The 72,089-nt window shown below is 43.0% G+C and overlaps 1 pseudogene; it reads left to right on the top strand.

Annotated features, from left to right (window-relative positions):
* The first annotated feature begins 37,127 nt into the window (after window positions 1-37,127).
* LOC110308501 (RNA exonuclease 4 pseudogene) lies at window positions 37,128-38,353 on the top strand (annotated as a pseudogene).
* Window positions 38,354-72,089: the final 33,736 nt, after the last annotated feature.

The raw sequence follows: 72,089 nt of genomic DNA, 5'->3' as shown, positions 1-72,089 counted from the left end.
TTGACCACAGCAACAGTGAGCAACACAGACAGCCTGCACTTCCATCTTAGGAGACACACAAGAGACCACAGAACTGACCCTCAATAGCCGTGGGAGTTTATGAAAGGAACTTTCCTGCCTCAGCATCCCCACCTGTCATGTGAAGTCTTTGTCTCAGTTCTTCTACTGTTCTGGATTTGATTCCTGCCCATTTTGTTGGGAGAGATTAGCCCAGGGGCGCTCCTGAGGTGGACTGGGATCCTGCAGATGAAGGCCGTGAGAAACCAGATGCCTTCCAACTGCCTGGGTGCTGTGTGTGTCCATTCCACTGAAGTTAACTGGAGAGAAGCTTTCTTAACAATGCCACCACACGAATGGAGACATGGGAATGAACCTGACTAAAGGGTTTCATAGTAACGGTGCATTCTATTCCTGGCTGTACTTCAATCCGTATTCTTGATTCCTAGTTATCTAAAACAAGAAAAAATAATCCTGTTCTTCTGATTGCAAGTTTGTTCACGTGCCTTGCAGAGACCTAGACTCGATTTTAAGGCATTGTTTTTGTTAAGTTCAAAGTCTTAAAACTACTACACTTTAAGAAGCAAAGCAACTAAATGAGACTGGATGTGTTTTGGAGACAGACAGCTACAATATTCAGCACCCCATAGGACCCAAACCTATGGATCATATTTGCAGAATGTACATGAAAAAAATAGTTTGTTTTTTCCAAAAACAAGCAAACAAAAAACTCTAAAGGGATTAGGAGTTCTATTGTCTTTATATTTGCTTTCACGGCCTGATAAATTACACATTAGAATGCTTCCCATTGGCATGGAAAATGGCATATATTCACAGCAAAACATAGATGCACAATCCAGGTCCCGAACCCTTGTCCAGCCCTGACTTTTGCACTGTCCACCACTTCTCTGGTGAACTCAGCAGCTTGTCAGTTGCATACAAATGGTTCTTCTCTTTGAATTTGCTTATGTAGAGTCATGGACTTTTTTTTATGCCTAAAAGGAGTATCTTCTCTCAGGAATATGCTGTGCAGGGAATGGAAGCCAAAGACAGCAGGAAACTCAAGTCCCAGCATGTATCAGCCACAGAGCCCAGGCAGGTTCTGAGTTCCTTATTCCTACCTTCATCTCAGAAGCCACGCCCCCAAAGGGACAAAGTATTTCCCAAAGAGCCAAATTTTCTCCAGTAATGGTCCAACTAGTAAAATATGACTCTGCTGGTTCATGGCAAATTCGTGATACAGTCCCTTATCCATTTGGTTGAAACCAGGCTTAATGTCTTACATGTTGTATCATCTGCATTCCAGCTTTCATGGCAGTCCTAGAGTTAGGACTCCAGCATTTAACTAAATTGTCTCAATATGGGCTTGTAGTTGGGTGTACACCCCTGTAATCCCAGCACCTAAGAGGCAAAGGATAGAAGCATCAGGAGTTCAAGGCTAGCCTCTTCTCTACAGTGAGTTTGAGGCTAGACTAATCTATAGGAAACCTTGTCTTCAGAAAAGAAAGAAATGCAGAAGTAAGAGGGGTAGGGGGAGATATGACCCTGTGGGCCTTGTCTCTGGTCCTTTAATGAAATGAGATGTCAGTATCACCAGGGAAACAGTCAATGAGAAAAACCTCCCAGGTCCACTGATCTCGATCAGACTAAAGACCATATTTTACTGCTGGTCATTTTAATTGGAATCCCATGCCTGGTCTTTTCTATCCAGTGGTTTGCGAAAAAGGAAAATTAGGATATAGTGTTGCCAGACGTTACTGTCTTTAACTTAGTTTGTCTGTGACAGCATTTGATGTACGTAGCCCAGGCTAGCCCTGAACATACTATGTAGCTGAGGATGACCTTGAGTGCTGGGATTATGAATGTGAGCCACCATAACCAGGCTTGGGCAGCACTGGGGAAATCAAACCCCAAGGCTTCTTGTATCCTAAATGCAATGGCTTGAATGAGAACTGTCTCCCGTAGACCCAGGCCTTTGAACACTTGCCCCCACTAAGTGGTGTTTTGTGAGGATGTTTCCCACTGGAGATAGGCTTTGGAACTTTGTCATCATCCGACCTCCAGTTCATGCTCCCTGCTTTGTGTGAGTTTCTGAATATGTCATCTTCCAGCCTTCTGCTCCTTGTTACCATAACTCCCTACTGCCAAGATGGACTCATCCCTCTCAATCATGAAGCCAAAATAAACTCTCTTCCTTAAGTTGCCTTTGGTCATGATGTTTTATCACAGCAGCTACAAGCGACTAATACGCTAACTAGTCTACCAACGGAGCCACATCCCAGCCCTGCCCTTAGCTTGAGTGTCAACAGTGCTCTAGGCTCTACTGTGATATAGATCAATCACACAATGAAGAGAAGGCCTCATGCATGCATCTATTTTAATCAATATGAATTTACTACTGCTTAAAATGACACCAAAACACAGCTACTCCCTGGGTGACATTATCACCCACGATAACCCAAGAGGCATTCTCTTACGTTATCTTATTAGGCTCCTGGAAAGCTTCATTCAAATCAAGTTATGTTGAATGTTGTCAAGGAAGCCATTATCCCATGGAGAACTCATCTACTGAGCAATGGGTAGGCTGTTATTCATTTGTAGAATCTTGGTGTCGTCTAGACTTTCCTTTTGCACTTACCTGACTTGAACTCTAGGAAGCAATTGATGCTTCTTCATTCAGCATTCCCATTAAGGTAATATGGACATAGTGGTTACTTTCAAGATATGATAGAAAAGACATAACCATTTATATCAGACAGGGACTGGTAATATATCTGCTCTCGCTTGCTTTCTGCTGCTGTAATAAAACAATGAGCAAAAGCATCATTGGGAGCAAAGGATTTATTTGATCTCCTAGGTGACAGCCCATCCTCATGCAGGAACAGCAAGGCAGGTAACTGCAGGCAAGACGTGAAGCAGAGATTCTGAAAGAAGCCTCTCCCAGGCTTGCTCCCGTTCGTTCATCTAACCTACTTTTATAGCCCAAGCAGACCTGCCTAAGGATGGAACCGCCCACAGTGGGCTGGGCCCTCCCATATCAATCATCACTGAATACAATGCCCCACAGACATGCCCACAGGCCAGTCTGGTTGAGGCAATTCCTCAGCTGAGGTTCCCTCCTCTCAGGTGTGTCAAGTTGACAACCAAGATTAGTCATCACAGTGCTTCCAAAACTGTAACAACCCAGGTGTTGCTGGAGTGGTAGGAAAATCCAAAGTGAAAATAAAAACAAATTGATGCATTCACAAAAGCTAAAACATCCTTTGTGTACACAAACAATAGCAGAGACATTTGTAGAGGAGTTTACCTTTTCAATTCTTCTGTTTTCCCACTCTGATAAATATGTAGTAATAAATTATTTCAATCTCACACTAAAACTACTGGAAAAGTTGTTAAAAGAAATATGAGAGAGCTGGGGAGATGGCTCAGTGTCTAAGAGCACTTTTTCTGTAAGCATATGGGTCTGGGTTCAAATTCCCAGCATCCTCATAAAAAACAGGGCATGATTGTGTGTGCCCGCACCTCAAGCATTGTGGGGCAGAGACGAGAAGGCGCTGAGAGCTCCTTGGCTACCCAGACTACCTGAGCCCGTGAGTTTCAGTTTCATGAAAAACCTTACCTCAAAGCATTGTAGTAGAGAGGTAGGACTAGGGGGAGATACTTAATGTCAGGCTCTGGTCTCCATATGCCCTTGCATGGGTGCACAAACTCTCAGAATTATGGACACACGTACTTACCACAAAAACCCGCTCAAAGCATTATAATGTCCCATGACTCACAGAAACTCCTAGATAAGTACCTGGAAAAAAAAAAGCCTGTCAATTTTTCATAACCTGTTTGTTAATTGCTTTCAACCCAAGCCACTCTGCTCCTGCTCCTGCCCTCCAAACTCTAAAAGCAGCTCAGGATAAATATACGTGGGGAAAGGAGGTGATGGATGCAAGCAGGCAGCCAGGGTGCAAGAGCAAGGTAGGATGCAGGGAGACCTGGGCTTACCATTTGTTCTCTGAGCAACTGATCCTAATACTTTGTTACTAGATCCCTCCCCACACCCCTTGTTTCTTTTGCCGTTTAGTTACAGGCTACCACTGGAAGCCTCTGCCAACATGGGCTGTCCCATCAGCCCTCTGGCACACTGTGTTGATCAGTAGATAAAACCTTCCCAGCCCTCAGCCTAGCTAAGGCCCTGGTGGAAGCCACAGCAGCCAGCCGGCAGCCCTGCGGAACTCACTAACTGCCTCTCCCCCCGCTGTCACCTCCTTGGTCCCCCAAGGCTTTGCTCGTTGTGGATAGTCATGGTGATTGCCTGACCTTGGCCCCTGCAGCTGGCGGACTTCCAGAAACAGCTCAACTGACAAGGTGTGCTGAAGCCCGCGTGTGCCCGCTCGCTCGGCACAGGGCAGCGGAAGGCTGCTGACATCCCCATGGCCCAGTTTCCCCGAGGAGGCAGAAACGCTGCAGGCTTCCAGTCTGGCAGCCTCAGCCTCTGCCCCGCGCCCTGAACTGAGGAAACCAGACTGCGCCTGCCTTCAGGGTGGACAGAAACAGCAAAGAGACAAAGACAAAACCAACAGCAAGACAGGGATGGTACTTTTCCAATCTGTTGAAGCTCGCTTTCCTTTCTTTTACTGCACACTCAAAAAAAAAAAAAAAAAGGAAAAAAACCTACCAGTTATTTAACCATGACTACAACACACTTTCAAACACGAGTGACACGCGAAATTTTATCTGATGTTTCTCTAACTCTTTGAAGTCCTTTGACCATTTGAAAAGCTATGTCAATTTAAAATTTTCAGTAAAGCGCGCCCACGCGCAGGCGCGCGCGCGCGCGCGCGCGTGTGTGTGTGTGTGTGTGTGTGTGTGTGTGTGTGTTGCACCAAACCAGAAACCTGTATTAGGATGATAGTGTAATAGAACTTGGTGTACAGCTGACATTGAAAATTGCTCACAAAAGATTGAGCCCAGGCGAAACCAGACAAGCGGGTTTCCCACGCTGCTGCGCCCTCTGCACAGAGTAGCTTTTTCTTTGCAAACTCCGGTTTGCTTTTATGTAGCAAGGCAGCATGTGTTGTCATGCCGTGCAGGAACTGTGGCGGGTTTCCTTGTGGTTGGGAACTGGAAGCCTTTCCACATAGAAAAACCCACATCCTGCCCAAGGAGAACGACTGTGGTCTCCTGCTATCATCTACTCAGGATCCCCTCCTGGAGGGGTTCTGAAGGTACCTGTATCGGGGCCTTCAGGATCCACTGCCCATCTGGCTTTTCAATCTTGAGAAACTTGAAGGAACGAGGGACTGTCTGCCCCTTGATCGTTTTAAGATACGCTTTAAGGTGTTTTGCTCTTCTTCAAGTTTCATCCACTTCAAAGCTCTTTCAAATGTGTGTGTGCTCACGTGCACATGTATGTACATACGTGTGCACCTCTTCAGGGGTGTACGATGATGGGTTTTTTTGTTGTCAGCTGACGCTCTCCTAGCTAAGCCATGGTGAAGGTGAGACTCAGACCCAGCACCTTTGATTCCAGTGAGTAAGCTTTTGCTTTACATTAAAAGATCTCCAGTTTTCCCCCACGGCTTCTCTTGTCAGCGTACAACAGCCTGTGCCAGGTCACACCTCTACCTTGGACCTTAGAATTAGCCAACCTTGGTGGAAGCTAGACAGGGTGACACACCCTTGTCAAAGTATCAGTGTCTGGTACTGTGTTCAGTTCTTCGTCATGTACTGCTAATCCATCTCCGTGTCTTTCTTTCACTATTTATTTCCCGAGCCAAGCCTTGCCATAAAGAGACATTATCAACTCCACTTTGTGTGCTTTTGTTATCTTTAAGTTTTTATAGTTGTTTTGAACAAACAAGTCCACAGCACCTTGCGTTTAGGTGGCTTCGATGTTGGCTTTGATTAACTGGGTCCATGCTGTGGGTGAGGTGTGCTCAGGTTTGTGGGTCAAGACTGTATATTTATTCTGTGATGACTCACTGCTCAGAGCAAAGGCGGGTGGATCTCTGTGAGTTTGAAGCCGACCTGATCTACAGAGTGAGTTCTGAGGGAAACAGAGATACGTCCCACACTCGGGTATACATGTGACACACATACAAAAGAAACATAAGAATAAATTTTTTGAGAAAATGAGATGTTCTCATTTTAGGTTTTACAATGTTACATGAGAAGACATTTTCCATCTTCTTGTCCACTCTGATGTCTGCTTTTCGGAAAACAAACTTTTGTCTTTGTGGAGGAAGGGGGGCGGGGGAAATGTCTGTTTTGAGTCAATTCCACTGGAAGGAGAGAAAGGCAACTTGCTCCTTTCTTGTTAATGTGTGTGTAAAAACCAGGAGATATTTTTCTCATTATTTATTTATTTATTTATTTATTTTTGCCATTGACTTTCCAAACAAGGAGAGAGGAGAGTGAATGGTGGGGGGAGGGGTGATGGTAAAGGAGACAAGAATGAGGAAGAGGCAGGGGACAAGAAGAAACTACACATTCTCTCCAGTTTGTTGTTGTTGGTGGTGGTGGTGGTGGTGATGATGATGTTTTAACCTTTATTTTTATTTTTATCTTATATGTATGGGTATATTGTCTGCATGTATGGCTATATTGTCTGCATGTGTATATGTATACCAGTGCACTGTGCAGACAGTGTCTGTCCAGGTCAGAAAATGACATTGGGTCCCCCGAGACTGGAATTATAGATAGCTGTGAACTCCAATATGGATGCTGGGGATTAAACCTGAGTCTTCTGGAAGAGCAGCCAGTGTTCTTAACAGATGAACCATCTCTCCAGCACCATCTTTCCAGGTTTAAACAGACCTGGCAAGGGCTTTACATTTTCTTTGCTCCTCTCGAGTCCCTGCTCTAACTTAACATCAGCTGAGAATATATAGGACAGAACCCTTATATCAATTATGGCAGACTACAGAGCTGAGTCACTCACTGGACAAGAAGCTACATTTTGAGCCAGTGAAATGGCTAAGCAGGTAGAGTCACTTGGCCACCAAGCCAAGACTTTCAGAATCCACATAGTGGAAGAAGAGAACAGACTCTCACAAGTTGTTCTCTGATTTCCACTGTGGGGTGCACCCACACACAGAAATAAAACAAACAAGTAAATATAGTAGAAAAAATATAAAGAAGCTAAAGTAAAGAACAAATAACTAATGCAGTTATACTCAACAATTGGTTAAAAGGTTAATTGTACTTAGGGTTGGTCTGTTGCCATGGAGTCCAGCAGCTTGACTCTGTTCCTAAAGCTGAGCTGCTACTACTGACCCTGGTGGCCAAGGGTGGAAGCCTGAAAATGACTGTAATAGGAACCAGACCCCCCAGAGCTCCCAGGCACCAAGCCACCAACCAAGGAGTACACATGGCTCCAGCTGCATGTGTATCAGAGGACAACCTTGTCAGGCACCAATGGGAGGAGAGATCCTTGGTTCTATGAAGGCTTGACAGATGCCCCAGTGTAGGGGAATAGAGGGCAGGGAGTGGGGAGTGGGTGAGTGGGTGGAGGAACACCCTCATAGAAGCAGGAGGAAGGTGGATGAGATAGGGGGTTTCTGGAAGGGGGAGGGGAACCAGTAAGGGAATGACACTTGAAATGTAGATAAATTAAAACATATTTTTTAAAAAAAAGATAAAAACCACAGATTTTTAATAAATTTGCAGTCCAACAAAAAGAAGAACAAGGAGGAGGAGGAGGAGGAAGAAGAAGAGGAGAAGCGGCTGCCTCAGTCAATTCTGGAAGGTTCATCATGTATTACTTTCAAATACAGCACCAACAGAGTTCACGGAGAGACATGATGGGAGAGAAAGACCCACCCTGAGTGTGTGAAATGAAACTTAGATGCCCAAGACATTCCCAAGAATAATAACTAAGGCAATTTCTAAATCATCTGCAAATGCTATGGATAAAGCAGAAGATAATTCAGCTACAAGCAGTCAAATCCTGATTAGTACCACGCCAACCTGGTCTACTTTGTAAAGTATGAAAATGTCCCAGGCACAGGTTCCCCCAGCCTAGCCACCTGATGGGCTTTTCCCATGAGCAGTCCATAATTTAGGATGTAGTCTCAGATGGTTTGTGATGGTCTCGGTACAGCTGGAGTGAATGACTCTCTGGAGAGCTGAATTTAGACTAAGCTGAGAAAGTCCAACCCCTCAGTATGGTCTTTCCATTAAAGCTGACAGGCACAATAAGTGACAGAGAGCCACCCAGAAAAGTTGGGTGACATGGAGACTGAACTGGCCAACCTCTGTAACTAGTCAAGGTCTCAAGAGGAGGCATTGGGTCACCAACCCAGCCACAAAACCTCTGAACTATGCTTTGTCATGTCTGCAGGATGTACTGGGACCCTGGAGCCTAGTATAATGGTCATCAGGGAGACTTCATCTAGCAACTGATGGGAGCAGAGGCAGAGTCCCACAGCCAAATATTAGGCAGAGCTTGGGGAGTACTGAGGAGGAAGGGGTGGAAGGGTTGGAGGTGCCAGAGAGCCCAAGGATACCACAAGAACACAGACCGCAGAGTCAACTGACCAGGACTTAAGTGGGCTCACAGAGATCAGAAAGCCTGTGTGGTTCTGACATAAGCTCTCTGAATAGACGTTTAGTTGTGTATCTTGATATTCTTGTAGGATTCCTAGCAGTGGGGGTGAGGGCACTGTCTCTGACTCTTCCTGCCTTTTGGGACACTTTTTCTCCTGCTGGGTTGCTTTGTCCAGCCTTGATGTGAGAATACGGGCTTGGTCTTATTGTAGCTTGTTATGCCATATTTAGTTGGTGTCTCTGGGAGGCCAGCTCTTTTCTGAGGGGAGGTGAAGGGAGTGGATTTGGGGAAAAAGAGAGGGGAAGAGAGAAGGGGAGGGGAGGGAGAGAAAACTGCCATCAGGGTATACTATGTGAGAGAATAATAAAGAAAAAAGAAAAATATTTACACACAAACAAAAAACAAAAATTGGTGGCAGAAAGTTAGGATCCCCCTGATCCCATCCATGGGCTCTCCTGAAACTCAAGATGTAGTGTGGGCTTGACCTGGATGCATGGATATGGATAAGAAGAGAAGGCAGAGCATCTTAGTTCAAGCTCTAGACATGGGCGGGCACCTAGGAAACTGACTATGGATACAGGAGTAACACCTGAGCACGTGACTTCCCCTTGAAGTCACCCTGTGGTGAGAAGGAATGGATCCCAGGGGAATCTAAACAGTGTCAAGCTGAGCTCATGGGCAAGCTGTGCCCTCAGGACACAAAAGAAAGGGATACACCCAAGCCTTATTTGAGAAATGAGAGATCTATTTATGGCATTTGATCTGTCCGCCAGCTCTGGAGCTACGGACTTTCTCTTTCTGCTTTTCCATGGAACCTGTACTAGACATTGCTATAGGATGTCATACATGTGAATAGGTGGGAAGTTTCTCAGAAGCATTAGGAAAAGCCCAGAATATGGAAGTGTAGGAAAAACCAATAGACTAGCAAGAGAATCACCCACAGATACTTTTTATGGAGTAGGAATAGTGAGGTAAATGGCCATAAGTGGGTCACATGATTCTAAACATACAGTGGATCACTGGTAAGAGAGATACTAGGTGTGAGGCTCCTCCCCATGCCCACTAAGAGCAGAGAGATTCCCAGATTCTCTTTTCATCACAGGATGTACCATTGGCATCTTGGGAGAATTGTTTTGTACATGAGGCTCCAAAATCCTGAACAACTTCTAAGTCATCCTTATATATATATATAAGTCATCTAAGTCATAAATATATAATTATAATTATATAATTTAATATTATATATATAATATAAATTCTTCTCCTCCTCCTTTTCCTTTTTCCTTTCCCTTTCCCTCCTTCTTTTCTCCTTCTCCCCTTCCTTCTCCTCTTCTCCCCTCCTCCTCCTCCTCCTCCCCTCCTCCTCCTCCTCCTCCTCCTCCTCCTCCTCCTCCTCCTCCTCCTCCTCCTCCTTCTTCTTCTTCTTCTTCTTCTTCTTCTTCTTCTTCTTCTTCTTCTTCTTCTTCTTCTTCTTCCTCTTCTTCTTCTTCTTCTGACAGGGTTTCTCTGTGTAGCCTTGGCTATCCTACTCACTCTGTAGACCAGGCTGTTCTTGAGCTCAAAAATCTACCTGCCTCTGCCTCCTGAGAGTTGGGATTAAAGGCGTGCGCCACCACTATCCAGCCTCTATGTTTACATCTCACTTCTAGCTAAGACATTGTAGATGCTCTTAGACATTCACTTTTTAAACATCCTGCTAACTGCTAAGGAGTAAAATACCTTCCCCTGTTTTCTGTTGCCACAACAAAAGATCTGAGACAGAGTGGTTTATTTTTTAAATGCTATTATTATGCCTGTTGTTTAATATAGGTTTTGATATGTAGCACAGGCTGACCTTGAAGCTACCCATCTTTAACATCACGGGAATCCTGTCTCAGCCTCTCAGGTCAGTACTTTATATGATACCTATATAGGTCTTGGATCTGGATGGATAGAAGTGGAACACTGATGCTCACGTCCAGTGAAGACCTGCTGGTAGGCAGCACCTGGGGGAGGACTTGTGGTGAGAAGGGCCATGAGGCTAGGGAAGCAGCAAGGATTACAGAGAGCTGAAGCAGGAGCCAAGCCTGCTCTTTCATAACCTCCTGTTATCTGGGGGAATTAATCAGTTCATTCAGTTCTTGAAACCCAACTCAGTCCACAGGAACAGCGTTGATCCCTTTCTGAGTGTGTGGGAGGTAGGATCATCTTTATTAGACTCCATTTCTCAAACATGTTACTGCCTCTCAATGCACTAAGGACCGAGCGACCAATGCACAGACCTTTGGAAGACAAACCATATCCGAACTTTACCAGCTCTCGTCTTTAGATTGTTCATTGTATACCATAGATGGATACCATATGGATTGAGGCATCATCAGTCCAGGTGACCCACTCCAAAGCCCCATTTTACCAACACTGAAGGGAAATGCAGAAATATTCTGTAAGAATAGAACTAGAGGCTGGGAAGGTGGTTCAGTCAGAAAAGCACATACCACACAAACATGAAGACCAGAGTTCAGCACACAGCACACACATGAAAGTTAGACAGAGCTACATGCACATGGAATCCCAGCACTAGAGGCAGAGAGAGGAGAATCCTTGGGACTTGCTAATCAGCCTGTCTAGTATAACTGGTAAGCTCCAGGTTCAGTCAGAGAGCCTGAGAATTCTTTACAGTTCTAAAATTTATCAGTAATACCGAGAAGTTCATTTTCCCATTGGACAAAGCCAACACTCCTTCCACGGTGGTTGGAGAAGCCACAGTCACTGCTGAGAAAGATCAAACAGTGGAGAGTAACTGAGGAAGGTACTAGGTGTCAGCATCTGTCCTGTATATCCATGAGCACATACACGTACACACACACACACACACACACACAAACTGTTTCTTTCCTTTGCTTAGCTGTCCTTGCCCAGTACATTGGTGTACACCTGTAATCTGAGGCAGTGTCATAAGTTTGATAGGTCAGTCTTAGGTGATATAGTTATCTTAGATGATACAATAAGACCCTGTCTCCAAAGGATATAATAACAACAGCAAAGTACTCATTCTGATGCCTCTTGATAGAGGTAATAAAGTGGGGCACAGTTTCCACATGCAATTCCCAGTAGAAGACTACTCCGGACACAAACTTCAAGTCTGCCACTCACCAGCTCTATGACCTGTGACAAACTCTGTGTCCTATGTAAGTCGCTGAATTGTTCTATGCCTCAGTTTCCCCATCTATGAAGCAGAGATCATAATGATGCCAACACCTACCACACAGACCATTTGGAAACTCAAGTAAGTTACCACATAGCAAGCACTCAGTGCCCATTGCCTTCAAAGTTCTAAGAGCACAAGCTACCTTAGTAACTAATAAGGCCGGATTTGCCCAAATGCAGTCACTGGGTACACGAGTCTTCCCCTCTCCAACACATACCTTCTAGTTCCAAAGCCCACCACTAAGACACGCACCAACTCAGAAAGTTAAACTCCCTTTTATATGAAGCCTGTATATTCCGCGGTGGGGGCAGAAGCCATGAGTGCTGCTGAGGAGGAGGCCTCAAGCAGACAGGGGAGTGTAGTGTCAAGGCATCCACGATGCAAGCCACCAAAAGTGAGGGGATGGGCAACTGTACCACTGGTTGGAGGCTGGTTCAGAAATTGATTTCAAATCAGATTCTTGAGGCTAACTCTCGAGGTAATTACCACCATTGCCGTGATTGCCATTATACCTTGCAATTACCTGGATGTAATTAATTCTGACTTGTGAAGTGCTTGGAGATCGGCAGATGAAAGGTGCCGTGTTGTTCTGAAGTGTCATTAACCCTCTACCTGCCTTTCATCCATGGTGATTATAGCTCTTCAAAAGCACTAATTAATCCTCATAACAGCCCCCAGAAAGCAGATAAGCGTAGGAGTCATCTTCCCCAGGTCCAAAAGAGACATCTACCTGAGTTTAGTGATAGCTCTCCCTGGGCCACTTGGGCCGTGGGAGGCCCCCCAAATCACAAGCCTTTGTCTTGTGAGCATCAGCAATTTGTCCAAGCCTCCAGTTTAGTGACAACGCGATGAAGCGTAGAACGATATCTAGGCAGCCTCGATGCATTGTGAAATGGTTGTGCAACTCAGCAGTAGAGTGTGCTGAGCTGATGTGAGGCTCTAGGTTCAGTTCTCAGAACCATAAAAGGCAGATGTCGGCAAAGATTTAGTTATGAGTGGTTTGTGTGAGGCTTTGTGCTTGTGTGGGTGTGGGTGGGTGAGTGGGTGGTGGGTAAAAGCCACATACATCTATTGGTTTTCAATGACCTGGCAACTTGATAATGAGACAGAGCCTTTCACGTGTCCTATAGTAAAGAATTTGTCCAAGATCACACAATTCTGGTACCTAAACTAAGCCTTATATCGAGCTGCATTCTCCCAAGCATGGGCTCACTGAGGTCTTTTCCCTACAGCTTATGTCTCACTCTGGGATAGAGGGTCCTTGAGAACAAAATGCCGTGACATGGACATTTTATAGACACAACTTAAGATGTCTCCAAGGGAGACAGTGCAGAAATTCCTTTCCCTAGATTCTACTCTGGTTTTAGTATGTGTATCTAGTTGGGAGAGTGTGTGTGTGTGTGTGTGTGTGTGTGTGTGTGTGTGTGTGTGTGTGTGTGTGTGATTAGCAGGCTGTGTATACCCAATGCTTGCCAGAGAACCTAGGGCAACGCTCACCATGAGATTTCCTAAACAACAAATAAAATCTGCAATGATCCAGACTGCAAATCTTTTTTTAGGCCTGACATTAGGTTCCACACCGTAAAAGTTGCAAACGTATTTGAAATGTCTCAAATCCCCTTCAAGCCATGTGTACAAGTTGTCTATGACACAGACATGAATTCCAAGTTCAGATATCCCTTTCCCCCAAGATATCTCATTATCTGAAAAGACAAAAACAATAGAAATGAGAAACCGTTCAGCAAAGGACCACTCAAACTCAGTGACAGACAAGAGCTTGGGGAGTGTGGAAAATATTTGTATGTTTTTTTCTTTTTCAATGATTTATTTTTAAGTTCTGTGTACGCATGAGGAGGTATGAGCACATGAGTGCTGGTACCCACTAAAACCAAAAGGGGGCATATAATCCACTGAAACTGGAGTTATTGAGGGACACCTGACATAGATGTTGGGTACCAAACTCAGGTCCTCTGGAAGAGTGGTAACACTGTTAACCATAGCCATCTTACCAGTCCCACCTGTGTGCTTCTATTACTGCCAGTTTCTAATTCTTGTGCCATGTTTTTAAGAAGCCTATGTGAATATAAATGTGTCAGGTCTGCCCCCCCCACCCCACCCAGGGCAAGCTAAACATTTCATTTCCCAGCCCTGAATTTTCCCAGCAAGCTCCTCTGTCCTCTCAGAAGAGCATGCTAACACACCCAAAGCTGGGCCACCGTGTCCTGGCACAAGAAACACTATTATTGCACCGTCACAGATGCCCACGATAACTGCTTTATGTTACCATGGCTACTGCTGTAATCATCAAAGATGCTAACTGTGTAATTACTAATGGTCATTCATTAACACTTACACATCACAACCTCACAAAGGCTCCTCCAGAGCTTTGTCATTTGAGTAAACAGAAAATGAAACACCATCTAAGTCATACAACTAGAATAGCCAGAATTGGTGGTGTCCGTAGGGAGGGGGAGGAGGGAAACTCGTGTTTGTTTTTTTTAAACCACAGATTACTCTCATAAAGTACATACAGAATTGTGCACAGAGGTGTGTGTACAACCCAAGGCTTTGCTTTTTCTGTCAGTAGAAGTGATCACTCTGAAACACAGCCATTGCGATTTGAATGTGAAATGACCCTAGAGGCTTGTGTGTTTGAACTCCTGGTTCCTAACTAGTAGTGTTATTTTGGAAGGTTGTGAAACCTTTAGGAGGTGGTCCCTCTCTGAGTCACTGGAGGCAGATCTTGAGGCTTGCTATCTCTACCTAACTTCTTGTCCCCTCTGTATTTCCTGAATGCTAGTACCATGAATGTGACCAGCTACCTCACACTCTTGATGCTGTACCTTTGCTGCCCTGATGGATAGATCTCTGTGTGATGATTCAACTAGAGATTGGTTATTCCCCCAATAGGCTCTGACATTTGAATATGTGGTTCCCAACTGATGGCGCTGTTTGCTGGGAGTTGTGGGGGAGTTAGAGGGTGAAGCCTTGCTGGAGGAAGTACATCACTGGGGACTTGGAGAGCTTCTCTTCTTGCCCTATCTCCCGTTTGCTCCTTCTGCTTTCTGATGTGAGCTCTCATCCTCCTGTTCTGGCCGCCATGCCTCCCTAAGATGATAGACTCATTCTTCTGGAATCTTAAGCCAAAACAAACTCTTCATGCAGTAAGTTGCTTTAATCACAGTGTCTCATCCCGATGAGAGACGAGTCTGTGCTACACCCTGCAAACTCTGAGCTGAAATAAGCCTTTCCTCCTTTAACCTTTTCCCACCTGGGATTTTTACCACAGCAAAAAGAAAAATAATCAAGCCAGTGGTAAGTCTCAGCTTGCAAAGTAAGTGCTCAAAACAACTACAACAACAACAGCAACTACAACAAAATCAACCGTTCTGCTAACCTAAACTATGTGACCTAGGGAATGCATTATTCAGAGTTGTAATCTTACTAACACATAGTTCACCTTCAAACCCTTGGCTTCTATATCTAGAGCTTCAACTAGCTGCAGACTGATATATATTAGGAGACACTGTCAGTAGTGAACACTACAGACTATTTTTCTTCATTATCCCATAAAAGCGCAAAGCATAACAGCTACTTACCTGACATTTCCATCATGTATTACGAGGAACTGAGGCAAGAGCCGAAGCTTACAAGAGGCAGTGCGTAAGAGATAGGGAAATACTATGATTTATACACGGGGCTTGAGCAGTTGACCTTTTATGTTTCGGTGGAGGTTTGAACCACCACTTGAATAGACTAGACTTACTTTATTTATAATATATTCTAATAATTAAGTTCATGCCTGATGGTTTAAGTTGAATCAGAGATTCAAATGAGAGCCTCCTGACTGCATATTATTGTCACAACCCTACCGTGAGTTGTCATGGTCACCCTTAAGCACCATCTTCCCAGAGCAGACATTCCACCTGTTGGCATGATAATCATTAAATGCAGAGACATTACACAGCATCTAGTGTAATGAATGGACAGACTTGCCAGCTCAACACGGGTGAGACTTCTCTTCCTATTGCAAGTCAGAAGACACTAGACCTATTTCTCCAATGCAAACAGCAAATGTTCTCTGGATATACATTTAATCTTTTGAGCATACACTACTGAAGGGGAGGGTATGTTGCAATTCAGACAGTTTTATATAATGCTAAGAAACAATATAATTTATTAGTGTTCATCTAAAGTTCCTCTTTAAAAGATTCTCTCGCTTCACCTATGATTTTGAAAGTAACCTATCAGAGCTGGTGAGATAGTTTAGGAAATAAGGGTGCCTACTGGCAAGCCTGAGAACTTGAGTCCAACCCCAGGATACATATGGCAAACAGAGAGAACCAACAAAGACAGATGGTCCTGTGCTCTTTATAGCCACCAAAGTGCCCAAACACACACAAATAAACTAAATAAATAACAGTGTAATTTTTAAAAAGGTAGTTTATCAAAGTTGCTAGGATCTATTTAGTGTCAAGTCATCAAATCTGCACATTCTTTTCTAGCATTGTAAGTGAAATTATATCACAAAGAGCATTAGTTTGGAGGGGTACAGTTCCTTTAAGAAGGCACTAGATAGATTTATCTCACAGATCACTTTTCCTCTAGGTAAAGCCAAGTACAAATATGGCCCTTGGGGTTGGAGAGATGGCTGAGAGGTTAAGAGCACTGGCCGGTCTTCTAGAGGTCCTCAGTTCAATTCCCAGCAACCACATGGTGTCTCACAACTATCTGTAATGGAATATGATGCCCTCTTCTGGTGCATCAGAAGTCAATGGCATTGTACTCATATACAGAAAAAAAATTAAAGAAAATAAATCTTTAAAAAATATGGTGCTTGTAATTCTCCATTTGTTTTTCCAGATCTTCATTGCATGCTTCTCTGTTTCGAGCATGGTCTAAAAGTATGCCTCTATGAACTCCATCTAGGAATATGTTTGACCAGTATGGATCCCATAGCCTAGACTTGCTTGACCTGTGTGCACCCCATATCCTGCCCTCCACTGGTCTCTGTAGACCCCACCTTACACACTTGCTTGGCCACAGGAGACACCTTGGAACAAAGAACCATGAAGGAACTGAGAGATACTTGCTCCCAGTCCTTCCCTCATCAGGCCAGGAAAGCCTCCTTTCGTGCCTCATGCTATGGTAGCATGCTTGTGACACCTCTGACGTTGTTGGGAGATGGCTTAGGTACGTCCCACCAACGTTCATGTGTTGAAACTTAATCCTTATTTTGAAATACTAAGAGGGTGGAGACATAATCCAATCCAACTGTGGTGTTTACAGGGGAGACCTTGAAAAGGTGACTAATGTTAGAAAGGGTCATGGACCACAGTCTTGCCATGAGATGACCTGCTCTACCTTGGGTCTATGCCCATTAAGTTTTTGCTTCCAGAACTGTCTTCTTTCTTCAACACCCTGCCACAGGTGAAAGTTCTTGAATGCTTCACCATTAGATCTCCCTTTTCTTGACACTACCCGGGAACTTCTTCAAACACCCCTTTATTACTGTCCTTTTCAGTCACCTCTTTCAGTGTCGTGTGTGTGTGTGTGTGTGTGTGTGTGTGTGTGTGTATAAGACCCATCAGGATTCCAGAGGAAATGATGTTTTTTGAGTTGTCCATATAAGAGGCTCTTTTCTCCTGTGGTCCTTGGTTCAGGATGGAAGGGTGTATAATAATGAATGAACTGTAGACACATTAACAAAACAGTGGCACACATTCTTTAAAGCTGCAACAGGCTGTGTGTACATGACCAGCCCAGACCCAGATATTTGTCAGTTCTAGCACATTGCTTCCCATTAACATCAGTAGCAGTCTCCTAGCCTGGCTATCAGTTGTGTTACTCAGTGTTGTTACTTGTTGAAGGATAAGTGTCTTTACTACAAGTGACGAAAGTGGAGAGGTTTCTTCTCTCATTCCCATAGCATTCTAAAGCCGCACCCAAATTCACATGCTTTTGATGCAATCATTGCTTAAGGAGCTTTCTTGCACATCTATTGTGGTAGTTTGAATAAAAATGGCGCCCACAGGCTTACTTATTTGAATGCTTAGGGAGTGGTGATATTTGAAAGGATTAGAAAGTTTGGCCCTTCAAGGAAGTGTGTAACTGAGGTGGGCTTTGAGATTTCAAAAGTCCAAACTAGGTCCAATATCTCTCACTTACTGCTGCCTGCAGGTCCAAATGTAGAACGTTCAGCTTCTTCTCCAGTGTCATGTCTGCCTGCACACTGCCATGCTCTCTACCATGATAATGGACTAAACCTCTGAAACTATAAGCCAGCCCTCGTTAAACGCTTTCCTTTATAAGAGTTGACATGGTCATTGTGTCTCTTCACAGCACTAGAATACCGACTAAGACACTACACACACACACACACACACACACCACACACACACCAGCCTTGGCTAATGCAGTGTCTCCCATCTTATCTGGCTAACTCTGAATGGACTGCTCTAATCCATGCCTGAAACTTTGCACAGGCAACCTCACACAGCCTTGCCCTCTCCCACCTGGGCTTACTCTACAAGCACACATCTGCTTCCTGAACCCCAATCCTCACACCATGCTGAGTATCTACTTCAAGAGATATCAACTATTGGGTTTGATCTCTAATCTATTCTTCCATTTTCTTACCTGTAAAGATATCTATGCCTTGACCACTGGCAGATATCCCAAATGCCAGCCCCCATCATTTCTTAACCCAAAGTCCCTGGCACTATCATCCTACAGCTTCTGTGGCACAACCCAACCATATCCTGACTCCCTGGTATAGCTGTCCTGATCAGAGACAAGAAACTTGGAAACTGAGCCTTATAAGCAGCTTAACTTGTTCTGTGTCACCCAAATACTACCACCTCTACCCTTCCTCCTATACCTTGTCCCCAAACAGGGTCTGAACTCTTAGGAAGATGAAGTCACTGCCAGTGCCATAAACTGATTACTGATTACTGGGACTCATGGCCTGAAAGAAACTGGAGATAAAGAAAAAAGTTCTCCAAGTTTCCTTGAAAGATACAGTGTGCACATGTTCCAAGCACCCATCAAGGCAGCCAACTGGTATTCTCATAGTTATCCAGAAACCTTTGTTTGACTTTACCCTGTAGAAACCCACAGGGCATTTTACCTCCCAGAGGAGATTATGAGAAAATAGATTAGGGACCAGAAGGCAGACTCTAGGCAAACCAGCTCGTTACAAATGTTAGCACAGGATTGTTTAATGAGTAGAACTGTACCACAGGGGGAAGAAGGACGTTACACATGGCCACTGCTGCTCTGCACTTTGTTCTAACTGACCAGACTCATCTTTTACTAGTGTTAAATAAGGACTCAAGGGGACTCAAACAACGATCAGTCATAACTCCTGTCCTGGGTCTTCATGATAAACTGGTGGAGTTGGCTTCTTCCTTAGGTAGCGAAAATAGTGAGCTCTGAGCCAAGAAGCAAAAGGGGTCTCCAAAACTCAGAGTTATTATCATGTGGGAATGTAAATTTCTCAAGATTTTTCAATCGGAATGCCATATGATCTTGCAGTACCACTACTGATCAATCTCTAAAGCAGTGCTTCTCAACTTGAAGGTTATTTATGACCCCTTTTGGGGTCAGGCTATCCTTTCAGAGGGATTGCATATCAGATATTCACGTTATGATTCATAACAATAGCAAGCTTACAGTTATGAAGTAGCAACAAAACAAACTTTTGGTGGGGAGGGCACCACAACAGGAGGAACTATATTAAAGGGTGGAAGTATTAGGAAGGTTGAGAACCTCTGCTCTTAACGGAATTGAAATCTGTATGTGAAAGAGATGCCTACATCCACGTGCTCAGTGCATAGTCACAATAGTCAAGAGATGGAACAGACTCATGTGTCCATCATAGATAAAAGAATAAAGAAAGGGGTTTGCGAACACACACACACACACACACACACACATACTGAAATATTATTTGGCCATCAGAAAAATGAACATGGAGGATATTCTGCTCCTCAAACAAGCCAGGCACTGATCTCATATCTATATGGAGTCTAAAACATGCCACCACAGACAGGAATATAGCGATGCTACCACAGGCTGGAGTGGGGAAGTGGGGGAGAAAGAGACAGAGGCAAAGGCAAAGGCAAAGGCAAAGGCAGAGACAGAGAATGTTGAAACAAAACAAACATTCAGTCAGACAGGAAGAATCCCAGTTCTAGTACTGGCTACCTAACACAGAGAGCGGAGTGGATATTACTATAGTATGCATTTGAAGAGTGCTGAGGGAGGGGGTTAAATGTTATTACTACAAACATTATAACCATGCCAGGCAGTAGATGCCAATTAGCTTGATTTAATCATCAAATACTATGTGTGTATTATATTGGAACCTGTAAATTTGTACAAACTTTGTCACTTAGAGGTAATGTAGCCAAGTATGGTGCCTATAATCCTAGCCCTTGAGAGGTGAGGCAGGAGGATGAAGAGTTCAAGTTAATCCTCACCTACATAGCACGTCGGTGGAGGGCAGCCTGGGCTACATGAGACTGCCCAAAAGGGAAGAAAAGGCAAACGGTAGAAAGAAAAGGAATGTGAAGAGCGTGAAGCAGAAGGGAACAGACATATGGATGTCAGACGAATCACTTTAATGACAGAGCACACACTGATGGCCACTGGCTTCTCCAGAACCAAGCCCTCCACCCCCCATCCCTCCTCTTTATGAGTCTCAATTCTCTCAAGACCCAAGATATTAGATTGGGTGACAACCAGTTTCTTCCAAAGGTTAAAAAATGATCTTGAAACTAAAAAGGATTCTTCCTGTTTTTTGTTTGTTTGTTTTGTTTTGGGGTTGGTTTTGTTTGTTTGTTTTGCTTTTTCCTTTTTGGTTTTTATTTTCTTTTTGCAAAATAAGTAAACCAACATGATCCAAAGAAGGAATTTGTTCTGGGAATCACAAACTCTCTACAGAACACTGAAGTGCAAGATGACAGCATGCAAATTGGTTCGTGCTTGTGAATTCCAAGGCTAGTGTGTGTGTGTGTGTGTGTGTGTGTGTGTGTGTGTGTGTGTGTGTATGTGTGTGTAATTTCTACTGTAAAGTTTAATGTTTCAAAGTATATGGCTTCATCCGTTGGGTTTATCAAGTTGATTCATTTAAGGAAAAAGGAAAAAATAATAATCTAGGAACAGAAGACACTTAAAAGTTCCTGAAGTGCCTGTATTCAGTGAGAAGAAGAGGTTTTCATGCTCCCAGAGTACCATGAGCATGAAAACCCCCAAGTAAAGAGAAATGCAAACAGGACAAAGTGGGACCCTAGGGAGCTGGGGCATTGGCTGCTGACCTCACACTTCCCTGGAAGCTCCTAAAAACTGACTCTAGGTTGCAGGCAAGAAACAATTCTTGCAGAGTTTTCTGCTTGTTCTGCCCTATGTGAGTCCATCTGTGAGCAGTCAACAACCCCAGCTTCACTTGACGGACTCACCTACAGGCTACCTGCTTCCTCTGCTCCCCAGATCTCACTATCACAGGCAATCTGTGGTGGGAGCCTCTCTCTGGGAGGAGTCTGAAGGTCACTGTGTCCCCAGGACAGTTAGGATTCATGTCCCGGAACCCACAATGAACACCATATCGACTTTAAAAGATGATGACGATATATCTAGTATTAAAAGGCACTCGTTCTAGAGTACCATTTATGGGCATCAGCCAGCAGATGACCCTCCATATGTTTAAGCATATTTTATCACACAAGATATAATATTTATTGCATATGGTGTCTAGTGGGGGAGGGGAGTAGGTCATGACCTACTGTTAGCAGGTACAGAAGGACGGGACCGTAAACATCTGGCTTCCCACAGTCTCGTGTCACAGTCTTTGTCCAGAGCACACCTTCATCTTTATCACGAGTACTGTATATGTTTCTGTATGGGGGGAAAAACAAATCTGTTGGGTTTTGTTGTGACAAAAAGCACTGGGAAGCATACAAATTTTTAAAAAGTAAAAGTAAATAAAGCAAAACCTAGAATTCATTAACAGAAAGTTGATTCAGACTGTGAAGGTCCAAAGACAGGAAAGGAGTTAACTTGGAACTCAGACGCAGGGGGAATAATAACTTTCTTCAAAACAGAGGAAAGCCCACTCCATCTCTCCCTTTCTCTTCACCCCCACCCCACCCCCTTCTTTATTATTGATACCTCTGCCTTTTGATCTTGCAGCCTGTGTTTTGTCTCGAGGTGCTCAGGGAAAATGGCTAACAGAAAAATCTTCGGCAGCCAGCTCAGGTTCGGCAGCCAGCCCCTCTGGCTCAGCCAGCTGGATAGTACTGAATTAGCCCACTACTTCATTATCTTCTTTCTCTGCACATTTTGCTCCGGGTAACAAATGCCCAAACAAGAGAGCCTTCTGCCACTCTGTCTGTGAAGTTCCAGGGTCTGGGCCAATTCTGCAGATCAGCCCTGGGCCCCGGGAGGGGACTACCCTTCATCCCAGCGACCTCCCTTCGGTCACAGCAGTAAGCTAACTGCAGAGCTGCTGATAACTGCCTGGCTGGGGAGCCCTGGAGCCTTGGGAGGCCAGGGATTGTTTCTGGGTTTACTTGGAGCGCAGGCAGGGTAGGACTGGGAGGGCCAGCCCATCCTGATGTTGGGAGACATGATAGCTGTCCCTGTTCTCCTGCAGTGGAGTTGGGGGGCCCCAGGCAAGGCCCTTCAGACCACCGGTAGGCAAAGAAGAGGGCCTCTAGATTTGTTGAGGCTGGAGTTTTTAAAATTTTTTATTCATGAAGTGATCTCCCTTTAAGAATCATATCAGTCCTGAGTGGGTTATCCCTGCACCCACAAATTATCCTTTCATCTCTACCGGCATCCCACCCACATCCCCCAAAACACACACATGTACACGGATAGATAAGTAACTGCAATCTATGATAGATAGATAGATAGATAGATAGATAGATAGATAGATAGATAGATAGATAGATAGATAGATGATAGTTAGATAGATAGACAGATAACTTTTTTTATTGTTTAGCCAAAACAATACCAGACTGAATCAAGAAGTGGTCACATGACCCTTTACTCGTTGTTAGTGTTTCCTGGAATTTGCAGCTGTTTAACCATCCAAGAAAGCAAATTCCAGTTGAGATCTCCAAATCCAAGCAGAGTGCCAGGGGCTACACTTTACACCTGGCTTGGGGGTTGGGGGGACACACTGTCCCTTTTCTGTCCCTGCAGTCAAGTCCCATCACCAATGTCTTCTTCCTGGTCAGTAATCTGCTGATCCCTCACTCAGATGGAGCAGAGCTGGTAGGCTGCGCTCTCAGTCAGCACTGTATAGGAGGGACGGAGGCAGGAAGTATACCCTTTCAAGTAACCCAGACTGCAATGTCATAGAACTTTTCCATTTTATGTTTTACTTTTTAAACACTGTGAGTGTGTGTGTGTGTGTGTGTGTGTGTGTGTGTGTGTGTGTGTGTGTGTGCATGCGCGCACACACTCGCGTGCGTGCGTGCACATGCACACAGGTGCAACTCTCAAAGAGGCATTGGGTCGTTTGGAGCCGAAGGCTACGCAGCATTGAGTCACTCTACACAGGCCCTGGGGACCAAACTCCAGTCCTCTGAAAGAGCAGCAATCTCTCTTAATCTCTGAGTCATCTCTCTGGCCCCATAGAATTTTAAAAGTATTTCATTTTAACAAGAAGTTTTAAATGTCTGGCTAGACTGGCTGGCCGGCTCAGAGAGTAAAAACATTTACTGAACAAGTTGTCAATAGGAGTTTGATGCCTCAAACCCATATGGTAGAAGGAAAGAGCTGATTCCATAAAAAAATGACCTCTGACATCCATTTGTATGCTGTGTCATGTATACCCACATTGTGTGTGCAAATATAAATATAATGATGGTGATGATGGTGGTGGCGGTGGCAGTGGTGAGTGGCTAAAGAAGCCAAACTGCCAACAGTAACAGTGGTTTAATGTAACTTAAGAAGATGGGGGGGAAAGATGACCTACAGAAATGTTAAAATTCAGGCTCGAGGGGCTTGAGAGATGGCTCCATTGAGTAAGGTACCTGTCCTACATGCATGGGGACCTGAGTTCAAATCCTGGAGCTCACATAAAATGTCAGGGATGGTGGTATGCATCTGTAATACCAGTACCAGGGAGGCAAAAACAGGAGGGTCCCTGGGGCTCAGTGACCAGCTGGCCGAGCAGACTCAGTGAGCCCCAAAAACAGTGAGAGGCCATCTAAACAAAAACGGAGAGGTGATTGAGGAAGACACCAAGTGTTACCCTCTGGCATCCAAATACGTTATATGCACACACACACACACACACACACACACACACACACACAATTCAGTGCTGATGTGAGGCTTCCTGAAATCAAAGGAAATTTTACATTCTTGGTGTAAGTACAACGAGCAAACACACAGGAGGAAGAGAAAGAATGTAGACTCAAATCCCATGTTACTACAGCTAGCAATATTTTTTATAAGAGGTATAGAACCTTTAAAGTGGGGGTGTGGCTCCTTCCTCTCCACTCCTACCCCACAACGAGCTCCCACATGGCAGGAAGGAGGCTTTCCTAGTCACAGACTTGTAGTTGGCAGCATCAAGATAAAAATATCAATAGTGAAATAATGCTAAATTAATCCAACTTATTTTGATTATTGATGTCCCACCATTTTCTGCCTGCAACAACATGCGAGACGCATCAGTCACATATAAATTATTCATTCGGTTATTTTGGCAGCAGCGTCTCTCCATTTATCAAGTGATGAATGGATGGAAGATAAGAAGGGTAATTTCATACTCTCTTGACACTTACCTTTGACATGATTTTCATATTTAATAAGGGGAAAAACACTAACGAAACGTGCCAGACAGCATCAAGGGCCACACAAATGAACAGCAACATGAAGGAGCTACAGTCGCCAGGCCTCCCAGCTTCTGGCCAGAAGCTCTGAAAACTCACCGGCTCAGTCCTGCTTCCTGCGTAACACTCCCCTGGGTCTGAAAATCAGAGCAGTCCACCCTGGTAGTACTGTTACTTTCATTGTGCTCTATGCTTGCTAAATCATCTCATTTTGGAGAACATGGACCAAGAGACACTGTTCTTACTTGGGCTTTTGGCAATGTGGTCAGTAGGCTTAACAGCTTCCCCTCTGAAAATGAATCTGTCAGGAAAACTAAATGGGGGTTGTCATGGTTTGCATATGCTTGGCCCAGGGAGTGACACTATTAGAAGATGTGGCCCTGTTGGAGTAGGTGTAGTTAGAGTAGGTATGGCCTTGTTGGAGTAGGTGTGTCACTGTAGGTGTGGACTTTAAAACCCTTATCCTAGCTGCCTGGAAGCCAGTATTCTCCTAGCAGCCTTCAGATGAAGATGTAGAACTCTCAGCTCCTTCTGCACCATGCCTGCCTGAATGCTGCCATGTTCCTGCCTTGATGATAATGGACTGAACCTCTGAACCTGTAAGCCAGACCCATTTAAATGTTGTCCTTATGAGAGCTGCCCTGGTCATGGTGTCTGTCCACAGCAGTAAAACCCTAACTAAGACAGGGAGCCAGGTGTTTGCCTGATATTTTTCTAGTGTGTATCAAAGCAGCTCCCCTCAGCATGGAAGCCACTCTCTTCCCTTCATTCTCAGAATAGATGCAATGGGCAGTCCTCTCACTCCATCCTCCCCTTCATCACCAGGCTGTTCCTGTCTGCTTCTCACTCGACATTCTATTCTACCCTTTAATACTCTATTCATGCCACATGTGGAACAGCCTAAGGAAGGCACCCGCTAGCTATGAGGGAACCCTTTAGGTACTCACCTAGAGTCTAGATTTGATCTAAAATTGTAGCCAAACTGTTTCAGAACTTGGACTATTGGTTTTGGCCAATTGGAAGCCAGAAAAGGAAACAGTGGGAGCAATAATTTTGTGCTATAAACAACTGACTAATGAAAATGCTTCTGCTTTATCCATTCATCATCATCATCACCATCACCATCACGGCATAAAAGACAGAAAGCAATACACTGAAAATCTTCTAAAAGCATTCCAGAAGGAAGACTGAGGCAGGTTTTGTATGTGACTATTTCCTGGAAGGACCTAGGGATATAAAAGATTTCTGGTCTGTGAGTAACCAGAATGCCAGGCAAAATACCAAGAATAATTCTCCAAGGATGGGATTACTGGTGGATATAAGTAAAGGACAGGACAATGTTTGGAAGCCATGGTGCTATACAAATGGCCTTTCATTTGCAAGGTTGTACTTTCCTTAGAAGATGAATATTTAAATTCATTTTAGTGACTCTGTTATCTAGCAAAATAACAGACAATTAATAACTAAATATTCAAGGAATGTGCCGGGACTCCTTGTAGTTAACATTTATTGAGTGCTAACCATCTGGCAGGTACTATGTGAAGCCCCAGAGACTGATTACGCCATCGAGTCTTATGATGAATAGCATCAGATCTCAGGACTGTAAAGTATGCAGGGACAAGGGAAATAAAGTCAATGAGGACAGTTTTCTGAAATCATCCAACAGTGAATAACAGAGCTGATCATGAATAACCTGATGTCCACAGTCCGAGGTATGGCAAGAGTTACTACTTCTTAAGTAGACTATCTCAAACCAGAACAGATGCTGGGCCAAAGCAGGACCACACAAAATTGATGTGATTTGTTCAATAAACTGGTAGGCCAGAGTCAAATGATTCTAACACAAGTCTACAGCTGGAGCTCTCTGACCCTGTACAGGAGATCAAAGTCCAAAGTCCAAAGTCAGATTATTACTTTTGTTTCTGTAAGGGCAGGGGAAAAGCCACCCAAACTCAGTGAGATAAAAACCAACTCTGAATTTGTTCTTTACTAATCCTTTCTTAAAAGCTCAGCTCTTTCTTTAAGAAGACAACAGGCATCCAACACAGCATAAAGAAAAGATGCCAAATCAAGCTAAACTCTGAGAAAGGATAGCCCTGACTGCAGATCTCATTGAAAGCCAACAACATGCACTTCCCCAAAGTCCTGCACAGAGGGGAGGTTGAACCTGCTGGGCCAGTAAGATCACTAATGAACAAAGCTGGTAACTTGAGTTCTATTCCCAGCCAGGATCCACCTGGGAGAAAGAAGGAGAGAGAACGCATTCCCAAGAGTCGTTCTCTTGACCTCCACATATATATATATACCACTGCATGTGTGCAGAAACACATATAAACAAGAAACTAACATAGCAAAACTTGCTTCAGCCCTGTGAGATCTTGGTATCCATTATCAACTATTCTGTAATATATTGCCTAGATGCTAAGAGCTTCAACAAACATTATTTATTGTCTGAATGTTTCTGTTGGTCATGGCATATAGAGACATGGCTTATAGAGACTCCAGTGTCTCTGGCAAGCTGTAGTCAAGGTGTCTGCCAGGCATAGAATCATCTGTGACTGGGATATGGTCCATTTCAAAACTTGCATGTGCTTGGGACACATAGACTTAGGGATTGTTTTTTGGTTGGAATTTTCCTGGAAGTGCTAATGATCTCTGCCCTTGTCCATCTCTCCATAAGCCAAGTACAATATAGCAGGTGACTTCAGAAAATGCTAGCTAAAAATGGCCAGAGAGAGAGGGGAGAAGGGAGAGCAAAACCAAAGCCATGTGTTTTACAACATAATCTTAGGTTACTTTTTTTCCTCAGAGGTCAGTCACTAAATCTAGCATAGCCTCAACCAGATTAGATTAAACAAAGATATAAATAGTAGGAGGGAGAACTTGTTTAGATGGGTTAGCACCAAGTCTAAAAACACAGCATGTGGGGAAAGAGCCGCACACAGTGAGTGAGCTGTGTCTATAGACATTGTTCTGTTAACATGTATGACAAACTGTGTCGAGAGCTCAAGTTCTCCAGCCCTGTGTTGACACTCTTTGGGAGTCTCTCCTTTGCATGTCAGCTCAGATAAATATTTCCTTTGATAACGAGATAAGGAAATATGATGATACTCTAGCTATCAGGTATCCCACACATGTCAAACTGGTCATTTATATCTCTGCCACTACTGTGCAAAGAACAACTCAAGATTGTTGTATGGCTTTGAGAGGGTCAATGAGAGATGCACAGAGCAGAGCCATCCCTAGCTCCACCCAAGCCACTGGCTTAAAACTCATGTAATGTAATAAAGGAGAGGATGTTTCCATTGGAGTCATTTGTTTGCAAATAATCCAGATATCTTAGAAGTCATACATTAAAAGATTCACAGGAATATCCACCAACTCAAGTAGCCTTCCTTCAAGGCTGAAACATGATTTTGCCCACCTCTGTAGAATTAGGTTCCTGAAAGTGGTTGGCGGACAAAATGTCCCCATTTTAAAGAGTGACACAAATTCACTAGGCTCAACTCTAAAAAATTTACTGATGATTTGGAGTACTTCAATGTCTCATAAAAGCAAAATCTTTTCTCTGATGTTACAGGAGAAATGGTCAAACCATAGAGGTGACATAGGGTTATAGATGTACTTTCTCCCTGTACTACTAGAAATTATGTTTCCTTTTCTTTTCTTTAATAGCAAATACAAACTCTGGAGATTTCAGTACAGCCAGAATAGGGGATGAGGGTCAATTTTCATTGATTTCACCACTTGGATCTCATGTTGGAGTGACATAGACTCTACCTAAAAAGATTATGACTCTGTGATTAAGCTCATTGCTGGCTGAGTACATTTATGGTGGCCCAGGTGGGTTAAATAGGATCGAATGGGCTCCTGTACGCTTTATTAAAATACCTTGTCTGTTTGTGCAAAAATTTTCCAAACAAAAAGCATAGGCAAGATGGTTCAGCGGGCAAAGACCCTTGCCAAGAAACCTGATGATCTGAGTTCTATCCCCGGGAACCATATGGAGGAAAAAGAAAGTGGACTCCTGCAAGTTGTTCTCTGTTCTGTACGTGTGCACATGAAGTGCTCACACAAGCACACACACACACACACACACACACTCACGCACACACAGACATACAAATAAGTAAAAATATAATAAAACGTCTTAAATGTAGGCTTAGTGAAGGATGATAGGAATAGATGGAAAAGTTCATCTTCAGATGGGCAGCACCAAGGTTGTGTTGGTAGATGTTGACCAATAAACTGATGTCTAGGGAGGGTAACTGAGGTGCTGAGAGGCTGAAAAGAGCAATGAACACTGATCATTTCTGCCTTTCAGAGCTCCCCACAGAGTAAGATTCACCAAGAAAAACAACCATGAGGTAGCTCTCCAAAGCTGCTGGGTCTGTCAGTCTCTGCCTCTTTGAGTTGGTCATCCTTTCCCTTGAGGATTCAAGGAGAAGCATCAGAGAAGGTGATGGCTCCTGCAGAACCTCCCGCCTCATCCTGTTGTCATTCCAACCCACATCTCCACAGCTGCAGATCAATCATTCCAAGGGACAAACTCATGACACTTGACTGGTGCTAGGAACAAACAGAACAGGCTGAATTCACAGTCCTCAGGCAATCCCTCTAAAAAAAAAAAAAAAAAAAAAAACTTGGTTCTTAAGCCAAGTGAAAAGGCCAGGCTCCTGAGGCCAGAAAGCTATTAAAAGGACTGTCCATCTGTGTTCCCAATCTGATAGAGTTCCAAGGTAGGAACCCATGAAAGGGTAAACAGTATTTTCTTTCTAGAGATACTATATCTGGAAGCAGGTAGAGAGTTGACCCCCATCCCATTGCCCATTCTGAAAACAAGGTAACTTGTAACATATCAGGGACATGGAAAGAAAGGAAGTCATAGGTTCCTATGTTTAATGAATTGATACCATGGATTATGCCCTTCAGAAGATTGGGGGCGTTCTCCGAAGACGTTACTCTTGATTATTCTGAGGAACCTTCCCGAAAGGTAACCAATCTGTTACTTATACTCTTCAGCCAGTTATCACTGCGGTAAAACTTGTTCAATTAGAAGGTCAGAAGCTAATCTAACTTTGATGTTATCATTAGTATCTTGGCTTGGGAAACCATGTATGCCAACAGAAACTTAATGGCCAGGACCACCATGCATGTCAGAATTGCATGAGACATCATCATTAAAGGGCATGTGCATATCTTTAGCCCATTCTGCTGCAGATGTAATGACGTCCTTAGATGAGGCTCACCATGTGGAAACCAGCATGAACGCTACCTGGTTTTCTGTAACAGAATTCAGTGGTTCCTGATTTGCTTGTCGTATGGAGTCTGGATCCTTTGAAATCTCAATGGAGTTCATATCACAGACTGGCCTTATGCTGCTGCTTAGAGTCTGTTGGGGATGGCATAAAGTTTAAATTTAAAAATGGTTTTCATCATATGCTTGTGTGTGTGTCAGTGTAAGATCGTGTGTATGTGATTGCATGCTCCTGAATAGGACAGAATAAGGCATAGGATTCCCTGGAACTTGAGTTACTAAACAAGGGTACTAAACTCAGGACCTCTAGAGCTATAACAAGTACTCTAACTGCTAAGCCATCTCTCAAGCCTTTAAATTATGAATGAGAAAAACCGAATGGATTTGGACCTAGCCTATGTGGGTCCTATTAGTCAGTGTGGAAGATGAAATAGAGTGAGTATTCGTAGCTAAATTTACTATAAACCTGGATAGTTTATAAGTAGGGATTGCATATTGTGATGGTTTGTATATGCTTGGGCCAGGGAGTGGCACTATTAGGAGGTGTGGCCTTGTTGGAGCAGGTGTGTCACTGTGGGCGTGGGTTTTAAGACCCTAGTCCTAGCTGCCTAGAAGTCATTCTTTTCTTAGAGGTCTGCAGATGAAGATGTGCACCTTTCAGATCTTCCTGCACCATGCCTGCCTGGATGCTGCTATGCTCGCTCCTTGATGATAATGGACTGAACCTCTGAACCTGTAAGCCAGCCCCAATTAAATGTTGTCCTTTTAAGAGTTGCCTTGGTCATGGTGTCTGTTCACAGCAGTAAAACCCTGACTAAGACACATATTTTTAGAAAACAACCTTCTATGTGCCTGAAGTTTCTGCACCTAACTGCCTTTGCTTCACATCGTCTGTGCAGCAAACAACTTTGAGAGACGGTGTCTCGCTTGGGAGCATGGAGTTTATGGCTCAGTGAACGAGGGATGGCATCTCTCTTCAGGATACAGAAGCTTAGGGTTCTTCCACTGTGTGACCCTTAGTACGTGCAAATGTCACTTGGCCACCTTCATGTTTCTCTGAGAATTAGGGTTCAGGAAGTCCCAGGGTTACAAAATCCTTTATTTCTATCTAAGAGCCTTGTATCTTCTACCAATATTTATGAAACCAGGCCAATCTTTTATAAGTTTGTTCGTGGGTCCTTTGTAGTTCTTGACTGAGAATAAAACAGTACTTCCTTTAGTCAAAGGATATGGCTGGCCTATTCATCTCAGCTGTCATGAAGACTTCTCTAATAGCTACTACCAAATTAATCGGATCTTGATCTATATTAATTTCTAATACTGCTAAAAATTAATTCATTAATGTCTAATACAGTTCATCTTCTTCACATCAAAAATTCTTATATTCTCTCTCTCTGTCTCTCTCTGTCTCTGTCTCTCTCTGTCTCTCTCTGTCTCTCTCTCTCTGTCTCTCTCTCTCTCTCCCTCTCTCATCACTATATATACATAAACTAACTTAGTCAGGAAGATATTCCTTTTTATTCTTGAAATTGTCTGTATATCAACAAAATATACATAATGATCTTCAAATCTTGAAAGCTTTCTCTGAAAAGCTCCAGAAAGAGCATAAGAGAATGTATATAAATATATACGCAATATATACCAAATTCCATTAAAATTTAAAACAGACCAGAGATCATGGTACACACCATAATCCCAGCACCCAGAAAACAGAAGGTTGAATGGCCTGGGCTACGTAATGAAAATTTGTATCCAAATCAAAAAAGAATACAAGCCGTTTTTATCCCATATAAATATCTGTCTTCCTACTAAAAATACTGAAGTTTTCTATCTTATCAAAAAACTAGAAAGCATTAAGTTTTCCATTTTTAAGTAGTCTTAATGATCAGTGGACCAAAATCAACTTAGAGATGAATCATCTTAGTGAAGCATCAAAGAATGATCCTTCAGTCAGTCAAACCACTGTGAGGAGTTCAAGGGTGAGTGCCTTCATTCTATAATGAGCAATCTCCTCAAGGGACCATGGGATAGCTCTTAGGCTATATTCAAAAATAGATTAAATAAGGCCAGAATCCCCCTTACCCGCTTACAACCCTCCTGGGAGAGAGATGACATCATTGCCAAATCAAGTACTTTCACAAGATGCAGCCCATATCCACGAACAGTGACCCCATCCACAAGCCACACCCCAAGTCCTGCTCTGCGGTCCCCTAACTTTCTGAGTCAAGCACCTTAGGGCTGTTCAGGAAAAAGGGAAGGGCAAGGAGATTGTCTTGCATCCCAGAAGGTCTGAGATGACTTTCTTTGGCTCTCGCAGGAAGGTGTAATGATGTTTGTTTATTCAGCCCCGTACTCCTAAACTGACCAAAGGAAAGGTCAGTATAATGACTGCAGAGCCCTCCTCAATTGGGAAATCAGTTCATAATTCTCACAGTCAAAGGCTCCCAGGAAACCTAGAGCAACAGACTTCCTGAAAAATAACAAATTCCCTTTTTGATCATTTCTAATTCCGGGGTCAACTAAAAGCAGTGAGCCTTCTAAGGTACAAGTCTCCTCCGTATTAAAAGGTGTCTTCATTTGCAAAATCAGATGCACTAGGGAAGCCCCTGTACTTCCTCCCAATCTTTCTCCTTTCCTCTTTCGACTGCCCCCATCAGCTGTACACGTTCAGATATCAAGCCCACGGGGTCTCTGTGGTTCCACCCGCAGGGCTTCTGTGTGGCGGTGATTTTAGCTAATATGTATAGAGTTAGTCTCCTTAGCAATTCTATTTGCCGTGCTTGGCTGCCATAATGAACGTACCCCACTCCTTTCCTGAACTTGACTTCAAGTAAGAATATGAGGACCGCCGCTGCCTAAAGGTCACCAAATAATTTTGAAAGCCAAGAGTTAAGCACAGCTGTCACCTCAGAAAACGTAAAGGAGACAGAAACTGGGATTCTCCATCTTCGTCAGGAATCTCTGCCACCAAGCCACGGAGCTAAGCAAAGGAAAAGCCTTGGTACTCCTCTGACCTCTGCTTGGAAGTTTTTAGATGGTGTAGTTAAGAACCGAAGTACAAATCTTGGGTCCATCTAACCCTGACCAAAATTGATTTTCCATCCAGCGACGGCTCAAGTTCTGGGGTAGTTCATGGCCTGTCTGACAAAGTGCCTTGGATAAATGTTACACGACAGCCCACGAGGGACCTTTGACAAAGTTTGCCCAAGAGTGCTTTTTTTTTCTGACTACTCTCTCCAGAGTTTTCTTTTGTTTGCAAACTAAAACCTCATTTTTTTAAAAAATCCTACAAATAAAAGAATGATGCATATAAATTTTAGAAAAATAAAAAAACAGATTATGGATATGGCCACATACATTGATGTCTTAAATAAAGCTGAAGCTGTCTCTCAGATCCTGCCTGATAAGCCCCAAGGGCTCAGTTCAGAAAAATAATCTGTAAAAGAAAAAATTATATATATATATATATATATATATATATGTATGAATGAATGAATAACCCTGGGGGTTGCTTTTTTGCCCTGAAATAGCTCTTATTATTCTGAATATGCTCTTTTTGTTCAAAATATTCTACAGGAAAGCAAATCAAAGCCCAAGTTCTCCTTCCGTTTGCAGTTTGTCGCAGGAGCTTCCGTTTCTATTTATTCTTCCACTTTGAACACCTGAGTACTTCTGGGATCTGCAAGAGCACATATTGAAATATGCAAATGGTATATAGCATGTGAGTGTCAGACGCACGGAAATTAAATCAAATACAGAGGGAAGAAAAGAAACAGAGTGCATTAAAGCTAAGTTTATGGCCGCGAGCGGTAGATAAATTGTGGTCTGTGGTAGTTAAACAACAGCTGTTCGAATTTAAAATAAAATTATGATAAGGATCCCCAGAAGACAGCTTTTCTGGAGGTAACAGCATCTACCTTAATGTGCCTGTTAGCAAACATCACTGACAAACATGCCGATGGGATGCTTATTCCCACGCTTCCCTTGCATGGCATCTTCACCACTTCCGGTCCGGTAGAGAGAGAGTCTTCCCAGGCATGATGGGTTCTAGGTCTTAAGGGGACCTCTACTTCCGAAGTGAGGCTGGTGGATTTCTGCTCTACCTGTCTCCGGTTCATCCTGGGTGGGAAGACATCTGTGCTCCAGCGAGCAGCCCAGGCTGTGAACCACATCCAGTGCAGAACAGCACCTCTATAATGGTTTTACACCCGATAAAACTGAAATGTTTATAGTTTCTTCTGCAGTGGGTGAGCACGAGTTTTATTACAGAGGAAAGCTCTCAACTGTGATTTCTAAGAATGGTCAACTGCCATTTTCCAGAATACTTCAGACCTGCCTTGTATATAAACCCAGGCTGCTCTACTCATATTTTCTTCCCCTTTCTTCCTGCCCCCTTCTCTCCATCTCTCTTTCCCAGTTCCTGTCTCCTGTCTCTCTCTTCCCATCCCTGTCCCTATTCCTCATTCATATATGTGCTTGGTCTTTATCACCTCTCATTATCCTCATCATCACCTTCAACAAATTATGCATCCGTAGCATGTAGATTACATGCCTAAAGTAAATCTGTGTCCTTATTACACTTTAGTAAATAAACTTAGCCCAAGTCAGGAGATATGTAAAGTTTTGATATATAGGATACCAAGATCTACCTTTGAGAGATATTTAAGAAATTATTTTAGACTATAATTTTTCCCACAAATCTACACACAAACTCAGAGATTAAAGTCTACATCAAGAAGGCTTTTTGCATGCCCCAGTGCCCAGGAAAATCTTAGTTGAGGGTTTTCAAATATACACTGAATTTGGGGACACTTCGCATGTTTAAGTGAACTTAAACAAATTAATAAGGAAGTATTATGGTTGTTAAAATAGCAAAGGGTTCAAAACAAAGTTTATGTTATGAACAGTGTATGAACTGAAATGTTACACTGGGTTGTTTCAATAAATAATACAAATTTTCTTTTAGTAATTTTATCAAGTGTTCCTTAAGACAGCAATAAAGTTGATGTGACAATGGGATAAATTGATTGAAAATATGGTCCATAAGAGAACTGAAATATTAAAGAAGAAGATAAGCATCTCTTCACAGTCAGTAAAGCGACTGGAGAAAGGACCCAGAACACTTCATCTACTCAGATACCAACATATCAGTTTAAAATAGCTTTACTTAGTCTTGTTTGGTGGATTGTTTAATGGGCAGGGGTAGGGGGTTGGGAGAAGTGAGGCTTTTTAAGAGAAAAGTCTCACTGTGTAGTCCAGGTTGACCCAGAACTCACTATGTTGCCCAGGCTAGACCTTAAGTGTTGAAATTTATAAAACCACACCACCATGCACAGCTAAACAGATTTTCATAATTACCAAGATGTGAGAACAATCAAGACATTTTTTTCCATGGGTGAATAAATAAAAATCTGTGGCACACTGTAAATGGAACATTTATCTAGTGCTAAAAGAAATTAGTTAAGAAGGGCTAACTCAGAATGTCTTTCAGCCGGTAGAGTGCTTGCCTAGCACACAGAAAGCCCTGGGAACTCTGAGAGTTGCCAGATTCATGAGGACAAAGTTATATAAACCGTAAACAATTATCAAAGAGGAGACTCTTCCAGAGTGGAGCTGCCTGCAGATTGTGCCGGAAGCTCCTTGGAGCTTTTCCAAGTCATCACCCATGCAGGGGTGAACCTTTGCTGGTGCAACTGTCTTTGAGTGACCGATGCTCCTTAAATAACTCCAAGAAATGCATTGGTTAAGTAGAGCTGTGAAAGATCATTTCTTTGGCGTGTCTCTGTGCTCCATCTAGGGTGAATGGATGGCCATATTTCCTCAGGAAAAATCACACATTAAGGGTGAGCACATTACTGTTTTCTTGCCTACACTTAAAGAAATAAAACACAAATCAAAAGTGATTCCTAGTTAACCTGAGGTCTTTGGGTGATAATGATTTGTATCTGTGCTTCATCAATAGTAACTATTGCTATTGCTCTGGTGGGGAAGTTATGTATCTATGAAGAAGGGAGAGTCTGCAAATCAGATATCTCTTTGTAAGTTTTTTAAAAATGCAAAAAGTATACTCAATATATACTAAACCTAGTATAGATAATAAATATGCTTTAGTCATATATATTCATTAATTATGAATTTCTGAAATATCAGGGTAAAGTATTTTTGTATTTAAGCTAACTTTCTACACATTCAGTAAACTAGCTAAACAAATATGGCATGGCCTAGAACTTGGTCACTATTAGAAAGGAAAGCCATGCATTGAATAATGAAAACCCTGCAAACATGTCCAAGGACAGGAAGAAAAGAAAAGAAAAAACAAACGAACTACAACAGAAGACCCATAGAGGAATACTATGTATTAAATGTATGAAATGTCATGTGCTGGACATGCCATGACTATTGTACTCATGAACTATAGTCACCTGCACAAGACATACACAAGATCAAGCCAACAAGATCACTCAGTTAGCCGGCAGTGCTAACTGAAATCAGTGCAATGGTTTTTTTGCGGGAGGTGAGGGAGGTGGTAGGGGTGGTAGGAGAGAGGAGGGAAGGAGGGAAAACTAAGGTGAATAGGATCAGGATACATTGTATACATGCATAAAATCATTGAAGCAAAATAAATGATACTTACAAAACTGAAACCCAAGGCATTTCATAGAGAGTGTAATTATGAACACAATAAAGTTGACAAAACTTCAGCAGGTAATGTTCAGGATATATTACACTATATTACAAATACTGTTCCCATGGATAAATTATGTTGTCACACTTTTTATTCAGGGTGAATCTAAGAATCTAAGTCATAGACAACCAAGATATAAACCAGTGTGCCATAAAGAGGCTTGGTAATGTGTACATTAGAAAAGAAAAGCTTTGTTCAAAATGTGTAATACTCTCCTAGTAAGCATGCTTAAATAGTAGCCAGAAAGCAAACATTGTATGTAACAAGAGACAGATTGAAAGGCTACAAACAGAGTCTGAGGACAATGCCTTGGCAGTTAAAGTGGCCGCTCCTCTTTCAGGGGACCTGAGTTGGGTGCCCAGTACTCACACTGGGTGGCTCACAACTCCTTCTAACATATGATCCTGTACACACTTCTATCTGTGAACGATTATAATGAAAATCAATCAATAAATAATCAATAAATAAATGCATGAGAGAAGAATCGCCTGGAAAGAAGATGGGGATTACTGAGCCTAAGGAGAGTAGATGAGAGGGTGCTTCCACAATCGCCAGAGTCAGTCTCTTCCCTGCTGCCTCCGGCTGGCTACAGAGAGCAGAAGATTAAGAGGAAGGCCACCGCGCTGGTGCCCCAACCTGGGTCTATCAGGAAGCTCGCTAGGAGGGAAGCCAAGAAGAAGTTCAGGAAGAGCCAAGCACTGGGAGGAAGTGGGACTCTGGGAAGCCGCCCTCCCTGCAGCTGTGGCAGGCCGACCTCCGAAGGCTCCAGAGAACTTCTCTCAAAATTTGAAGGCGCTGCAAGAGCTGCTTAAACAAAAGTCACAGGCCCCAGAAAAACCTCTTGTCTCTCAGATGGATGACAAAATGCATCCCCAAATAATCCAGCAGAACAGAAAAAGAGACCTCAGATAAATCAAAGGGAGACAAGAAGTGGTCAGAAAAAGACAAGACCACTAGGGGTTCTGTTACATCTCCACCTAAGGACAGGAAGATGCTAGTACCTCCCATAGATACCTCTGGAACAGAGCCGTAGAAAGGACCCAAGAGGAGGACATATAGTGACATCTTTTCTCATCAAGGGGATCTCAAACCTAAGTGGAAAGCTACGGAGGCAGCTGTCATCTTGAATCAGCCCACACCCACTGAGGGAGACATCTGGTTTGATGATGTGGATGCAGATGATACTGAAGCTGCCATAGGGTCAGAGGCAGCCATGCCGGTACAGAAGAGGCTGTGCAGAGCGAGAGTACCATCTCCCTGGTGAAGAAACAAGCCTTTAGCGGCCTGACAAAAGTCTTGGCCCTGGATTGTGAGATGGTAGGCGTGGGCCCCAAAGGGGAAGAAGTCATCATCGAAGCCAGTGTGTCCATCGTGAACCAGTATGGGGAGTGTGTTTATGACAAGTACTTCAAGCCAACTGAGTCAGTGACTGACTATAGAACAGCCGTCAGTGGGATCCAGCCTGAGAACCTGAAGCAGGGAGCAGAGTTTGAAGTTGTGGAGAAGGAAATGGCAGAAATGTTGAAGGGCAAAATCCTGGTGGGGCACGCACTACACAATGATTTAAAGGTTCTGTTTCTTGACCACCACCCCCCCAAAAAAATCAGGGACACCCAAAAATTCAAACCATTCCAGAGTCCAGTAAAGAGTTTCTCTGAAACAACTTTCTGAGAAATTTCTGGGGACCAGGGTCCAACAGGCAGAGTATTGTTCAATCCAGGATGCCCAGGCATCGATTAGGCTTTACAGCATGTTGAAATGGGAATGGAAGAGCATTTCTCTAGACTGGTGTGCCCCCGCTGCCACTCCACAGCACTGCAGAGAGTATGCGTAGCACCATCCTACTGCTGTCACCAGCACCCTGTCCTTCAGTGACTTCTCAATCCAGTGGCAGTTGGGATGGGGTTATGAGGCCTGTCAAGTCTATGCACAGCAGGGACTCTGTCTCTGGTGAGCTTTCTCAGAGCCATGGCTACAGGTCTGTGGCATGTGAGCTGCTAGAACGTCCTCTTGAACATCCAGGGCCTAATCCTGCACCTGTGTGTTGAGGTAGACTGGTCAGATACAGGGCAGAAGTCAGGGGTGTAGATTCAGAGGAAGAAGAACATCATTGGAATGGAGGAGAGTGCTGCAGAGTCTGTCTGCTGACCACCTGAGCTACCACTTAACAATGAGCATAGCTGGTCTCAGCCAGGGCACTCAGCACCTTCCCTTAAGGAGCAAGAAGCGTCTTCTCTTGCAGGTAAGGGGATAAGCTCTGCTGGATCTAAGGGATACAGGCTAAGGACGTTCAGTCTGCTGCAAGCCAATCTGGCCAGCACAGCAACCGCCCATTGAGGACATTCTTAAAACTACTGGGCTGTAGGTCCTTTCTCACTCCTTTGTCCTTTGCTTGGCCTAAGATGCCAATGTCCAGTCATGTTTTCTCCAGACAGCCCTTAGGGTGTTGGGGCACAGGTACACTCAGAGGTCTAAGATCCTACCACGTGGAACAGCGTAAGCAGAAAGGCTATCTTCCCACTGTCCTGCCAGCAGCTTTTCTGACTAGCAGCAATCACAGAGTGACCAGTGAACTTTACAGACTTAGCTGACAACTCCTAGAACAGGTGCACCCATGCATATGATGACAGATGTCTGCTTTTAATGCAGCTGTGGACTGAGGTGTGGCTCAGAGGGCACTTGTTCACTGTGTGTAAGAGCCTGGAATCCTTTATCAGCACTGTCAAAAATAAATGGGTGGATTAAAAAAAAAAGAGTGGACAAGAGAAGATAACATGGAGGTGACTGTGATAGGAATATTATTATGTGCACATATACAATGTAGCAAATGATACATATTATTATGCATAATTAGTGTATGCTAATAAGAACATAATTTTTAAATGTACAAAACAATTACAAAAGAGAACTAATCCCATAAGAATAAAAGTATGCAAAGAGATAATTTGTGGGAGAGAAGATTCAAATGACTGAAAGTATTTTTAAAAATTCAGACTTGAGGAAAAGAGAGTCCTTTTTTCAGTAGCCATCAGCCATCAGTATCTCCTCAGCTATGGGCAGAGACTTACGAGGCCTTGTCCCCATCCTTGCTAGGATGTTGATTTATCTTGATCTTGTGTTGCTCTAACAAGGCAACCATAACCATTGCCAGTTCATTTCGAGAACAGTGATCCTGATGTGTCCTGTGTTTCATCACAGTCCTTTCCAACTGCTGACTCTATCCGCTCTTCTGCAAATAGTATGTGATCCTTGAAGGAAAGGGGCATGGTGTGATGTCCCATTTATGGATGAGGATACTTTGATGTCCCTTTTATGAAAGAACATTCCTCTGCATTGTGACCAGTTGTGAGTTTCTCCCATTAACAACCATTCACTGTATAAAGAAATTCCTATGGGGACGTCTTAGAACTTCAATAATTCATGAGTATAGAGATATAAATTGGAAAGAAGTTTGATACTATGTCCATTTAGCAAAATAATAGATGCCTAAGCTGAGCTCCAGCCAGACTTGCAGTGCCTGGTATATTTCCTCCTGTGAAGTAGGCTTTAAATTCAATGAGAAAGTGGCTGGTTACTCCATGATATCCACATCACTATGTGGGCTTATCTTGCCAAGTCAGTCATCATTGTAGTTAAATGGGTTGGCAGTGGTGGGTCAAACATGCCTCAGTGGATAGTCCCACACTAGTGGGTAGATGGTCGCATAAATTGGATCCGGTGGATTATTTCCTAGAATTCCTGTCCATTGTTTCTTTTTCTTTCCTTTGCCTTTCTTTCTTTTGTTCGGCCTGACATGGGGTATGCTGGATAAGGTCTCTATTGCTGAGTGCATTCCCAACTTTGTTGTCTAGCAACAGCTAAGTTCACTTGATTTCCTACACAATGCTAATTTTTACTTATTTGTTTAGGCAATGTCAAATATTCCCTAAACAGGGTCTCCAGATACAGCCACACACTGAAGGTTGAGGAGCCAGAATCTTCAACATATGAGCTGGACTGAGAGGATGATGGGTCATAGCTCATTACAGCCAAAAACACGACAAAGATCAATAGACAAGTGTGGAAGTTTGAATGAGAATGGCTCCATAGGCTCACATGTTTGAATGCTTGGTAGTGGAACCACTTGGGAAGGATTGGGAAGTATGGCTTTGTTGGAGTGGATGTGTGACTGGGAAGGGATGGGGCTTTGAGGTTTCAAAAGCCCATAACTGGCCCAGTCTCTCTCTCTCTCTCTCTCTCTCTCTCTCTCTCTCTCTCTCTCTCTCTCTCTCTCTCTCTCTCTCTCCCTCCCTCCCTCCCTCCCTCCCTCCCTCCCTCCCTCTCTCTCTCTCTCCTCTGCCTACAGATCAGAATGTATAGCTCTTAGCTACTGCTCCAACAACATATCTCTCTGCTTACACCATAATAATCATGGACTAAGCCTCTAAAGCTGTAAGCAAGCCCCAAAATCAATGCTTTCTTTTATAACAGCTAACGTGGACATGATACCACCTCACAGGAAAAGAATAATAAAACAACTGAACGGAATCTGAAAGACGCTCTCTCTCTCTCTCTCTTTCTCTCTCTCTCTCTCTCTCTCTCTGTCTGTCTGTCTGTCTGTCTCTCTCTCTGTCTGTCTGTCTGTCTGTCTGTCTGTCTGTCTGTCTCTCTCTCTCTCTCTCTCTGTGTGTGTGTGTGTGTGTGTGTGTGTTTTCTTGTTTTTTGTGCTCCTGTGTGTACTTGTGTTATGCATGTAGAAGCCAGAGGTCAGCATAGGTGTCATTCCACAGGATACAGTCCACCTTGTTCTCTCAGCCTCAACCCTGGCTTATCCTATGGGTGCTGCAGATTCAAACCCAGGTCCTTATACTTATGGGACTACTTCACCCACTGAGCCATCTAACTAGCCCCTTTTTTGGCTCTATCTTACTTTGAATTTAAGACAGGGTCTCACTATACAGTCCATACTGGCCTCAAATTTACAGCAATCTTCTTGTGTCAGCCAGCCTAGTGCCACTCATGTTTTGTGTCTCCCGAAGACATCAAGGCATTGTTCTTGACAACCTGATTGTCTGATAGCTGCCACATTCATCTGCGGGCATTTTGTTTTTACTGTTATTGTTGTTGTTTTCCTGTTCTTGGAGAAAGGCAAACCTTATCAGAGGTAGAATCTTATTTGAAACTCAAGTGGTCCATTCAGAGCCCATGAAGTACATAAGAAACTTCATTTCACAGAAAGCATTGTAGCTTGCAAAGGCTGTACCTTCCTAGATGCAATGTTTTCCTAAGCAGCTCCCTCCAGCAGGGTGGGCCATTTTTGTTTGGTGTTTTGTTTTGTTTTGTTTTTCCAATTGCATTTCCTAAGTGAATAAGTAAAAGCAGAAATATCATCTGCTGTGCAACAAAAATTAGACGTCTTCAGATTTTGCTCCTGGATCTCTAGATACCAGACTACAGTAGAAAAATTTTAACAAAACTTTAAGCACTGAAAAAAAAAAAATCCCTACCCAGCCAAGTTTTATTTGACAGATGGACAGCAACTGAAAGAATTTCTCTCATGAGACTGTTTATTGGCTCCTACTAATTATGCACAACCATCTCTTGGCTCAATATACAACCAAAGACGTAGAAAAAAATCATTCTCACCTCTGCTTGTTGGAACAACCAGGCACAAGGCAGCCTCTGCCTGACTCTCACTTCCCAAATCTTATGTCTAAGTACCAAAATTTTCTACTTTGAGAAATTTAAACCATATTTGGAATCTTTTGAAAAAAAAAAAAAACCTCTAGAAAAATATACAAGAAATCATAGCAGGAAAAGCCAGAAAAGAATATTGAATACCAACCCACCATATTCACCTCAGTACCATCTTACATATATTCTTAATTACATAAGAAGAAAGGCTGGGAGTGTGTAGAGATTCCAGTGCTCCACTGGAAGCATTCTGGGAACTTACCGTAACTTCAGATAAAGATTACTATAAAATGAACCATAACAATACCAATCAGTAACATTTGAGTTCATATTACATACCAATGAATTGTCTATGTATTTGTGCTCGTATAATTCTTAAAACAGTCCTGATCTATGTTCTATGTGTATTCTTAATTTACATGCAGAACAACTTCAGTATAAGGAGGTGCTGTAACGTGCTCATTGGGTACATACTATTCGTTGATAGAGCCAAGATTCTAAACCCTGGCAATTGTACCCAAAGAAGCAGACAGTTTAAGACAGTTCTAGACATTTCCAGTTAACCAAGACAGTGCTCTCACTGAGTTCCCCAGGGCGATAGCTATGAGTACCAAAGATTTTTTTATCCAGAATCTTCTCATTTTAAGCCACTGTCATGTATAAGTTTCACAATCAAAAAAGAAATTTTTAAAAATGCCATGTGACTTGGTCTGTGACATATGAGCTCTCAAATAAGTCAGTACGTGCTCTAGAGTTGCTGTCAATGCCCATAAGTGAGCACATACTCCAGAGCAGATGTTATCTCCCAAAACAGTACCACCTCGGGGACCAAGCATTTAAGCCCATGAACCCATCTGGGGACATTGCTCAAACTATAACACTCTCCCAGTGCAATTTTATTACATTCAAAACTGGAAAGGTAACTTGGAATTTCTTAAATCTTTGACCCAGAAAAAGGTGACGTATTCACCCTGAAAACTGAAGTATTTTCAAGTTTTGTGCAATCGAGTGTAATCTCTAGGCTGTAAGAGTGACTTGCTGGACCATACCTTATCTTACCACCCACACCCACACCCACACCCATGCCCCTTGCCCTATCTACGTCGACCCATTGCTATCTGTGAAACAAGAAGAGACATTTCCATGCTATAAACTTAGTGAGCACAGGATCGCTTAGCCTGACATCTCACACGGTCTTCAGGGAGGTCCAGATCCCGCAGGCATGAGGTGACCACACATTTGACATCCCTCGCTTGGGCGAGCCTCGCTGCAAAGCCCTAATCCATCATCCAAACAAACATTAATATTTCACCTCAGTTATCAAGTGTGCCCGTTCAAACTTTTATCTAAAACATGCTTTATCATCTTTTCATTAAGTTCTCAAGAGCTAATGGTTTCTGAGTTCCCGGGGAAAAGATGATGCTTAGAATAATGAAGGCTCATTATTTCTCCACAGAATGCTTGTTAATTCAAATGACGATATTAAAACTATAGTAGCCTTTAGCGCTGGGGTGATTCCTAGCATACTTTATCATGTATCAATATATACTCTGTTTGTCAAAACTGCCCAGGGCTGGGGCTGACATTCTCTCAGGAGGAGTCTAGTGCTTCAAAAGGCACTGAATACACCAAGGTGACAACTTGCAGGGTCCGTGCCTCTAGGAAAAGGGAAGATGAAACTTGAAGTGCCACCGTCTCCCTTGATTTCCTTATTAGCATTCATACAGAGGTGGCTCCTCCTCTTACTCCTCCTCATGGGTCTCCCTTTTGGATAGAAGAAAAAGAAATCAATATTTTGAAAAGGAAGCACACATGGCGAGGTTCTACACATGAAACCTTATTTATTTCTACTTAATGGATCCCCCAAATAATCTGCACAAGGAAAAAGATACAGATTTAGTTTCTGCATAGATATGCATCTAGGTAGCCTCTGACTATACTCAACTCAAGACTTCAGGAGGCTGGTGATATTCTGGGACAAAGGTGTTGCTGTCGGCGTTATTGTTAATATGTTAATAGTTGGTTTTGGGGGCTTTTTATTCTCTAAATTGTTCATTCATGCACATACTATGTTAATTGTTATTATTGGGTTTGAGGAATTATGGGTCTCTTTAAAGATTTCTTTATCTTGTCCCAGCCTCCCCCAAACTCCATTTCTGCTTCTGTATTGATTTCAGCCCAAGCCAGTCAAGAGACCATAGTTGCAACCAGGGGATCCAGCTGCCCTGGTTGCCCCTGGCTCCTATCACTGTAGCTGGCCAGACACTGGGAATGGACATTATTCCCAACATCCCTGTGCTATTTGGGGGGGGGGGGTGGCTCCTGGTTCTCTCAGTCTTTATGGATAATATTTTCTCAAGCTGCACTGCATCCCTTGAATGAGGCCCATCGTCTTCTTCCTCCTTTTATTAAAAGAGTGTGGAAGTCCAGAAAGTCCAGAACTCTCTGAACTGAAAGAGTGAGCCCAGCCTGTCACCCGGCTTGACTACCCTGTTCCTTTTCCCTTCTCTTGCTCTCTCGCTCTGCCTTCCAGACCTCGAAAAGCTTTGCGCAAAAATATAAATTGCTTCCTTCCGGCAACTTTTCAGATTGTCTTTGCACCTTGCATCTGTGATGCATCTGAGGTTCCAGCATCCCAGCCAGGTCTCCCAGGAGGAGGCCAGAATTCTCAAAACTAGGTATTTTTATCTCACTCAGCCAGTATGAAAATCTGAAGAATCTTATCTGTGCCTTTCTCCAGAACCAGAGAGGAATTGTAGTTTCTGAAAAGCAAGCCGTTCTTTCTGTTGCTTGGAGCTGCAAGGTCAATACTCAGGAGTGTTGCTGTGTGCTACGGCATGCATTCTGTGCTACTGTCTCTTAATTATCTCTCTAGTGGAAGGCTGACTGGCCTTCTGCCCACAGGCTCTGCCATACCAGCGTGGTGGACCCTCTGCATCCCAGCCTCAATTTCAGAACAGCGACTCTCCGGAAGAAAGAGATCCACATGTGTGACTGTAACTATATAAATTGCAGCACTCAGGATTTTTTGCATTGGACATTAATCACAGTAGGTAATAGAATGATGCTTATTTGAGGAAAATAAAAGTCACCCTGCTAGTCTACAGCATGAAGGAAATGAAGGACTTGGACTAATGTGTTGCAAAGGGCTAAATCCCTAGAATATTTCAGTCCTGAGGTCAATTGAAGAAAAATGTGGTTTGAGAAAAATATGTAGGTCACTTCCTATTGTATTCCTGGTGTTAAGTCTTCTCACTCAATATGAGCCAGTGTGGGAAAAACACCTTCAGATCACACATACACTCCAAACTTACTTTATTTTGTTTTTTTTTTTCTCATTTATTTATTTAATTTTATTCATTTGTTTCCTCTTATTTTATTTGACTCTTTTAGGCAGGGTCTAATAGAACCCAAAGCAGCCTAGAAATCTGCTATGTAGCAGAAGCTGGCTTTAAACCCCTGTCCTCCTGCCTCCACACTCTGAATATCAAGAATACAGGTGTGCTTTAGTCCTGGCACAGATGCTAATGAAAGAGAGGTGTGAGAAACCTATTGCTTGTGTTGATCATGTTATTTGGTCTAAATCACTAATAACCAAGAAGCACATGGGATATGTATTTTCTTCACTGTTTCAGCTTGTCTGTTTATCTGTCCAGTCTTCCTGGCACTTGAGTTTTCTCAGAAACAGGTAATTAAAAATAGTAAACTAATTTTTAAGAGCAAATGGTATTTGTCTTAGTTACTGTTCTATTGTTGGGCAGAAACACCATGACCAATTATAAAACAAAGCATTTAACTGGGGGCTTGGTTATAGTTTCAGGGGCTTAGACCATGATCATCATGGTGGCGAAGTGTGGGTGCAGACAGGACTCTGGAGTTAAGAGCTCATATCCAATCCACAAGGTGTAAACAGAGAGAGAGCAGACCAGGTCTGGCATGGACTTTTGAAACCTCAAAACCCAGTAACACACCTCCTCCAACAAGGGCAGACCTCCTAATCCTTCCTACCCAGTCTACCAACTAAAAACCAAACATTCAAATATATACACCAATAGAGGCCATTCTCATTTGAACCATCACAATATTTATAAAGATTTACACACACACACCCCGCAAAAGAGGAAGAAGATGGCCAAGGCAAATACTTCAGCTGTAGCATATGAATTTAATCTGAGCACTCAGGAGGTAGAGGGAGGAGGATCTGTATGAATCTGAGGTCAGCCTGGTCTACACAGCAAGTTCCAGCAAGAGCAAAGAGAAAGACTCCAGGTTTCACGTTCGTTTCTGCTCAGCGTGTTTTGTTTTGGTACATATTTATGAGGCTGGGGTTGTTTCATACTTGCCTAATAGACACACACACACACACACAAAAACAAACCTGGATTCCATTTTTGGCACCACATAAACCAATCATGGTAGAACAGACCTGTACTTGCAGCAGGTAGAAGATGTTCGCGGCAGAATTAACAATCCAAGGTCATCCTTGGCTTTGTAAACAAGTTCAAGGTCATCCTGGGACCTGTGAGCCCTGTCTGCAAACATGATTACATGTTTGCTTCTGTCAGCCTTACCTCCACGTGACAAAGGAACTGACTCGATCCACTTAGAACAAGGAAAGACTTGTTTCAGCTCATGCTTTCAAAGTTTTCTACACGTGGTTGCTTTGTCCTGTGGTGAGATGGGAGGCAGAGACAGGAGAATATCCAAGACTTGCAGTGTATGGCAAACAACAAGAGACTCTGCTTCAAGCAAGCTGAGGTTAAGATTGTCCACTGACCTCCACGTGCACACTAAGCACACATGAGCCTTCACACATAAAGGCATGCAGTACATCACACACATACATATCACACACAGAGGCATGCGGTGCATCACACACATACATACATAAGAAGAAATGTGTCTTCAATTGTATAATTCTTATACAATGCTTAGACATGAAGAAGAAAAATGCATAATTTTATCCTTAACCAAACGCCTTGATAGAAAAGCAGCTGAACAGTCTATAAACTGCAAGGAATCTTGGACTTCATGCGGACTGTGGCTCTCAGCTTGAATTATAGGAAAGTTTTGAAAGTGCAGGCAGATTGTGAGTCTTTAAGGGCTAGAATGTGCAACTTGGTTCTTTTTAAGGGTCCATCAATTTTCAAAGTGGCCTGTAATCTTTATAGTGATCTGTTAGTCTAAATAATAAGTAACAGCATATAAATGCCTATTGAGGAGCTAAGAGAGACCCAAATTAGCAAAATCAGAATTCCAAAACTATATTCTGACCAAACCTCCTTCCTTTGCCTGAATTCTTTCTATATCTCCTACAGAAGTGATAAAGCTTTGCTTAGCTAGTTTTGTGTGCAGGAACCTGACTTAATCGACCGAACGGTCCAGCTCACCTTTGGATTTCTCCAGTCCTTAGAAAGTTTGTCTTTATGCTGAATTAATCACCAGCCTAACCAGTTTCTCCAGTGGTTCTATTCAGTTCTTGGAGGAGATAGAGCAAGCCTGTTTCCTCTTCTCTGCACCAGCCGTGGAGTGGGTGGGTGTCAGAAAACATCTTCTGTACAGTCTGAGAGCAGTGTTAGGTCTTCAGGCGTCAAAGCATCTGCCAAGGTCACTGGCCTAAGCAAGCAGTAGAAGGGAAGAGATAGGCGATAGTTGTCTAAAGCTTGGCTTGACAATGAGGAGCTGTGTCGTTGGCCTTTAGTGATATAGTCAACCACTTCAAACTTGGATAGCCATGCTTGCCTCATGGACAGGCATCCGACCAGATATAGCCCCTGGCCACTGAGTGCCCACCCCTGCCCTCTACATACCCACCTTGGCATTCCTTCCTGACATCTGACAGAATCTTTTCTTTCATCTAAGCATTCCCAGTACCTTCAAGCATATCTTGTGAGATATTGTGCCATTTCTTTCTTTCTTCCAGACTTAAAATTTCTGGGTTTTGATTTTTGTCTGTATAGGTGGCCTTCACAAGTATGTGTTGAATTATTTCCCTAACAGTGTCTTTGAAACCTCACATCAGAACTTACAAGTCCATTTTGGTTTCTGTTGAAATAAGGACTCACCTTCATAGTCCAGGCTGGCCTCAGACTCAAGCCCAGTCTCCCTCCTGTCTTGGGAATACAGGCATCTGCCTCTACTCCAAAATTGTTAATTTTGTTTTATATATGCGGTGATGAAAGCTAACAGAAGCCAAGTGACTTGCATGAAATCTCATAGTCCAAAATTGGCATGAATTTGAAGCTTGCTCTACCAAATACCTTGTCCCATGGCTTTCTACCATCCTTAGTTCCCTATATCTGGGCTCTCATAACCCTATGGAAAGGGGTGGGGGTGAAGGTCCTCTGGTCCTTGCTGGAGAATCCTTGAGGACTTTGAGTTCCATCCTTTCCTTTCAACACCTGGGAACCATGTCTTAAGGAGACAGCTCCTACCTGAAATTAGAAGGAAAGTGGATTTATGGAGCTGCAGGGTCATTCCCTTTCCAGGGCAGTTAACATCTCAAAGAAAGTGAGTTTGTGGTGGATCGGGATTTAAAAGGAAAAAGAGCTCCTGGGGCTTGCTGAATGAGACCTATTAACATCAAGACCTCCTGCCCAGGGCCAGAGCCTCCGTTTGGCAATAAGCAACTTACAAACTCTTAGCTGAAAAAAAAATCCCCCAGCCATGATCTCAATGAAAACAAGAAATGTTATCAGTCAGTCAACATTCTCGACATCTTGTTACATCTTGTAAAACACAAACACAAAAAAGAATATTATGTTCATCTGTTTTCCCAAAGTTAGACAAAACCGGAAAAGAAGTGATGGGTAATTATGAAGACAGGATTTCCTGGGCATGACTGCTATGTATCCAATGTGTCATTATACCTTTACAAAACGGACCCTGAGTCTTACACAACTAAGGGGCATTCTGGGAAGCAGTCACAAAGGAGAGAATGTGAGTAGGTTTTGCATAGCTGCACCATGAATAGAGTAGGAGTGGATACTCCCTATGCAGAGTGACTGCAGTCAAAGAGGCGTGCAGGCATATGTCAGGCAAGAATAGACTATGTAGGTGGCAGTGAAAGATCCTATCACCTATATAACGCTGTCATTGCTGCCACAAGTCATAGGTCATAGTGCAATGCACCAGTCATGTTCGCAGTAAAGACCAAGTCAACAAACTCACCACAAGGCCAGCTTATAAAAGCAAAGCAACTGCAAGCACACTCAGTGCATGACACTTGGTGATGAAAAATAAACCTTACTGGAAATAGGCAGTAATGGATGGATGGGGGAGGAGGGACTGAGGGGAGGATCAAGTAGAGATGGGGATGAGGGAAGGAATACAGAGACAGATAAAATTAAGGGCTGTTGAAGGGTAGTCTGGAAACCTAACAGTAAGAGCTATACATATATGAAGGGAATCTAAATAAAACTGAAAAAAGAATGAGGGAGACAGAGCCCAAACTAGACACCTTTTGTCACCAAATCCAAATGAAGTTCCCTGTGGGTTCCCTGTGGGTTCCCAGGACTGGGAATGGATTTTATCTAATTGAGTTGTGGGCCAAAGGGGAACCCATGGAAACCACCAAACGACCGACGCTGTTGCCAAGGCTATAGTTTGCTCTCCACAGATGGACAGCAGGGCTCCATTGCTGAAGACAACACCCCTACAACTCACTGAACATAGAGAAGTTGAGCTGGTGCCTACCGAGAGTCTCCGCCTCTACAGGCTAGAGTTCTTGGTACTAGAAGGTACCCTAACCAGAGGCTATCTCTAATTGATAATTCAGTTTTCTCCGAGGGAGTCTCATTGGGGAAACAAACTCCTCTTAAAGGTAGGCTGCATCCCCAGTACTAGATGGCCAACAGAAAAGGAACAAAAGTCATCTTTGAAGGTTCCTTGTCTCATAATTATGTGCCAGGCCTTTTTTATTTTTTATTTTTATCTTCTTCTTGCATTCTTTCTCCCTTCCTGTCTTTTTTCTTTCTCTCTTTTTTTTTGGCTTTTGGGTCCTCTGTTATATACATTATGGGCTCCAATTTGTGATTTTTATGGAATTCCTGAGTCTGCAAGCAAGGGAGTCTCTACTGCTTTATCTGTTTCTTGTGCCTTTCGTTGGGTTCTTTTCCTTCTGTTTTTTTCTGTCCTATTCCAATGTGCTTGCTTTCTCTTGTTATGTTTTATTTTATTATTATCTCTTAGAAGGCTGTTTGCTTTCTAAAGAGAGACAGAAAGGATCTGGATGGGAGGGGAGATGGGGAGGAGTAGAGAAAGGGAAAGCCATAAGTAGAATATATTACATGGAAAAATATTTTCAATAAAAGAAAGAAATTGATATTGTTTGAGACTGTTGACATTTCTACTCATGAGTTCAGATTATAGTCTTTTGATATAGGCTTCAAGTAAGAATCACAAATACTCTTGAATTTAACAGAGCCTGAAAGAAGCCAACTTCCTCCCACACAGTAAAAATAATGGGTGAAAATACTTCATGACTTAAGGATGAAGGTCTTAGCTAGTGTTGTCTGCAAAGAGTCTAGGACCAGAGGTGGAGCTGGTGGTTTCCATGGGAACGCCCCAGGTTCCCTGTGGATACTGTTTTGGAATCTGTATAAGTCATAAACCAATTCCCTACAGTTGTTCTCTTACCCCTCCACATATGCACTGCAGAATGGGCACCCACACACATAGCATGCAGACATACACACACACAACATAATAATGGTTATTTGTTAAAAAATCAATTTTTGCTCTCCAAAACAACCAACAGCACCAGACAGCCCAGGCCTATACCAGCACTGGTGTCTGTGAGGAGGTGCAAGTGTGCCCATTCCAACATAAATCATGGTTTGCTTCTCCAGTAGGAGAATTGGTCTTGCCCTTTGCTTGGTTACTTTCTTTAAATGCAATTATCTCCAAGTCCAGACTCACCCCAGACTATGATGTCTTATGACTAATAACCACATGGATTTTCCTCTATTTCCTCAAAGACTGGCATGACCTATAGACCCAATATCTGCTTGAAAGTCTTTCTAAACCAGGCACCAGCTGCTACAGACTCTGATCTTCTGCACAGCCTTGCCTCTCTTTCAACAAAGACATGACCCAATGGTGGTTGGCGGGTGGAGCTGTGAAGGGCCAGGCTAACAGAGTGTCCCCATCATGCGTGCTACAGTACTAATTCAGAGCCAGTTGGAAGGCAAGGGAGAAGCTGCTCAGACTGACTCCTCCATTGGGGGAGCTGTGTCTGAGACGGTTGCCAATAAGGAAGTCCACCGCCTGAACACCTGTTCTCCAGCATTTGAAAACAAAACAGAAGCTACGTTTACTGTGCATGCTGCAAGATCTAGGCTGCTTTAGGTTTTAGCAATGGAGGGGACAGCTGTCTTGTCTTCTTGTCTCTTTAGAGTGCTCAAGGTCCTTTGTGAGGGAATATATTTGCTCCAAAAAAATATCAACATTTGTTCTCAGCGGAACGCTGATCATTAAATAACTGGGAGAGTCTTTTCTGGTTTGTTTCTCAAAGGGGTCAAATCTTACACTTTCTAACCACTGCGTTTCTGTTTTCACAGGTCTGGTTAGCAGTAACAACAGGGCCAAGTTCTATTCTCAGCAGAGGGCTGCAGAATGCAGGTCCCCATCAGAATGCTGAGATCTCAACTCTTGAGTACTCTTGCATGGCTTGAAAGAGGTGACACCATTTAAATATGCCCCTGGCAAATATAACTAAAGCCTGCACTATGGCTGTAGTAGCTACCTTTCTAGTTGCTATACCAAAATAGGAAAAAGCAATTTAAGGATGGAGATGTTTATTTGGGTTCATACCTTGAGGGTACAGACCACTGGGACAGGGAAGGCATGGCTGGAAGAGCAGGACGCAGGCAGTTAAATTGTGTCTCCTGTCAGGAAGCAGACATGGACAGATGCTGGTACCCAACTAACTTCCCCCTTATTCAGAGTAGGACCCCCAGTCCATGGGATGGTACCACCCACATTCAGAGAGAATCTTTTCTCCTCCATTACACCTTTCTAAAAAACCACTTCATAAACACACCCAGAGATGCTTTTCCATGTAGAACCTAAAAGCAGTCAACTTGACAATAGAGATGAACCATCGCAGCAGCACACACCTATTGGATTAGTTACTTTGGGAAGTGTGACTGTGTGTGTGCACTCATGCATTGGGTGCATGAGCACATGTGCACACATTGCATGGGTTTGTGCATGCAGAGGCTAGTAGTTGATATCAATGACAGGTGTCTTCATCTACTGCTCTCAGTCTTATTTTTTGAGACAGGATATTTCACTGAGCCTAGAACTCAAGTTTCTGCTAGTCTGGTCAGGAAGCCCTGGGATCCATCTGACTTTGAGGCCACCCCTACTCCAGCTCGGGGGATACAGATACAGGCTACTATATCCAGTTTTAAATAGATGCTGAGAATTGTGCTCTCAAGTCCACAAGAATTCTACCCTCTGAGCTGTCTCCCCAGTCCTTTAGTTGCTGTAACTAAATTCCTGAGGAGAAACAACTCGGCACAAGAAAGGTTAACATTGACTCATAGCTTTTGAGTATGCGGTCCATTCTGGAGGAGAAAAAGCTTAGAGAGAGCAGCTCCCTGGACCAGGAAGCAGAAAGATTGAAATACTGACCCTCAGCTGACAATACCCCTGGCCACATGATGATACCACTCTATTCACTTGATCTTAGCCAAAAGGCCGAGAAGCGATGATACCACTCTGTTCAGAGAAGGTCTTAAAGACTTAGTTTTCTCAAACTAAGATGCACCTCATAGACACACCCAAAGATTTGCCTCTCTGATATTCATATGCAGGTATCTCCAGGAAGATTAAGCATCACAACTATAAGAGGCAAATGCAGGAGGATTTCAAGTTCAAGGCCAAATTGGGCTACATGGCAAGACCCATATCAACTTCACCTTATGCTATAGTCTCCAAAAAAAAAAAAAGGAAAAAGGAAATATAATTCATTATTGAGTGAAAACAAACCAAGGAGGGGGAACTGCAGGTGGGGGTATACTCCACAATTCCAGTTCATGGGAAATGAAACTAGAGAATCAGAAGTATAAGGCCAAGTTCAGTGATATAGCAGGTTCAAATGAGGTCCAGTGTCAGCAAGCAAGCAAAACGAAGGGGTAGCCCAGGCCCAGTGGAACATATTTACACAGGGCCTAGGGTTCTATGTGTAATGCCACTGTGTGTGTGAACAGAAGTGGAAAGCAGGAGGGGCTCTTGATTGATAATACTCAGCAAGTTCGACTCATGAGCAGAAGGATCGTTCCAGCAGCCAGATCTTCCTATCCTTATGTAGCAGCAAGAACACTCTCAGAACTGCTTATTTAGAACAGGACTGGAAAGATGGCTCAGTGCTTCAGAATGTTCATTGCTCTTGCATAGTACCTGGGTTGTGTTCCCTGCACCCATGTCCAGTGCCTCCCAACCAGCTGCCCACCATGCCAGCAACAGGGGATCCAACATGCTCTTCTGGACTCTGTGGGTGTGCCTACACTCACATACACGCACACATGCACACACACACAGACACACACAGACACACACACACACACACACACACATATATATATATGTATATATATATAACTAAAAGTTTTCAAAGTTTTCATTTAAAGACTCATAAGAAATGAACTTGAGAGTCATTCAGGTCATTCCATGAAGGGGGTGTGTGTGTGTGTGTATTTCTGTAGAGAGGGGTATGAACATACCTAAATGTAAGCAGAAGACATAGAGAATGCATGGTACTTTGAAATTAGAAGATAAGAGAACAGAGAAACAAAACTGAACAAAATGCTTAAGGTCAGCCAGGCTTCAATCAAGTCATAGCCATCTCATGCTAATTGAAAATCCCAGACCAGGTACTTAAACAACAAACACTGACTTTCTGAGACCAGAAATTAGTATGGTCAGGGGCACTGGATCAATCCCTTGTCACATCTTCCAGGTAGGAGCTTTCTCACTGTGCCCTCACATGACCGTCACTGGGATGTTCACTGACAAGGTAATTTCAGTGATATCTACATGCATTTCATTTGTTTGTCATGAAAATATTTTTATAAGAAAACCCTGTTACAAGTTTTCTTTGAGTTAATCATTCATTTGATGTTCAAGAAGTATTATCATTGACAATGCTGTGTGCAGCCATAGACCTTGGAGGACTCGTCAAGGAAAAAAGAAAACTATACAGTTCATGTCCTCATAGAGGTAGAGCCTCAAGGGAAAGGGAGAGAGAGAATAAATAAACTAAGAAAGGAAGATAGAAGGGAGCAAGGAAGGGGGAGACAAGAAGGGAGGGAGGGAGGGAGGGAGGGAGGGAGGGAGGGAGGGAGGGAGGGAGGGAGGGAGGGAGGGAGGGAGAGGGAGAAGGACTTTGCCACTTGTGGGTCTGCTTTTGTAGGATAAAACAGGGCAGAGTCTATAAAGAAGGTAGGTTTGGAAGGGTGATGTTAAGAAGGTGGTATTTTGGCTGACATCTGAAAGATGAGGAACCCAAACTGAGGAACAAGTATGGGACTTTGGCTGCAAGGGCCTTTAGACAGAAGAGTCTGGCACATTCTGGAAACCAAAAGAGAGATCTGTGTGTTTGAGCACAGTGAGCAGAGACTAAGATACCAGCACATGCAATGAGGGAGGATCACAGGACAAGACCAAGCTCAGCCCAGCAGACCGAAGGAAGGAAGGCCTGGAGTTTACTCAAAGGATAGTGAAAGCTGTGTTCAAGCATTAAGCCAGTAAAGGGGGTTTGGGTGTGCAACTTATGCTCTCCTTCATGTAAAGCAGTCAGTGGACTAGAAAGAAGGAAGGAAGAGAAAGAGGTGATGGATCTTAACTAAGGGAGACAGAACTGATTTTGACAATGTAGGCTCAATGAGGACCATCTTATCCTCGGTACTCTGGTATGACTGTGGGACACATATTAAAGACCTCCTAGAGGTAGGTCGCAGTGGATAGTGGGAGTCTCTTCACTTTCCATCTCTGATCTGCTTCCTGGCGAATGATGTTAGTAAGCAGTTCTGTCACCATGTGTTCCCACCAGGATGGACCCAAAGGGTTGGGTGACTCACCTTGGGCTATAGTCTCCAGAACCTTGAGACAAAGCAAAGTCTCCCCTCTCCCCCTCCCAGTTAATTCTCTCAGTCACAATGGTATTTGGAAACCATTTCTAAGTGATGAAGACACTGTGCATTTTAGAAGCCTTTACCAGAAGTCTGTCCTACTGTGCTTTGTGGTGGTGGTACAGAGATGGATGACCCTGTCAGACAAGAGATCTGGAGCTAGTGAAGGATATCAGAAGACATGGTGGCTTCATAGTATGGAAAGAGCACTGGAAAGGCAATCAAAGAGAGGAGGAGGGTATAGGAATGACACAGGAGCAGAGGAAGAGTTCTCTAGAACATTCTGGGATGGTTCCTATGGTCAGAGCTCTGGGTCTTTGGGGGCCAGTGACAATGCAGATGTCCTGATTCAGTAAAAGAGGAGAAGCATGCAGGAAGCAAGGGTGGTTTTCTTTAGAAAGGAGACTCCACAAAGACAGTTTGCAGAGAGATAGAAGTGAAACCCCGGTGAAGACAACAGCAGATTCGTCAACCCTATGGCAGGATTATCGGGATGAGAAAGGAAAAGACTCCATTAGAGACATTCGTCACATCCCCTAGAGCACAAGGTACAGAACATTTAAAACAATCATTGTTAAATTGGACTGAGTACATATAATTGGGCATTCTAATATACAAACGTCCAGTTCTGGATTAGTATAAGATATTATCCTACCAGGGAGAGGGAAAGAGCTAGGTGCTATTTTTACATATTTATAAGGCCCGAACAGGTTAATGCATATTCTTGACATTATAGATTTATTTCTATGTTAATTTACTCTCAGAAAACATGTATAACTATAATATACTTGGTGAGAAAGTAATTTTATTCATATCTTTGGACATAAAAAATATCATTATGCAGTCTAATAATCCCAGTTGACAGTTAGAATCATTTTTTTCAAAAAAAATATATAACAGATATATTAAGAAAGAATTCAAGAAAAGCAACAGCCACGCTCTGGTCTGGCGCCTCTGTTTTCCGGGTGGCACTGATTTATGCCAGCAGGCACAGTCATTTGCAAGTCCATTTGGTGATCAATGCCTAGCTGACTTGCCTTTTATGCAGCATTATAAAAAGTTGTTCTCTATTTGCATTTGCACGGGCAGCTGGCTGAAGAAGTCAGGCCTGGACTTTGCTGACCATGGAGAAAGCAGTTCACAGCTATCTTTCCAACATGTCTGTGTGTGTGTGTGTGTGTGTGTGTGTGTGTGTGTGTGTGTGTCTGTGTGTCTGTGTGTCTGTGTGTGTCTGTGTGTGTCTGTGTGTCTGTGTGTGTATATGCTAACTAATATACAATATGTTTATACATCATATATTACATATTTGTATATTATATGTATTTCGTATATTTATAGACAGATATATACATTTTTAACTGTAAGGTGAAAGAAAGCACAAACATTTTACAAATATACACACACACTTTTAACCTTAGTGTAAGAATTCAGGGGCTGGGGAGGGGGTGGCTCAGCTGTTGAAAGCATTAGTCACATAAGCCCAACACCCCAAGCTTGATCCCCAGGACACACATAAAAAGCTGCATGCAGTGACACTTCTCTGTAACTCTGGCCTTCCTAAAGTGAAACGGGTGGAGGATGGTCTGGAAGCTCAAGGGCCAACTAGGCTGGAGTTCTACATACACAGTGCAGCAAGAGAAACAGGAGAGACACTGCCTCAAAGCATGAAAGAAGAACCCACCAGCTCTTGACAATTGCCCTCTGGCCTCCAGTCACACACCACTTCGTGTGTGATGTGTGTCCCCACACTACCTACCCCCCAGCACACATTTTAACCCTAAGATGAGAGGCTCGTGTCAATGGGTCAAAGCACAATTTCCTATGTGGCATTAAACAAACAAACAAACAAACAAAAAAATCAGGTACGGTTATTTTTGCTATTGATTTGGTGTCTTGCCAAACAATAAAGTACTCTTTCATCCCTTTTCTTTCCTTTTGAAAGCACTCTGTTCCCAGAGGAAACTGGACTTCTAAGGAACGAGAGGAGTCTGCCAAGGGCTTGGTCCAGCCGGTGAGTAGAGAATAAATGTTTCTTGCCCTGGAAACTAAAGCTAAGCTCCCCCACCACTTCCATCAAGCCCCACCGTGTGTAATCACAGAGAACTGATTTGAGTGCTCCTTGCATTTGCCTGCTCTGCCTCCTCTTGACCCTGAAGAAGTGAGCAGGCTCTGGCTTTTTCCGTGCAGAAAAAGCCACACCCACCTGCATTGGGGGGAGGGAGGGAGCCTTGGCTTGGTGGTCTGGCAGCTGAAGAAACTACTTCTACCCCCCAGGAGGGAAATGACAGCATTTTAAGGCAGCTGCTGTGCTCAGTAAGGGGAAGCATTCAGACAGGTCTGGACCTGCCTTTCAAAATACCTGACCTGCCAGGAAGGCAGTGAAATCTTCAGAAAATAGGACTCTCTTCCTTAAAGCCACAGAGCAGCTCAGTAGGTCTACAGCGTTGAGACTCACAGGCATCTCTAGCCACTGATGGTCACAAGGGAAAGACCAACTTCCCTGAGCAGCCGATACTTGGGTGTCTACGAGGCAGGAACAAGGAAGGAAGTTAACTTTGCTTAAGCTGGAAGCCTCGAGAAAGCTGGGTTATGCCCCATAACCTTATCCTTGAGGTAAGAAGCTAACTGCTTTTCCTGGGACTTGCCCAAAGTGTCCCACACCTTTCCTCCAAGTGTCTACCGGTGTCGTGTGAGCTCACAGTCCAGATGTCAGAGTAAGCGTATGGGTGAGACAGTCTGTGCATAAATACATACGTGTCTGAGGAAGTCAGATCCCTGTGGGGTTTATTTAGCTGTTGTCTTGTTCAGGAGAAGTGTGTGGCATACAGCCAGACGCCCAGATGCACAACGAAGTTCTTACCAAGAACTTATAAACAAAATCTGGAACACACAAGAGAACCCATAACAATCAGGTGGTCAAACCAACGTTAAGAACAGATATGCCGTCTCCATCAGAGACTAAGAGAAACGGTGACTATGAAGACAGAGGTTCAGAGCCCGTTCCTTATACTAATGACTACCTTAAAAGGGGGAGGAGGGGTAGTAGGAAAAATAGGTTGTCGTTTTTTATATTACGGTGTTATTTGGCTTTTATGAGATGGTTGGTTTGTTTTGTGAGCCTAGTATTGGAGCATTGGGAACAAATGGTCTTTAGGTTTATAACTACATGAGGGAGTTATGAAAGTGAGACTGTTTACGTATTATTTTTAATATGCACTCCACAACACTTACTAGTCAATCTCTTTGGGAAAATTAGCATCGAAATAGTTTCTGTATTTAAGACCTTGAAGCCTCCCGTGTATGTTCAATTAACCGACCCCATAAGCACAATGTTAGGTACAAAAGAGAACAAAACAAACAAAACCAAATGTCATTAAACTAGGAGTGCCACTGTCTCATTTTTCTCTACAGGACTCAGAGTCTAAGACAAATCTGTCATAGCCTTTATTTTTTAAGGCACAGATGCACATTCTAAATTTGTTTGCTGTTTTGTTTTCAAGGCTGGATGTCTTTGTGTAGCTCTGGATGTCCTGAAACTCACTCTGGAGACAAGGTTGGTCTTGAACTCAGAGATCTGCCTTCCTCTGCCTCCTGAGTGCTGGGGTTAAAGGCATGCGCCACCACTGCCCAGCAGACACACATTCTGTCTGCAATGGCAAACTATGAACTGATAGCATGGTGACTCATGCCTACTAATGAGGTATCCAGTAGGGACCATCTCCTGTATCCAGGCAGGTTCTTGTCTTGCTCCCTCTGAGATTATAGTAGGGAAACAAGAAAGTGTGCAAAGCAGAGGTACTTTATTCCTAATTTGGGACTAACAACCTTTCAAAGATAAAACAATTTAAACCAGATTGCCACATGGCATTTAAACTAAACAGTTTTACACTCTCAATAATATCATGATACTCACAGAAAGACATTAGAGGTCAGAGAAATGTTACGGTTCCAGGGAATGTTATATCGCAAAAGATCTCTGAGGGCTTTGGTATGGCAACCAATGGTAGTAGCCATGTCTGCAGGTCTGAGAATGCTATCAGTTCTCACAAGACTGGAGAGGAGGGAGTCTGAGCTGTGGAGTCTTAAGACAAAGCAAGAGTGGGTCTCCTCTATGTGGAGAGTAGTGTGATGAAACAACCTCCTGGGTACAGAAGCCTCCAACATGGGGGCCTTGACTCTGTGGTGTTCATCCTGGGCGAATCCTGAAGATAGTCATCTCTTCCTCCTCCATCAAGTCCAACAGCATCCTGTGTTCCAAAGCCTGAAGCTGTCTGGTGCTAACTGAACCTGACTGGGTCTGCTGGGTCCTGATTGGCAGAATGTGGGCATGTAAATAAGGTGAAAAATAAGACCAACCAGAGAAGAGAGGAAAAACATGGTTAAGCAGAGGAAGAACCCTGAGCCCACCAAGCATTCACAATCAAGTTTTCAGATCTCTGCATTTGCAGATTCTTAAAACATTTCCACCAGCTCAGGATGCCATGATTGACAGTCTACCTCGGCTCCTTGGTTTTTTTCATTCAAGCAGGGTTTCACTCCACTGGAGATTTCTGGTTCTTTTGCACCTTCTGCTGCTGTGCCAATAGCTAGCAGCAACCCTCTCTTGGTGCTCAAGCCTGCCAGCTTTCAGAACACTGTCAGAAAAACTTCATGTGACAGGAGGGGAACACCTAACCCTAGCACTCAGGAGCCTGGGGCAGGAGAACTATAGAAAGTTCAAGGCCAGTTCAAGACCCTGTCTCAAAGGAAAAAGGAAGGACCTTTCTAAGGTCAAACTATGACCATTAGAAACTTGATAAATACACCAGGCGTGGTGGCGCACGCCTTTAATCCCAGCACTCGGGAGGCAGAGGCAGGCGGATTTCTGAGTTCGAGGCCAGCCTGGTCTACAAAGTGAGTTCCAGGACAGCCAGGGCTATACAGAGAAACCCTGTCTCGAAAAACCAAAAAAAGAAAAAAAGAAACTTGATAAATATACGAAAATTATATTCAATATTTTATATGAAATATAAAATATATGTACATGTGGCTATGAAGATAGGTTAAAAATGCCAAATACTGGACTCATCAACTACAGTTTCTATGTGTCAACAGGTATAATCTACAGCCAGAAGGAGGTTCACATATCAAGTCATAGTTTCCCATCTATTAGATAAAAAGTCCAGTTGTTTTTGAGTTCTCTGAGTAGTAGAGAATGAGACCCTTGGGCTCCTGATCCTTCTCCATCCACCTGCTGTGGACTGGGGCTACAAGCATGGACTAACCCTGCCCAGGACTACTGTGTATAAATTCTATAATTCTAAATCCTCTAGCAAGTGTGTGATGCCAAGGTTTTGACAATATTGATATTTTATTTTCGTACAATGTGTACAAAAACTAAAGCCACTCATACTACTCTAGAGTCTGTGTACAATAGGTGTTAAGTAACAAATACCATTCTTGTGCATAGAGCAATGGGAAAATATACTGAGTGAATCTAGAATTCGAGCGAGTTTTTAAAACTATTTAAATGCAAAAGTCAGTCATGTCTTCATCTATGGTACATATTTTACCCACTGCAGAAGTTGTAACTAATTCTTGGACAAATTGAGCTTCCCCCACAGATCAATGTTTATAACCTACCTTCCTGTGTATTATGCTAACCAAGAATTTATACATTTATCTTCTCCTCACCCCAAAAGTACTCCTGACATCTAGAGAAAAGAACATCTCTTTGCTCTAGAAAGCAAATAAAACAAAAAGAGAACTATGAGCCCTCCAGAGAAAACTACAGACACCATGAGAATGGGACACTCTACGGGCTGGAGATGTAGCTCCATGACAGGGTGCTTGACTAGGGAGTATTAAAGCTCTGAGTTCGATTCCTGTTACCCCACCCCACCCCCAAAAGACAAAGAAGTAAGAAAGATTTAAAAACAAAACAAAGTCACCTTGTTCCACAAGAAAGGTGGCCGAAGCAGACAAAAAAAAAAAAAGTAAATCCAGGCCACCTCTATGTAAAACCCCAACCAGGCCTTGGAGTTAGTTCATACAGACAGTCTGCCAGACTTAATGTGTTTGATAAAGTCTCTGGCTTTTCATCTTCAGCCTTGGTTTGCTATATTAATCCAAGGGTTTCAGGAATATGAGAAACAATGGCAATAATTCAAAATTTTTCATTATCTCCTCTTGGCTATGTCTTCATTTGTCACAGCTGCCTGGCTGTAATGAAAAAGCCACTCTGTCCTCTGGTGCAGATTTGGGGTGATTCCTTATCAGCGTTTTTTTTCAATCCCAGGTTCCCCTGATCTGAGGAACAGTATGGGCTCCTTTCGATGGGGTAGCTGCAGACCGTGTACATAATACTTCCCACATTCAGACTACCTAGCCTCAGGTCCATTGAAACTCCTGTGTCTGGAACTGTTAGAACCCTAGCCTGAGACATGAAAACCCCAGCCCGGACAACCCTAAGTAACTCAAGGCTCACCACAAGCCTCAAAAGGCCAACTAAGGAAACGAGTGATGGTGAAGGGCAGAAAAATAGATTGATTCACATGGCCACATTGATAAGAGCAAAAAGGTCGAGTGACCCTCCTCCTTCACCCCCAAGTCCAGCTTGTGGGGGTTCAAATAGAGAACAGTCCTAGTCAAGGTGAGGCCCTGCCTATCATGATTGTCTCCATAACATTCTGTCCTGGAAGGCAATCTGGTAAGACTTCTGTGAACCCTCTCCCTGGGAGATAAGTTTGCCCTGTGTTACCACCTGCCATCATGGTTTTCCTTGTCCCACCCATGACACTTCTGGAGGAATCCCAAGTCCTTGGGATCTGTTGTTCTTAAAAGTCTGGTAGTCAAAAATGGTGAGCAAAAGTATCTTTGTAAACGACCTTCATCCCTGCCACCGTAGTGACCCTTGGACATTCTTCGTGTCAAATAGAGTCACATCATGAGTGTAAGGATGAAGGGGAGAGAGGCAGGAAGATACTGCTTTCAGAAACTAATCAGTCACACAAGTCTAAAGACCAGAGTCATTCAATGAAAGCATGCCTTGGATTGGAGAAAAAGTCCAGTCATGGCTACAGGGTTCCCAGCTAAGCATCTATCCCAGATTTTTTTTTTCTATACCCTGCTTTGTATTCGATTCCCTACCTACTTCATAAACCCAAACTAATCATTATAGAAGGGAACAGCCCTCAGACATTACTAAGGCTCTTAGCATTGTAATGCACAGGGTTCCTGACCGATTGCTCAGGATGCCTGGAATTAGAAAGAAAAAGGACTGTTTGTCTTGTAAAAGTGTCACTCAAAAAGAAATCTAAGGCCCAGGTTCCCACTTTCATTATCACCAAAGAAATTTTCTGGTTTTGTGCTGTGTTTTGAAATAGTCCCCTTAGGCTCACAGGGAGTGGCACTATTAGAAGGAGTGGTCTTGCTGGACTAGGCGTGGCTTTGTTGGAGGAAGTGGATTACTGAGGGCAGGCTGTAGTAAAGTCTCTAAACTCAGGCTAGGTTTGGTGGCTCAGTCTCCTCCTTCTGCCTATGTATCATCATGTAGAACTCACAGCTCCTTCTCCAGCATCTTGTCTGCCTTCATGCCACCATGCTTACTGCCATGCTGATAATGGACCAAACCTCTGAACCTGAAAGCCAGCCCCGATGAGATGTTTTTCTCTATAAGAGTTGCTACGGTCATGGTTTCTCTTCACAAAAATAAAACTCTAACTAAGACATCTTGGTATAAAAGTTTAAAAACAACAACAACAAAAAATAGGCTGAGGGGAGGGAGCTTGGAGGCAAAGGTGGCCTGCCTTGCTTATGAGAAGTGAAGTCTCAGTAGGCAGGTCCCAGGGAGTTGTAATGACTGGCTTCTCCTTCTCTTCCTTCCCCCCCCTTTCTCCTTACTCTCCACATGGAAAATTCTCACCTTCAGAGGCTTTCCTAAAATATCAACCAGACTATGCTACTTACAAATTTAAACGGCCTATCCATGCACCATATTCCTTTAGATCATCCTAGGATTTGTTTTTATCTTCTGCAGGGGGGAAAGGGAGGTGGTTGTATTCTATGAGTGTGTGGGGGGGAGGGGGGGAGGGTGATGAAGACCAGAGCTGAGTTACAAGCAGTTGTGAGCTGCCAGCATAGCTGTTGGAAACCCAACCCATGTTCTCTAGAAGAGCATCAAGTGCTTTTAAAGACTGGGCCATTTTCCCAGCCCCTTCGTAATTATTCTTCATCTGCCTCCCCCATCCACAAAAGCACAGAAGGTTGGCTCTCTTTGGTTCGTGGTGTCCACTGTTTTTCTCAAGTACCCAGAACACAGGTAGTTAGGACTTCTGCCCACTGACTCAACCACAGGCTATTAATTACAAGAACATGATATAAGTGAAAACAGGGGTTCTTAAAGTCTCTGAAAAGGAAGATGTAGGTTCTGGCTAGCATCTGATGAGACAGGAAAAAAAAAATTCAAACAAAAAAACCCCAGTATTCTCACTTGGGCCTCAGAGAGGACAACAAAGCCTCCTGGTGACTCAAAGGGCCTAAGCTAGTGAATGGGAACCATGGGAAGCAAGAAGTATAGTATCTCATTAAAGAAAATAATTATTTGGGCTGGTGAGATGGCTCAGTGGGTAAGAGCACCCGACTGCTCTTCCGAAGGTCCAGAGTTCAAATCCCAGCAACCACATGGTGGCTCACAACCATCCATAACGAGATCTGGCACCCTCTTCTGGAGTGTCTGAAGACAGCTACAGTGTACTTACATATAATAAATAAATAAATCTTTAAAAAGAAAAAAAGAAAATAATTATTCTACCTATCTCTTTAGCATGACTTAAGGTGAACATACAACCTAGGGTGATCCTTTAGCTAGATGATTGGCAAAGCCTACCTGGAATGTTAAGTCTCCACCCTAGGTCAGGATTCCTATTCTCTTTGGCCCCAAGGAGATTTCCTTAATGAACATTTACAGCTACTCTAACAAATACATAGGATAGATTGTGACCCTAGATTGAGATAGAGTAGAAAAAGAACTTGGGAATGTGGACAAGGGGATATAAGCCACACTTATGACATATGCAGATATGACCTGCAGATATGGCCTTTTCCATTCCCAGGTATTTTCTTAGAACCTTAAAACCAAGGGGGAAACTCTTTTTTATAGCAAACACATCATAACTCCCCCTGACACTCTGATCTAGAGGCTTAGTTTACCAGCTGTGAACCCAGTCATCATCCTGTGGTCTAACTTGAGTCAAGATTCCTTTAAAATTAAGGGAGTTCTACAGATGCATTACAGAACTATAGTGGCAAAATCAGCAGAAAGTTCCTTTTCTGACCTTATAATTTATTCTATTTATTTATTATTATTACTTTGAGCCATGGTTTCACTATATGTAGCCCAGGCTAGCCTCAAAGCTGTGTTGATTCTCTTCACTCTTGATCACTTCTACAATTACAGGCATGTACCATCATGCCTAGTGAGATCTATATTAGCTTAGTGACTTCTTTGTTTTTACAAGAAAAGCAGAGAGGGCTACTTTAATTTTTTTTTCTGTGAATGTTAGAAGCTATTATAATGAGACTTTTTTCCAGAACTAATTCTGATCCTTAAACATTTAATTCTCAGGGTCCTATGTGCCTATATTCCCATTCTGTGTGCCTTCTATTAGTTTTGGCATGAATACATTGTGTTAGATTTATTATATGACAGCCAGAAACATCAGTCTCACTGATTTCCACAACTCATGAGTTCTCAAGTGAGAGTTTAAAATTCATACAGAAAGGCATGTCCAACTTTTGGTTGTAAATCCTGTAAGTAACAGGGAATGAAGTCCTGGAATACTGTGCCTGTGAGCTGAGCCCTGACCTGAGCCTGCAGGAAAGTCTTTGGACTATGGTATTTTCCATAGTTCTATCCTTAATTGTCTGTACAACTGAAAGATTATTTCTTCATCAGGCACAGGTGAGGGGGAGGAAAAAGAGTGTTTCATCTTTGCAAACCAGAGCAAAGGATGATGGCCAACAGCCAAGGTAACCTAAGGTGACAGGGAAAATGTTCTCTGCTGTATGCCTCTGTCTAATTCCTGGGGAGTGTCACAGGGGCAAGAGGGGGGAGGCAGGAAACATCTGTGGAGGCTTGGTAAAGTACCATGAATAGTTCTGAAGTAGTCTGCAGATGGATGGATAGATGGATGGATGGTTGGATCAATGGTAGAGAGATTTGTTCAATTGAGATAGAACATGAAAATACTAAAACAGAAAAGAAAGAAAGAGAGAAAGAGAGAGAGGAGGAAGGAGGGAGGGAGGGAGGGAGGGAGGGAGGGAGGGAGGGAGGAAGGAAGGAAGGAAGGAAGGAAGGAAGGAAGGAAGGAAGGAAGGAAGGAAGGAAGGAAGGAAGCAAGCCAATGTCAAATGTGTAGCTTCTTAAAGTTTAGATAAAGTTTTCTCTGAAAGAAAAGGTGTTTTGGTATATATTAAGAACTCAGCGCACTCCTGCTGCCACCACTGCCCTAATATGATTGGACAGGGAAAATGCTGCAACAAAAAGGAATAATAAAGAAGGGTTGGCAGAAGCAGTAAGTCATAGCTTCTCATTACTGTGACAAATCCCTGAGAATGTCTGCTTAAAGAAAAGGAAACTAGAAAACTCCGCACCCTGCCCCACAATACCCAGAGGCAGCTCCACCCCTAGGCACTCTAACATGCCCAGGATCAGAGGATCCCAGGATCCTAGGAGCTTGGTCACACCAGGATCTTAAGATCCCAAAGGCAGCTTGACTCCCAGGAGCTTGGACACACCCAGGATCTCAGGATCGCAGGATCCCAAAATCACAGGATCACATGACAGCTTGACTCAGAGGAGTTCTGACACAACCAGGATCACAGGAAGGACAGGCTCTAGTCAGACATAGCCAGAGCAAATAGCCCTAGAGATAAACAGATGGCAAGAAGCAAGTGTAAGAACAGAAGCAACAGAAACCAAGGTTCCTAATTCTCCCACCATAGCAAGTCCTGGATACCCCAACACACTGGAAAAGCAAGATTCAGATCTAAAATCACTTCTCATGATGATGATAGAGGACATTAAGAAGGACATAAGTAACTCCCTTAAAGAAATACAGGAGAACACAGGTAAACAGCTAGAAGCCTTTAAAGAGGAAACACAAAAATCCCTTAAAGAGCTACAGGAAAACACAATCAAACAGGCAAAGGAAAGGAACAATTCAGGATCTAAAAATGAAACTAGAAAAAATAAAGAAATCACAAAGGGAGACAACCCTGGAGTTAGAAAACCTAGGAAAGAGATCAGGAGTCATAGATGCAAGCATCATCAACAGAATACAAGAGATAGAAGAGAGAATCTCAGGTGCAGAAGATACCATAGAAAACATTGACACACCAGTCAAAGAAAACACAAAAAGCAAAAAGCTCCTAACCCAAAACATCCAGGAAATCTAGGACACAATGAGAAGACCAAACCTAAGGATAATAGGTATAGAAGAGAGTGAAGATTCCCAACTTAAAGGGCCAGTAAATATCTTCAACAAAATTATAGAAGAAAACTTCCCAAACCTAAATAATGACATGCCCATGAACATACAAGAAGCCTACAGAACTCCAAATAGACTGGACCAGAAAAGAAATTCCTCCTGTCACATAATAATCCAAACACCAAATGCACTAAACAAAGAAAGAATTTTAAAAGCAGTGAGGGAAAAAGGTCAAGTAACATATAAAGGCAGGCCTATCAGAATTACACCAGACTTCTCACCAGAGACTATAAAAGCTAGAAGATCCTGGGCAGATGTTATACAGACCCTAAGAGAACACAAATACCAGCCCAGGATAGTATGCCCAGCAAAACTCTCAATCACCATAGATGGAGAAAACAAGATATTCCATGACAAAACCAAATTTACACACTATCTTTCCACAAATCCAGCCCTACAAAGGATACTATATGGAAAACATCAACACAAGGCGTGAAACTACACCCTAGAAAAATCAAGAAAGTAATCTCTCAACAAACCCACGCAAACATAATTCCAGCTATAACAAGAAAATTAACAGGAAGTAACAATCACTTTTTCTTAATATCTCTTAATATGAAAAGTAATATTACCAGCATATCCTAATCGACTGAAATTCAAAAATATGAGGAATTAGAAATTTGTCAGCTGTCATCCCATGGTCTCTCTAATTTGCCAATGGGAGGAATAGGTCCAAATTGTACAATCCATATACACTTTCTGCTTGTTTGTACATGACAGGGTCTTGCTGTGTGCCACATAATGAATGGTCTTGAAATCATGCTTCTCCTATCTCAGTCTCTCTATCAGTAGGATTGTTTATTTGATGTTTTTACACTATGCTATGGTTTTCAGAACAGCTTACATATTTCAAAATTATTTATACAGCTATAAGAAATGTAGATAATTAATTTGAGAGGTGGCTTGTAAGAGGACAGCAAAGAGTTAGAATGAAGGCTTTGCTTGATGTTTATAATTAGTGTATTAACTTTGAAGAATAGGACTTTATAAGTTACTCTTATTCTGAGATGAATGCTTTTCAAAACCATCACAGCCAATGAATGAACCAGAATCTTACTCTCACCTAACATATGTGCACCCTCCAAGCAGAACCATTGTTCATTGAAACAGTTGATGAATGACTTCATGGATAGACCATCTTAATACACACACCATTTTGTAAATGAATTTAACCTGTTCCCTGTGGGCTGAGAATGACGACAATCACTCAAGTCAAATCGCTTTGACAGTAACAGGAAATCTGTATCCAAAAATTGTGCCTACAATTCATTCCTTGGTGCCGAAGAACTGTCAAGTCTTAGCTTATCTAATATGGAGGTAAAATCCTTTGCTGATGTGAGGGACATTCAAGTACAGCCTTATTACAATGAACTCCAATGTCCAAAAACTATTCTCATTTTGTGTTTGTACCACAATAAGAGCCAAGATTTTAAGTTCTAATAAAAACAAACAAACAAAAAGACTTTACCTATTTATGTTCATTTAAAAAAAACTAATAGTGATATATTATCTTAAAATATCATACAGTTAATATATTTGTAGTTATTTAAAATTTATATTGAAAAATGTATTTTCAGTATTGCTGTAGACAAACATCTACATAAGACTGTTCAATTGATTGTTCTTTTATATCAAACAATTTTTGTAATACTCATTTTTATTATTACAATATTTTATACATTTTAAAGAATATGATTTAAAAAAATGAAAGGTATTGCAGGTTTTGAAGAGGGGTTCTCCAGGAGGAGTTGGGGTACAAAGGGAAAGAAGAATGTGATGTAAGTCTATTTACTCAAAATATGTTTTTAAATGTTAACAAATTCAAAAAAATTGAAATTATGTAACTTTTTTCATCATAATGCAATAAAACTTAAATAAAAAAGAAACTATTATTTTGGCTTATGATTTTAGAACTGGAGGTCTGTTACAGATTGAATTTAAAGTGTCCCCAAGTTGCCCACAGCTTGGGTGCCTGGTTCCCCTTGGCTTGCCCCTCCCACTAACACCCCATTACCCTGCTCTCAGATGGTTTGTTTGTTTATCTATTTATTATTTTTAATTTTGTCTCCTGTATTACATCTCAACCACTGCTCACCCTTCCTCCTATCCTCCCAGCAGGATATCCCCCCTGTAACCTTTCTTCTCCCCCAGATCTGATCCTCCTCTGTTTCCCTTTAAAAAGCAGCAGCCCTCCAGAGACAGGCTTTGGAGGGATATATCTGACCCTGATTCCTATTTCTGTCTGTTTCTTCATCTTTTGTGATGTGAACTGTCTCCTCCACACTGTAGCTGTGATGTAAGTTGCTTGGCCTTGCCTTTCTTTGCCATAACGGACTGAGTATCATGAACCCAACAAATCTTACATCTCCTACGTTATGTCTGCCTGGCACTCTGTCAAAGCAACAAGGTAATGAAAACTCTCCCATGGACCCATGGCTCCATCATTTCTGGCTTGTGGTGAGGCAGCAGCTCACAGTAGGGGGATTTAATGGAGGAAAGCTGCTCACTTCATGAGATGCAGGAAGAAAAGAGAGGATGGAAGGTCCATGGAACAAAATAGACCCTTCAAGGACATATCCACAATGCTCATTAGACATTCAAGAACATATTCACACTGCTCGTTAGAACTGCATGGTATAGCAGCATCCAATGTGCAAAGTTCACATATTTCGAGTTCACAACCAAGGCTGCCATGACAGATTGCCAATGGCACTTTGTTTGGCTTAGAACTATCTGTCAAATATCTGTCAAAACTATCTGAGAAACCATGGCACTCAGTCACAAAAGACTGTTTTATAAATTTGAAGAGAGATTTCTAATCGGCTCTTTGTGAATATTTACTCCAAACAAATGGGCATTTCTTAAATAAAAATACTGTGAATTTATGAGCCAGACACCCTCTTAAAGGATAGAGAAAGAGGAGATAGAGTCGGGCTCAAAATAATTTTATTTCCTGAAGAAAAGTCCAGAATCATAGAGATCAGGATTGAAATGGCTTATGGGAAACAAAGTTAGAGGTGACAAACCAGGGCCGAGGTTCAGTAGAAGAATGCCTGTTTAGCATGCCTACGGCCTGGAGTTCAATATCAACAGTAAAAGGGAAGGAGGGAGGGGAGAGAGGTGAGGGAGGGAGGGAGGGAGGGAGGGAGGGAGGGAGGGAGGGAGGGAAGGAGGACAGCAGGGAGAGGAAGTCAGTAAAAGGAGAAAGAAGGAGTTGAGGACCAAAGTAAAGAAAAGGGAGTAAAGGAGAGGAAGAAGTAGAAGAATGGAGGAAACAGAAAAGGAGGAGGAAGGAAGAGAATTCGAGGTAATGGAAGCATTGTCAAGCTCGGGCCTGGTGCATTATCAAGCTCAGGCCTGGTGCATTGTTGCCTTGTTCTGCATCTCCTGCACATTTTAAGTAAGAATAAAGGATACTAGATCCCCACCGTCCTCTAGGAATGTTTGCATGGATTGAAATGGAACTGAATCATGACCAGGATTTTCACTTACTGAAACCTGGCCTGACATCAGTTGGGCATTTGCTAAACACTTTTCTAAATACCACCTGGCTCTCCAGAACCACAGGAGGCAGTTCATGGATATTGTCCCTTTGTGTAGATGAGAAAGACAGAGTCGAAAAGATGAGGGCTCCCCGGCCAGTGTTGTATCTCTCACCACTTTAATCTCACATCTAATCTATTAACTATATTTGTCTCTGAGTACTCAGACGATGCTGAACAAATAGGTACAAAATGAATGAGCCATTTGAGCCCTCTTGGGAACCATATGCCAAAATAAACTCCTTCTCTGAGTCACATTTGGTCCTGGCCTTACCTTATAGCATCAAAAGTAACCGGTAACTGACACAGAAGTTGACATAGGAGTGAGGAGTTCCTGTGGAGAACTCGAACCTGTGTTTCAGGCCCCACTGGACATGTTTGTGACAATCAGCGCTGTCATGTGTATATAGATCTGGGTTGGTCTGAAATGACTCCACCAGCCAGTGTGCCGCCGGGCAGGGAACTGTGCCATTTGCTTCACATTTATAGCAAAAATTTAAGTCAGGACAATGCCATCACTAATCAGTAGCATTATCATTAATGAAAGCTTTTTGGAAAACAATTCTGATGTTACTCATGGAAATCAGTCTCATGCACAAATAACCCTTCAGGACCGTACTATCGTATTTATATGTCTTAAGGGATATTGGAATTGAAGCCAAACACCTCCCTGAATACTGGCTTGTAGGGCACTGAAAGTTTCTCTGGAACGGGAGTCCCTGCAGTGTGGCACCAAGGAAGCCATTTATATGTTCTCAAGATATCTGTGTGTCCCCAGCCATAGAATTAGAGTCCTACGGCAGCTCAGCGACCTCACCTGCCTGTATTTCTATATCTTATCCTGTTTCATTATTGGTTTCTATTAGTATATAATATGGATCCTTGGAAAATGTAAGAAAAGTAGAAATGTATTCAAAATACACTTTGGGCACATTAAGCATCATTTTGGTAGTAATTCCAGGCAAAAAAACAAACAAACAAACAAAAAAACCCCACCTGGTCCCAACATGCTTCCTTTGGAAATAAGTATTGTTTACCTTCCCTCTTATCGTTGTGTCAAGTTGACAAGCACCTGTCATTGGTGCGGTGTCCTGGGACATCCCTGTGGCACATTGCCAGCACTCAGAAGTAGTGAGCTGTACACATGCCACCATCGGCTGGCCAGCCCAAACCATGGAGAGATCCATGTGGCTCCTGCTCTGCCACAGCCAACCATGACTGTGGTCAAAACCCAGACAGAGAGTGAGGAAGGAAGGCCTCAGCATATGTTTTTGTAATGGCTTTGCTTATTTCTCAAAGGTCTCTGTCTTAGTCAAGGTTTCTATTCCTGCACAAACATCATGACCAAGATCAAGTTGGGGAGGAAAGGGTTTATTCGGCTTACGCTTCCACACTGCTGTTCATCACCAAAGGAAGTCAGGACTGGAACTCAAGCATGTCAGGGAGCAGGAGCTGATGCAGAGGCCATGGAGGGATGTTCTTTACTGGCTTGCTTGCTTCCCCTGGCTTGCTCAGCCTGCTCTCTTATAGAGCCAAGACTACCAGCCCAGAGATGGTCCCACCCACAAGAGGCCTTTCCCCTTTGATCACTAATTGAGAAAATACCTTACAGTTGGATCTCATGGAGGCAGTTCCTCAACTGAAGCTCCTTTCTCTGTGATTACTCCAGCTGTGTCAAGTTGACACAAAAC

Source organism: Mus caroli, unplaced genomic scaffold, assembly GCF_978045245.1.
Source record: "Mus caroli unplaced genomic scaffold, Mus_caroli_1 scaffold_15, whole genome shotgun sequence".
NCBI classification, from domain to species: Eukaryota; Metazoa; Chordata; class Mammalia; order Rodentia; family Muridae; genus Mus; species Mus caroli.
This window is presented reverse-complemented; position numbering and strand designations above follow the sequence as displayed.